The 72,089-nt window shown below is 33.9% G+C and overlaps 6 protein-coding genes across 6 annotated transcripts; 4 read left to right on the top strand and 2 right to left on the bottom strand.

The window, feature by feature from the left end:
* Positions 1-8,197: 8,197 nt before the first annotated feature.
* Positions 8,198-10,565, top strand: LOC124914716 (protein Brevis radix-like 4). Its single transcript, XM_047455316.1, has 5 exons — positions 8,198-8,527; positions 8,738-9,132; positions 9,676-9,817; positions 9,886-10,220; positions 10,303-10,565. Exons 1-5 carry the CDS (start codon positions 8,408-8,410, stop codon positions 10,379-10,381), a joined length of 1,071 nt encoding a protein of 356 aa, XP_047311272.1. The 5' UTR covers positions 8,198-8,407; the 3' UTR covers positions 10,382-10,565.
* A 30,090-nt stretch (positions 10,566-40,655) lies between these two features.
* LOC124914825 (vacuolar protein sorting-associated protein 2 homolog 1-like) lies at positions 40,656-42,842 on the top strand. The gene is made up of 5 exons (XM_047455438.1): positions 40,656-40,878; positions 41,212-41,342; positions 41,413-41,517; positions 42,220-42,480; positions 42,558-42,842. Exons 1-5 carry the CDS (start codon positions 40,842-40,844, stop codon positions 42,702-42,704), a joined length of 681 nt encoding a protein of 226 aa, XP_047311394.1. The 5' UTR covers positions 40,656-40,841; the 3' UTR covers positions 42,705-42,842.
* Positions 42,843-44,041: 1,199 nt separating this feature from the next.
* On the top strand, positions 44,042-46,546 carry LOC124915089 (MOB kinase activator-like 1A). The gene is made up of 7 exons (XM_047455742.1): positions 44,042-44,343; positions 44,424-44,472; positions 44,618-44,726; positions 45,464-45,557; positions 45,743-45,876; positions 45,963-46,126; positions 46,213-46,546. The coding sequence occupies exons 1-7, from the start codon at positions 44,318-44,320 to the stop codon at positions 46,282-46,284; spliced, it is 648 nt and encodes a 215-aa protein (XP_047311698.1). The 5' UTR covers positions 44,042-44,317; the 3' UTR covers positions 46,285-46,546.
* A 2,718-nt stretch (positions 46,547-49,264) lies between these two features.
* Positions 49,265-53,577, top strand: LOC124916540 (dynein regulatory complex subunit 6). Its single transcript, XM_047457272.1, has 6 exons — positions 49,265-50,611; positions 51,374-51,804; positions 51,902-52,063; positions 52,657-52,732; positions 52,903-53,058; positions 53,151-53,577. Exons 1-6 carry the CDS (start codon positions 49,349-49,351, stop codon positions 53,271-53,273), a joined length of 2,211 nt encoding a protein of 736 aa, XP_047313228.1. The 5' UTR covers positions 49,265-49,348; the 3' UTR covers positions 53,274-53,577.
* A 5,008-nt stretch (positions 53,578-58,585) lies between these two features.
* On the bottom strand, positions 58,586-60,084 carry LOC124914573. The gene is made up of 2 exons (XM_047455153.1): positions 59,617-60,084; positions 58,586-59,242 (listed from the first exon to the last, which is right to left on the bottom strand). The coding sequence occupies exons 1-2, from the start codon at positions 59,961-59,963 to the stop codon at positions 58,744-58,746; spliced, it is 846 nt and encodes a 281-aa protein (XP_047311109.1). The 5' UTR covers positions 59,964-60,084; the 3' UTR covers positions 58,586-58,743.
* Positions 60,085-61,230: 1,146 nt separating this feature from the next.
* LOC124914853 (protein FIP1-like) lies at positions 61,231-65,561 on the bottom strand. The gene is made up of 14 exons (XM_047455471.1): positions 65,249-65,561; positions 65,064-65,151; positions 64,864-64,972; positions 64,698-64,747; positions 64,502-64,568; positions 64,088-64,160; positions 63,584-63,639; positions 63,353-63,449; positions 63,141-63,225; positions 62,501-62,563; positions 62,201-62,260; positions 61,778-61,870; positions 61,632-61,694; positions 61,231-61,550 (listed from the first exon to the last, which is right to left on the bottom strand). Exons 1-14 carry the CDS (start codon positions 65,296-65,298, stop codon positions 61,476-61,478), a joined length of 1,029 nt encoding a protein of 342 aa, XP_047311427.1. The 5' UTR covers positions 65,299-65,561; the 3' UTR covers positions 61,231-61,475.
* Positions 65,562-72,089: the final 6,528 nt, after the last annotated feature.

Here is a 72,089-nt window from a genome sequence, read left to right as displayed (position 1 = left end):
TTATTTTAAAATGTATATATTTTAATTTAATTAATATAATTTCAAAAAGAATTGTTGCTTCATTAAACATCTTAAATAATACAATATCAAACATGCTCCAAATGTAAGACTTGGTTCACTCTTGTGAACAAATGTTTGCATTAAAAGTTATTTAGTTAAATTATTTTATTATAATGATTTTGTTCATAAGGATGATTAAGGTTAATAAGTTGAATCGCCATATTTTGTATCTTAGTATGTTATACCAGAGGTGTGCAAATATAATGTAATCTTATTATTTATATATTACATAATTGGTGTGTTTTATTATGAATAAAATAAATCGATAACAATAAAATACATTTTATATTAAAAAAAAACTTATCATCATAGTTCTAATATTTAATAATGTTCATATAACTATAAATTATAATAAATCGATCACATATCAAGTTGTACAAATAATCATCCAAATCAACACACATTCATATTAAGAACATACACTATTAGTGATTATATATTTATATGACTTAAAGAGTAAAATCTTCTTAGAAGAGAGTTTGAAAAAAATTCTAACTAATTACAAAAATTATCTTTTATATTTAAAATTTTATCTATTTTTTTTCTTTCAAGTTATAGCTTAACTTTAATAAAAAAGAATATCAGGTTAATTTTTGTAAACATGAAATTTGACGTACCCAATTTATAATAATATTATTAATTTTACAATAATATTAAAATAATATTTTGAATTTTTAAATTCAAAATAATCGGGTGGAGATTAAAAGTAAATTAACATTAATTATTGGGATAATTAAACTATAATTAGAACAATTAAAAATAACAAAATTATATTAGATTTGAGGTTAAAATATTGTATTTATTTTACCCAAACTAAACCCAAAAAGAGGTTTAAATAATTTAATTATGATTTTAAACATAAATTATTTATAATTTATGTCTTAAAACAATTAAATAAATACCTCAAAATACCCAAAAATAAAATAAATGAACATAATTTTTATTATGTTGTCAAAAATATTTTTGTGTATTAATATAGTGAAGAAAAACGCAAAAAATGGTTAAAAATTCGATTCAAGTAACCATTTTATTAAAAATATAAACTAATGATAATGTGTGGCAGAAATTATGTTTAAATGTTACAGCAGAATTCGTGGTCATCAAATGAGTGACTGGGCATCATCCAACGCCTCAAACGCTTCCACGCATCCAAATGTAACAAAGGAAGCGAGCGCCCTTGTCCACACCAGAACAACTAACGGGATGTTAGCCCCGTTAGCCCAAACACCAAACGAAACGCCTAGCGATGGACAGAACGCAACGGCGCGTTTCATTTAAATGAAACAATGTCATTTTGTTCTCTTTCTCTGTTTAAAAATCGCGAACGCTAGAGATCAGCACCCGACGCCAACAACCTTTTAGAAGTTCTATCTTCGCCATCTTCAGTCCTTATCCTCTCATATTTTTTCCTCGTGTACTTCTCTCCCTCACCATCATTACCCCTAAGATAAGATTTCAAATCTTATCCTAAAATGGGATGGTGAAGACAAAACATAAACGGGGAAGGAGAACTTCGGAAGCCAAATTCAATACGAATTCGACTTCAATAACCAACCTAGATTGAGTATAAATACTCTCTAGGTGTTCATCTTCCAAATCATCCAAGAAAATCTCACAATCACACCCTATACGAAGATCTCCAACGAAGCTCCGACAACTGATTTTTGAAGAAATCATTCCAGCGATCCCAACTTAGATCTAGAGTTCTAAAAAGTTTCCATGAAGTCATTGAAGTGTTCTCCAATCAATAGTAAACTTTCAAACTTGTTAAAATTCGAATTGTGATTAAGAATTGAGTTTTTTTAATTTCAATCGGGTTGAACTTATTTCATGGTCAATTTCGTGCTTTGTATAGTCGAAATTGATCTTAAAATGATTTCCAAGCTTTCTATCGAAAGAGATTTCATCAAATCCTTAATAGAAAAAACCCAAAATCAATTGAAAAATCTAGAATTTTCGAATTTCATGTTCTTGAGCTTTTAAGCTCGAATTTTAATTCAAATAGTTGTCTAACATGTTTGTAAACATGTTACGATGATTTTTAAATCATAAAACAATAATCCCGATCATGTTTGATCCAACTAAAATTTAAAAAAAATTAAATTTCAGTTTTAAAAATGGTTACATAGCTTGGTTGATGTTCTTGTTTTGGTTGTGTTCAACTATAAACATCATTTTAAATCTGTTGGAACAAGTATTAGGTCATGAGATGACCTAAATAAAAAGTTCATAATTCTTGACCTAGAAATCGGGTTGAGAAATTAATCATCTTGAAACTCGATTGATCGTGTTTAGGGTTATGGATTATGATCCCTATATTCATATGAGTTGTTAACAACTTACAAATCATGTTTTCATTATTTGTATCAAAAGATACAAACCTGCAATCTTCATACCAAATGACAAACACTCAGTTCTCTTGGACCGAGTCTTGTAGGACCAAGAAAATTGACCTAGGATTGAGACTAATGACCGGTGTTCTTGAGTTAGGACTGAGCCATATGACCGATGTTCTTGAGCAAGGACCAAGAAACCCGACCGAGGATTCTAACTTAGGACCAAACAATTCGAGTTCAAGACCGAGCCTCCCAAACCCTAGGGCCGAACCCTCTAGTCCCTTGACCGAGTGTTCCGATCCCTGATCCAAACCACTCTTAGTCTAGACCGAGCCCATTTGAGCCTAGACCGGTAAAAATGGACCCAAGCCCTAGGACTCCGGTCCCTGTTTGGTTCCACTTTTCAAAATCCAAAATTATTTTTATAATTTTGGAACTCCAATCTATTTTCAAATAATCTCGAAATGTGAGAAACTGATTTTTAAATATTTTTGAGATATTTCCCAAACAAATATTTTGACTAAGCCCCCATTTGGAATTTATTTTTAAATTCTAATGCTTTTTCTGATATTTTTAGGTCTTGTACTCAATCTTAGATACGTGCAATCGTAGATATGCACTTCTAAATAATTTTGTACAATTATTTACGTAATCTAAACTTATCCTTGTTTAGGACCCCAGACTACTAATTAAAGAAAATAAATGTTATAAATAAATCTTTTGATAGCCAATTTTTTTTAAAAATAAAACGTCTTCAACGGGTGCGGAGGACATTGCGCGAAAGTCCTTTACCGAGCGTAACCAAATAATAAACCCCTTATAGAAACTCTAGTATAAATACGTTTATATATGTACATTTTACTGATTTTTCTAAAACTATTTGGCGACTCTGTTTTCAAATAAATAATATTTTATTAAATTAATTATGTTTAATTAATTTTATTAAATTAATTATGTTTGATTAATTTAAATTGGGCTTTAATTAAATCATCATTTAATCCCCGGATTATTAAAATTTGAATAAAATCAATTATTTATATATTATTAATTTCAAAAATAACCCGGTACTGTCAAAATCTTTAAAAATAAATGTTTTATTTTAAAAAGATGTTTGGCACGCAAACCAATATTGAAACACATCGAACCTCGAGCCATCTCAGATGCCCCATATTTCCACGTGTCATCTGATACGTACTAAGCTACGGACTAGAGATTTCTCGGAGTTACAGTTTTATATATATCCCTATACTGCCACGTGTCATCTCACCAAAGACATCAAGGTGAACAACCTGAAGAAAGGGAGTCATGTGATTATATGTATCATCCACCGACAAGACTGTCAAAAATGGATTTCCCGAAATTTAATGGTGAAGAGATAGATGACTGGATACATGAAATAGATATATTCTTTGAGGTGGATCACACGTTAGAAAAATCAAAGCTAGAATATGTTTGTGCACACTTAAATGGGCGAGCCCGATGTTGGTTTAGTTCACATCTACAACACAGACTATCGAGAAGAGATATGACTTGGCAGGAGTTAAAGACGTTGGTACTAAAAGAGTTTGGCCCAAGTGAATTTGATGATCCGTTAGATGAATGGAAAGATCTTATGTAGTTGGCGTCGATTAAGGAATTTGATAAGGAATACTTGAATGTCATTTACAAGTTACCACACCTTATAGGAGAATACTCAATTAAAATATATTTAAACGGATTAAAGAGGAGATTGCAAATCCAATCAGAATTCAAAAACTGGGGTCATTATCGGAGGCTATAGAAATAGCTAAACTGCAAAAGAGGACACATATTAAATTGCAAGAGGCAGTGTGTGATTCGTTGGTACGAAGGGACTATCTAGCAAATAAAAGGAGTCCACTACTACTTAATCCTAAGCAACCTGCATTTGATAGCAGAAGCAACTACTCTAGAGGCTATAATCGATCAGGTACGAGTACTTCTACTAGTACTGTTAATAATGGAACATTGCTGAAACCAACAGTCAATAATTAGAGTTCCCAAAGGTTTAATATCGACCAGAAAACTCTAGATGAGAGAAGAAAGTAGAATCAATGTTTCTATTGTGAAGAAAGTGGGAATATGGGCATAGATGTAAGTCCGGGCCTATGGTTATAAGTATTGAATTGATAGAACCTGAAAGTCAAATAGATGATATCGATCGAACGGAGATAGAAGAAATAACAGTAGTATCATTGACATTGAACCTAGAAGGAGCTACCACATTTGAGACAATGAAGATCAAAGGTAGTGTGGGTAAGAACACTGTATATGTGTTGGTAGATTCAAACATCACACATAATTTTGTGAATCATAAGGCAATTCGTGGAACTGATTTTGTTAAATCTCATACACGACCGTTAACTGTGACAGTGGCGAACGTACGTCAATTAATAAGTAGTAGTGAATGTCGGGGTCTGAAGTGGTCTTCCTAGGGTGTGGATTTTGTAATTAATGCAAGATTGATGTCCGTACCAAAATATGATATCATTTTGGGAATGAAATTACTGTCTTCTTTGGGTAACTTAAACTGAGACTTTAATGGGTTGGTAATGTCATTCCAACAATAAAGAAGAATGGTGAAATTACAAGGTCATACTAACAAAAAAAAGTGGAAATGCTAGAGGGAAGAACCTTGAGCACTATAATCAAAAAATGAGAAAAGGTGACTATGATGAGTATTAAAAGTCAAGAAGATAATGATACATAACTATTCTTATTTCTAATTTTTTTACCCAAGACGGTAATGGAGAACCAGATAAGGGATCAACTTTATGAGTTTAGCGACTTGTTTCAAGAGCCAACCGGTCTACCTCCTAATAGAAATTATGATCATCGAATTTGTTTAAAGGAAAGAGCACAGATCGTAAGCTTGAGACCTTACAAATATCATACTCTTTAAAAAGACAAAATGATAGGCATGATAAATGAAATGTTGGAGGCAAGGGTGATTAGAAAAAATTATAGCCCATTTTCTTTCCCGGTGGTACTTGTCAAGAAGAAGGATCAGAGCTGGAGATTATGTATTGCTTATCGAAGATTAAACAAGGTAACCATTAAAGATAAATTTTCAATTCCTTTAATTGAAAAGTTGATGGATGAATTACATGGTAGCTATATTTTTTCAAAACTGGATCTGCGTTCGGGTTATCATCAAGTGAGAATGGATGAAAGTGATATTTATTAAATTGCATTTAAAACTCATGAGGGGAATTATGAATTTGTAGTAATTCCATTTGAGTTAATCAATGCCCCTTCGACATTTCAAAGGATGATGAATGAAATTTTAAAACCTCACATAAGGAAGTTTGTCTTAGTCTTTTTAATGACATTTTAATCTACAGCAAGAATTTGAACGAACATGTGAAATATTTGAGGTTGGTTTTTGAATTATTAAAACAACAACGGTTAGTTTTGAAGTATTTAAAATGTATTTTTGCTTGTCAGGAGATTAACTATTTGGGCCATGTGATTTCACAAAAGGGTGGCTATGGACATGTCTAAAATCGCAGCAATTGAATCGTGGCCACAACCGAGTAATCTGAAACAATTAAGGGTTTTTTGGGACTCATAGGTTATTATAGAATGTTCATAAAAAATTATGGATCCATTGTGATCCCATTGATAGTTATGTTGAAAAAAACAAGTTTGAATGAAATGAGGCAGCGACAAATTCCTTTAATGAGCTGAAATGAGTAATAATGAGGCCACTAATACTAAAGCTGTCAAATTTTGAGGAAGAATTCATCATTGAGACAGATGCAAGTAAAATATGGGGTGGGGTCTTTTTAATACAGTAGAGACATCCTATTGCATTCATCAGTAAAGGGTTAGGGCCAAGACATCAAGCCTCATCAACATATGAACGAAAGATGTTGACAGTGTTACATGCGATTAAGAAATGGAGGATTTAGTTACAGTTTAAGTTAATTCGTGATTAAAATTGATCACGAATCTCTTAAACATCTAATAGAGCAGAAAATTAAACACCCAAGTCAGGAGAAGTAGTTATACAAATTGGTGGGATTCAATTTTTAGTACAATATAAGAAGGGTAAAGAGAATCTGGCAGTCAATGCATTATTGAGACTTTCAGAAGAGTGATATTGCTCTCAGAATTTTCATTAGTTTTAATGAAAAAATTGAGAAATCGTGGAATCAAGATTTAAATTTGAAGAAGATCGTTTCGACCTTGGGGACAAATCCGTTAGGGGTAAAAGTGTTTTCCTTCATCAAAGGTTAACTGCGTAAAGAAGGGCGTTTGGTGGTGGGTTGTGATAAAGATTTGTGAACTTATGTTATTTCAACAATGTATAATTCAACAGTATGGAACATTCAGGAGTGATGGTCACATATCAGAAAGTGCGTCCAACGTATTTTTGGAGAGGAATGAAACAAGATGTTAGAGAATTTGTGAGAAAGTGTGCGGTTTGTCAGCAGAAATGGAAGAATTAAGGGTATAAAGGGTTACTGCAACCTTTGGCTATTCTACATCAATTTGGAGTGATATTTCCATGGACTTCATTGAATGTTTGCATAAAGCCAATGGTTATTCTGTTATTTTGTAGTGGTGAACAGACTCTCAAAGATGACTCATTTTGTTGGGTTGAAACACTCATTTTCTACTAGTGATTTTGCTCAATTGTTCATGGATCATATATTTCGTTTACATGGAATGCCACTAACCGTTTTAAGTGATAGGACACATTATTTGTTAGTACTTTTTGGAAAGAACTGTGTAAATTGCAAAGTATTGAACAAACAATGTCATCAACATATCACCCACAAACCGATGGGCAGACAAAAGTGATTAATCAAAGCCTGAAAACTTATTTGCGATGTATGGCAGGTCAAAACCTAAGTCATGGGTAGTAAAGTGGCTTCCTTTAACTAAATGGTGGTATAATACAAACTTCCACTTAGCAGCAGTTCATCATCCATACTTAGCAGGGGACTCAAGGATCAAGGCAGTGGACTGTAGTTTGTCGGCAAGGGAAAAGACATTGAAAAGTTTGAAGTTTCATTTGCAACATGCACAACATCGGATGAAGCATCAATTAGACAAGAGTAGGGTAGACTATGTTACCAAGTGGAGGATTGGGAGTTTGTAAAGTTACAACCGTACAGACAATCTTCAATGAGAGAAAAAATGCATAAACTCAGTCCTAAGTTCTATGGACTCTTTCAAATAATAGAACGAGTGGGGAATGTGGTTTACAAGATTGATGTTCCGTCTATAGCAAAGATGCACAATGTCATTCACGTCTCTTAGCTCAAGAAAAAGATGGGAAATGCAATAGCCAATCCCCATATTCCTATCCTACAAGAGGACAACATTGTAGTTGTAGAACTGGTGACAATTATAGATGAGAGAGTTGTTTGGAAGGATGTATTTAGTATTGGATAATTCCTGACCAGGTCGTCTAACGCTTCAGATGATAATGTTAGTTGGGAAGAAAAGTCATGGTTAATGACAAAGTACCCTAAGTTTATGTTGACAGTGAGAGACACAACTTCTTTCAATCAGATTGTTCGTGTGCGAACAAATGTTGATGGAGAGACTAATGTTACGAGAACATTTCATAATATTTTAGGGTTATAACAGAATAGGTAGAAACAATTGACTAATTTTATAAACAAAATTTTATTTATTTTTGTAAGTTGTTAAAGTATTTTTAATGAATAAATTAGTGTGAATTTGAATGAAATAAGTAGTATAATAAAGAATAATAAAATAACAACATCTTTGAAAAAGCCCCGGAATTTAAGGACAGACAAACCAACAAGCATTTGCCTCAAGAAGAACCTAATGGACCTGAGCTTCCTCTCTCTCTCCTCTTCTCTTCTTCATCTCTCTCCCACCATGTTCTTCATATATACATGAAGCTTTAGATAAGAAATGGTGCCGCTGCTGAAAATCTCTAGCTTCGATTCTGTTTTGAGCTTGTAGAAACGTCCATTTTTCATCCATAAGTTCGTGCACGATAACTGGAAATGTTGACTTGTATTGCTCGTTCGAAGCAGTCAGGCGATGAATCGCATACTCTTCCTGAAGAATTGGATCAGAACGGGATTCCAGATAACAAGCAAACTGTTAAATCCCTCACTTCTCAGGTTAATCATCTCTTCTTCCTCTCAACAATCGCATTTACTTTATCGCTTTCATGCATAGTTGAGAAATAAGCTCAGTAGCGTCTCTGTGCATTTTTGCGATCAACGAAGATATAAACTAGTAGCGTAATTTGCTGTCTTCTTAATTAGTTCATGAACTAGAACTAGAACTACATTTTGATTGTAGTGAAATATTTGTTTTCTAAATCGTAGATAAAAGGCATGGCGCTGAAGGCATCAGGATCGTACAGGAGCTGCGCACCGTGCACGGGACCGGTGGCTCAACAACAGCAGGGAAAGGGATTGATCGATTCAGATTCTTTATCGGCGTCATCAGACCGGTTTCGCTGGTCGTATAGGAGAACTACGAGTTCGAACTCCTCTTCAAAGCAATGGGGGAAGGAGATGGAGGCGCGGCTGAAAGGAATCTCAGCGTGGAGCAGTGAGCGAACGGCAACCGTTTCATCAAGCGGCCGTCGAGTTGACCCGGTGGTGTTTGTTGAGGAGAACGAGCCAAAGGAATGGGTCGCTCAAGTTGAACCCGGTGTGCTAATTACGTTTGTGTCCATGCCGCGTGGAGGTAACGACCTTAAGCGAATTCGATTCAGGTAACCTTTTGTTTTCACATTATCAAAAACACAAAATCAATCATTCTCAAATAAGATTCAAATTAGGATTGAATCTTGATTTCTGATTGCTTATTCTTCTGTTAGCTATTTACAAATTACAGTAACAATACAATTGTGCACACCAGTCATGATTGTTGTTGTGGGGATGATGATGATGATGGATTGATGGGTGATCATGGGTCCCTTCATTTTTTTGCATCTGAAAACAAATGATATTCGCGTGCAAGATTTTTCAACTGTGGTGCAGCAAGCGCCACAGTATAACTGAAGAAGGACCTTTGAAAATTTTGACTCTTGTCGGGGATGAATCGTTATTCTGTTCCCCACCAAGAAAAGAATAAAGAAAAAGTAAACCCATATGAAGTAGGCTAGTAGCCCCTTTTTTGAAAAAGTTCAAGTGGAGAATTTGATAAAACTTCTCCATGGGCCCAAGCTGTTCCTCATTTTCTTTTCTGTAATGAAGCTATTTTCATTGTTCTTGAAACTGATTTGATTTTGTGACTTTGTCATCTTATTGATTAGTCGAGAGATGTTCAACAAATGGCAAGCTCAAAAATGGTGGACAGATAATAATGAGAAAGTAATGGAACTTTACAATGTCAAAAGGTTAAACAAACAAGCTTTTCCACTTCAAACCCCTCCTCCTAAATCTGAAGATCATGAGGTAAGAACTCAACAATACTTTTTCAGTAATAATTCATGACTAACCATGAATGCATATATATGTTTCAGAGTTCGAAAATTGAACCAGTTAATGGATTATTAAGCAAATACATTGCAAAAGAAACATACCCATTTGAGAATCATTTTGTTGAGTCTCAAACATCTTCATCACCAAAAATATCGAGCATTAGTGGAACCAAGACAGACATATCATCATCATCTTTAGATGCATCCATGACAAGTACTTGTTCATCATCAAGAGAGGCAGATAGGTATGGTGAGGTATCAATCAGTACTGTAAGTGATCTTGAAACAGAATGGGTTGAAGAAGATGAACCTGGGGTATATCTAACTATCAAGCCACTTCCTGGTGGAAAAAGAGAACTTAAACGCGTTCGTTTCAGGTTAGTAAAACTCAATCCAACCTAATTCTTTCGACTATGAAATCGTTATTCAATGATTTTTGCGAGTTGTGAACAATTGCAGCCGCGAGAAATTTGGGGAGATTCATGCTAGATTGTGGTGGGAAGAGAACAGAGCTAGAGTGCACAAGCAATACTTGTGATTTGTGAAGTTCATGGACTTACCAGTTACAGGTGGTGCCTTCATTATCTTATCTTCTTATTCATGCAAATTTTGATCATTTGCAAACCATAATATATATTTATTGAAAACATTATTATTTGTTCTATATATAACTATTGATGAATTATATTCAAAGTGCTAAATAAGTTTTTTTTTTTGTTATATTAAGTATGTCTCATGTTGGTGAGTAATTATAATTTCTTATTTTTAAGTATTGGTGTTCACATAGTAAATAAGTTTGATGTAAAACAGTAAAAGTACAATATGAAGTCAAAAATATGTTAGGCTTTAAAACAATAATGCCTACTTGTTTTATTTTAGTTCTCTTTAAAATTTGTTTTTTTTTGGTAGGTTGTTTGATATCATCGACTTACCATTTTAATTTCTAAATTTTTAATTTCTGAATAATATAAATATATAAATATTTTAAAACTCCACATAAATATATATTTTCATTTTATTTTACATGATCTTTTGAATGGTATGCTAATGGGACGGTTTGGAGTTAGGTGGTGGTATTCCATCCCCATCGATTTTTTTATACGAGAATTTCATGCTGTGCACAAAATATTCAATTTATTTTTAAAATATTATAAATAAATATATTTACTTTTAATAGTGGAGAAAAAGATATCTCCTTACTTTTTTTATCGTTGAACTTATAAAAGTAGACTATGAGAAAGAGAAATGAAATATTTGTCCCTAGCTTGATCCATAGGTAGAAAATTATTATATATATTTTTATTAACATGATTCCAATCACTTGCACAAGTGTGTAACTAAATCAATTAGTGTACCATATTATTCGATACTCGAATTGCGTTTTAAATACTTGAACTCGATCGAGTATTAATATTTATATCCGAACTCGTTTTGAAATTAAATTTTATTAATTAAAATTATATTTTATCATTAAATAATATCTCAAACCTTATAAAATATACATTTCACAAACTATATATATATATATATATATATAATCACAACATTATTTAAAAATGACAAATATAAATACTATCAAATAAAATAATATAATATAATATAATAATAACAAATATTCATTCAATCACAAACATTATTTAGTCATATTTCGGTATAAGTTATTTAAATAATCATAACCCAAAATATCATATTATTCACCGTATCATCCATCAAATCACTTATCATTAACAATAATTATTTTCTAAATAACCCCGTTATTTGAATAAGTTCTTAGAAATTACAAACGAAATTGAATATTTAGAAGAGGTTCATCACAAATAATAAAAGTTATAAAACGGAAAGTTCTCAATCATCCAAATCTTAGTGTGGACTTTGTGGTTGATCATCACCTCCAACTTGATTGCACTAAAATGTTCCATTTCCTCAATATTGTTTGTAACCAATTGTTTGTCGCCCTTCTTTTTCAAGAGTTTTGTAAATTCGGGAAGGTAACTTAGCTTCCATTAGAAGTTCATTCAAAAACAAAATATCAACCATTTGGTTATGTAATCATGATAAAGATGGTCAAGTAAATATTAATGTAGTGAAAATTCGATAAATCGCAATCATCTAGAACTTCAAGGACTATTAGAAGCATTGTAGCTCAACAAATGCAAATCATTATCTTCAATTCATTCTAGCTATTTGTAACCAAACAAAGTTTTAAATAAACTGAAAGCAAGTATTCTAAAGCATATTCTCTGCTACCGATTTCAGCGTTCCCTTGTTTTGGACCAATTAGAAAGTAAAATTATTATTTTAATATTAAATCAACTTTATCCATGTAAAACCAAATCTGATAAGCGCAATGCAAAGGATGTAAACAAGTGTTTTACATCAGGAAGCAATATTAAGTGAAACAAGTTTCACTTCACTACATTTCATCGGTCACTATTTTTATTGATCTATATAATTAAATTTATTTGTGATATATTTAAATTAATTTGTACAAATTATTTTATAATTTATATAATTATATATTAAATATATATAACAACATATTTTGAAATTTATTTGTAAAATATTTAATTGAATTTGTTTTAATTATTTTATAATTTATATAATTATATATATAAAACAAGATATTCAAAATTTTTGTATAAGATATTTAAATGAATTTGTAAAATAAAATATTTTAAAATTTATTGGTAAAATAATTCAATAAATTTATTTTAGTTATTTTATATTTTATATAATTATATATTAAATATATATAAATGGTTCACGTCACTAAGACATTTGTGTAAAAATATTTAAACGTTGATGTAAAATCATTTATGTCTTCATGTCAACCTTACAAGGGAATAAAAAAATATGAAACAAGCGCTACCTAGTGAGTCTTGCTTCATTAGATATTTACAACGTTTAAAAGAGTGAAACAAGCGTTACTTTGTGAGTCTTGCTTCACTAGTTATTTACAACGCTCAAATGAGTGAAACAAGCGTTACCTAGTTAGACTTGTTTCACTAGGTATTTACAGTGCTGATAGGAGTAAAACAAGCGCTATCTAATGAGGCTTGCTTCACTAGATATTTATAGCACTGATAGAAGTGAAACAAACGCTACCTGGTGAGACTTGTTTCACTAGGTATTTACATTAATCAATCACTCATTTGCGTTACTTTTATTTACTTTTAAAAGTGAAACTAGCTTCGCTAAAGTAATAATTTAAATACATAGAAAATTTTCATGCTGCACTCTCATTATTCATTTTCTCTCTCATCAATTTTTCAAACCATAGCATGAATCTTCTCCGCTACAATCTTCTCGGCTACAATCTTCTCGTGAAAATGACATTTGTTGGGTGACGTCGAAGGTTTTTTGTGGTCTTTAGGATGATGCTAATGCAACATTAGATCATCGCAGTTTGTAGTGACTTGCTGTTGGAGATATACGATTTGACTATTAGAAATCGTCCGTCAAGTTTTTGCCTTCATTACCATTCACTGTAAATCTACCCACCTCAGAAACAATCACTCTCTTTGACTTTCTCTGCCTGCTTTCGATCGATTACTTTCAAAATTTTGGAATCAGATCTAGTTTCCTTAATGGATGCCGCAAAGGCGATGATTTCTCCGTTGGAATTATTTCCAATATTTGGGTACATATATTATTTAATAATTGTATATTAGTTGTTATCATAATAAAGATTAAAGCTCAAATAAAGTGATCTATTAAAGTATAAAGGTTATGGGCTTATTTAGACATCTATAATAAATATGGGGACATATTTGTGTAGAAGCAGAAATACCATTCATTATTTCGTTGATGGGCCGAATAATAAATGGGTATATTAGGGCTAGGTCCCCAACCCATATAGATAGCCTACTGATTTGTTTCTCTCATCGAAAATAAGGATTTAGTTCATCTCTCAAGAACTCTCAAGAATGCTATTGATATAGGGTTGGAAGACTTAAACCCCACCCACATCAAATATTCTGATCCAGGTCCAGACCCAGAAACGAGAAGATCCACATTCAGATTCAGGTCCAGATCCAAGATCAAGAAGAAGAGAATAACGAAGAACGGCTTAATGAACCGTTCTGCATTCAAGATCCAGGTACGTTTCTGCAATTACAGTTTATCTCGATTTATCGACATAGAGTATACAGATTATAGACTTAAGGATTAAAGATTTAGACTAAAGAAACTAACAAGTGGTATCAGAGCCTCTCTATGTCGATTTATTGAGATTTAATAAGGATAAAGATAGATTGTTGAATTTGGTTAGCAAGATTATGAATAACAATTAAATTTCTGTATATTCACATTGAATAAACAGATTCAGAATAAGGAAATTGAATAAATTGAATTGAATGTTGATGTTAAGGATAAGGAAGTTGAACAGATTTAATTTTGTTTTATTTTTGTTTCTCACTTACAATTAGGGTCAAATAAGACTAAATATTATGTATAAAATAAAATGTGAGATAATTAAGAATAAGATATATATTTGATTTGAGGTTATATAATTGTTATTAATTAAAGAATATGAATAGACATTTATAAATGTTCTTGATCTAATATGTTTTTTATTTACTGAATTATAAACAATAAATTATTTTGATGTATATGTTATATTAAAGAATTAAAGACTCTAGACATATTTTTCAGAAATCATAAAGAATAAACGGTTTTTTAAAATCATAAAGAATAAAGAAGATGGAAAAGTTTTATTTTAAGAATTGGATTTAATTATTAATTTGAAAATAATAATTCAAATTAATAACATGAATTTAAGTAGAGAAATATATGGTAAAGAAGTTGAATTTTTTTTTTAAAGAATTGGTCAAATTAATATCTATTTATTATTAATTAGATAATTAAAGAGATATTGATAAATATATTATATATATTTCGGTTATATATATATATTTTGAGTACGAATAAATTAAAGAAATTTAAATTTTAGAATAATAATTTATTATCATTCTAATTATATAATAATATATATAAGGAATTAAGGAATTCAGTTTTGGAATAATAATTAATTATTATAATTAATTTAAGGAATTAAAATAATAATAATAATATATATAAGGAATTAAGGAATTAGTTTTGGAATAATAATTAATTATTATAATTAATTTAAGGAATTAAAATAATAATAATAATATTTTAATTAGTTAAAGATTGAAATAATATTTATTCCTGAAATAATTGTTATTGTATTAATACATTTATATATAATTAAGAATAAATAAAATATAGAATGAAATTTTGGAATTTTAATATATACCTATAATATAGTTGTGATTTGAGAATTAAGTAAAGAAAAATAGTTATCATGATTATAATATTTTATAAATATTGATTACAGTTTGTAATATATTTAATGAATTAGTATAAAAAACGGATGAATACATCTATTTAATTTATGACTTAATTAATGTATGGAATATATTCAGAAATTAAGAAAAAGTCAATTTATATAAATATATTCAAAAATTAAGAAAAGACAAGAATAAAGAGATTATTATTTTATTAATAATAATAATTCATAATTAAAGAATAAATAAATATCAATAACTTATTTATCAAGAATTAAGTTATTTATCAAGAATTAAGGAAATCAATTAAACTAATAATTGATAAATTTAGAATTTTGGGTAATCATGTTATATTACACATTCGAATATATATATACATATTTTGGTCTTTATGTATATATTGTGTTGATTGATATTAAGAAATAATTGAGTGATTAGTAAAATCACAATTATTTGTTTTGTGTAACACATATGAAATTTATGCAATTTTGATACATAAAACAACATTCAGATTTTCGGTATTAATAACACATTCAAAATTTGGTATAATTTTAGGCCCACTTAAATTTGTAATTATGCGGTTGTTAATCGGCCCAAAGGAAGATTAATAATTGGTCGGATTGCAAATTTAAATAATGTACAAATTATTAATTTATAGAACATATTTGTTTTATAAGATTAAGACGGTTGTGTTTGTAACTATGCGATTATTAATCGGACAAAAGGAAGTTTAATAATTGGTCGAGTTACACACTTAAAGTATGTACATAAGTTATTAATTTATTAAATCAATTAATTGAAGCAACATCCTTCCAAAGTAGGCTCTCTTGTGAAGGTTAATATGTTTTATAAATTAAGAAGGTAGTGTGTATGTATTTCATGCGGTTATTTAATCGGCCCAAAGGAAGATAAATAATTGGTCAGAATAACATTATGTAAATGTGGTAATAAATATGTAACAATTATTCGGTGGGCCATGTGAATAATTGGAATATCCAAAGATAACCAATTGTTTGACAGGACTTATTGTTAATATTTGATTACTACAAAAGAGTACCGTTTGCAAGTTAATATTTAATGTCCAAAGACTAAATATTAATGTTGCGTTTGGTATCTTATGATGAGACATACCATTATTTTGAATTTATGTGATTATTAAAATTTTGTGAGTATGGTTGTTCATTTGTTTTGTTATCTAATCAAGTTAACACTTCTGCTTATACGGATTTTTTTTTTTTTGTCAACATCTTAAGTTCATTTTATATGATATAATTTTTAAGACATATTTAGAATTTGTTGTATTTTTAAGAATTATATCTAAAATGGTTAAAATTGCTAAGGGTATTATTAGAATAAAGATTTCATAAATAATATATGTTTTATTTTGTTTCAAAAGTAATGCATTAAAGTCAGAGTTACAATAATATATTCTCATGCATCTAATTTGAATTTTCTTATTTACACTTAAGTTAATTGATGTGAATTGTAGTTGTCTAAAGGGAGACATAGTCTCTATATGAACTCACATCAATTGTGTGTAAGAAAAATAAAAGATTGAAACAAAAATAACATAAATAGTGTTCACTTAGCAAATACCTTAATACATAATAAAGAAATGAAGTTGTAAGAATTGCAGATATTGCACCTAAAAGAAAATTACTAAAAAAGTGGTGCATAAAAGAATACATATTATAGTTTGTTTTGTTTGTTCTAAGAGTAATTTAACTTCAGTACTCATACACATTTGATGGTAACTTCAGTATTACTAAAGTAAATGTGTTGATGTACGGTTGAGTTAATTGTCAAAAGTCAATTGATGGTGAAAGAAACATCGGCGTGGGCATTGACAATTCATATTAAAGATGAAGAAATAAAGAATTACTTTAGATACTTTTTTATTTGGAAACAAACATTTATGGAATATCTTCATGTAATTGATTCATTTGGAAGGAAGAATTAAGAATTTATATGGAATAAAGATTCAACTAAAACAACTAGTAAATTCTTTTGGGGTTGTCCAGTTAAGGTCAGGCCTTATAGGTCTAAAGAAAATAAACTAGACTAAAGAATTTCTAGATATTAATTATTGGATATTTTGAAAGATCTAGAGATAAATTTAGTCTCATAAGTACTTCAAGATTAGCCTTGAAAATAAATATATATACATAATACTCCTTAAACAAGAGTTTAATGTATACTCTAGATTATATGAATCAAGAAATTAAGAATATTTATGATGTTGGACAAATACTTGAAGGATCCTGGTTTGGATCATTAAGAAAGCAACCAAACAACTAATGTGATATTTTAAGAACAAAACATTGCATACTCATATAGTGAAATCGAATCGGATAGAGATCATTTGGTATATTGATTCGAATTTTGTTGGATACTAAAACAGTCAAAAATTTGTGCCACATCATTTTAGTTTAAAGAATTAATTTTTTTGGAAGAGTGTTAAGCAGACACTCGAATTATTTCAAGTTGATGGCAAAATTTATTAGGTGTTTTGTGGTATCCAATTAAAGAATCTGACTGCAAAATTTTGTCACGAGGTTGCAAATTATGGATGATATAGAAAGATCACTAAAGTTATTACGTGACAATAATTTGCAGTTCTTTTACTTTAATAGTAATATGAGTTTGACTAAGTCGAACCATTTGGAAAATAAAGAATTCAGAATGTTTATTTATCTATTGAGCATATTTGGACAAACTCTAAAATTACGGATCCATTCTCTAAATATTTGTTATCTGAGGTCATTCATGAACATATTGTTCATATGGATATTACATATTTAGATGATATACAGTTTTAGTGGGAGTTTGTATTGTGATGCTTGTATAGATACAATTTGGAATTTATGTGCACATTAAAGAATTAGTTTCTAAAGAAATTAAAGATTTAGTTTTTAAAGAAAATCAAGATTTTAAAGTTATTCAGATTGATCTCTATAAGGAATAAAGGAGGACCAGTTGGTATTAGACATGTTAAAGATCACACTACATGTTAATCTACACTACACACCCATGTTTAATCTATGTCATTTGATTGTATTGACATATGTGACTATTGAGGGTTTAGTTACGAATTAATGTAACAAAAACCGCTTTAATCCTATGTTGTTATAATTGATGGACGAGATTGATATAGATGTATTTGTAATGATAACAATATTTTGAGCTCTTAAGGTTATAATATACAATTGAATGAAATATTATATAACCCAAGTGGGAGATTGTTGAAATTATTTCCAATATTTGGGTACATATATTATTTAATAATTGTATATTAGTTGTTATCATAATAAAGATTAAAACCCAAATAAAGTGATCTATTAAAGTATAAAGGTTATGGGCTTATTTAGACATCTATAATAAATATGGGGACATATTTGTGTAGAAGCAGAAATACCATTCATTATTTCGTTGATGGGCCGAATAATAAATGGGTATATTAGGGCTAGGTCCCCAACCCATATAGATAGCCTACCGATTTGTTTCTCTCATCGAACAATAAGGATTTAGTTCATCTCTCAAGAACTCTCAAGAATGCTATTGATATAGGGTTGGAAGACTTAAACCCCACCCACATCAAATATTCTGATCCAGGTCCAGACCCAGAAACGAGAAGATCCACATTCAGATTCAGGTCCAGATCCAAGATCAAGAAGAAGAGAATAACGAAGAACGGCTTAATGAACCGTTCTGCATTCAAGATCCAGGTACGTTTCCGCAATTACAGTTTATCTCGATTTATCGACATAGAGTATACAGATTATAGATTTAAGGATTAAAGATTTAGACTAAAGAAACTAACATTCTCAACTCTTTTTTCTCAAGAAAATGAGAAATTAGGTAAGTTCGAATCTCAAACATACTTTCCTCGCATAACCGACTCAGAGAAGAGAAAAAATTAACGTCATAGAAAATAAATTTTTCTAACCTCATAAATTTTCATGCATTCACCAAATATGTATCAATTCCGTTTTTATATCTTTTGAGTGACAATTTTTTTGTCAATAGTAGCCATTATGACTGACTTAATTTATTATAATAGATATCTGGTGAAACTGTTGGAGAAGTTAGGATTGTCTCAGACATGCATGAGCGCAAAGCTTTAATGGCTAGATAGTCTGATGTTTTCATTGTTTAATAACATAACTGATAACACAATCTATATATTGACCTCTCTAATGGGAGTTTTATCTATTTAAGGCGGATATGAAACGATGGAAGAACTGTTGGAGATGGTAACATGGTCTCATTTTGGAATTCATAAAAAGACGATAAAATTATCCAACTCTTTTTCCTTGTTGAAGATATATTTGATGGTTAATGGTCTAATTTGTATTGTGTTTTCCTAGATTGGTCTGCTAAATGTTGATGGGTATTATAACAAATTGTTGGCATTGTTTGATGATGGTGTTGAAGAGGGTTTCATTAAGCCAGATACTCGTCGAATTGTCCTTTCTGCTCCAACTGCTAAAGAGCTTCTAATGTAGATGGAGGTAATGACAAAATCATACATTTTCTTTTTATCTCATTCAAACTAGTAACAAAGAAAGCCAACCATTTGCTATTCTTCTTTCTCGGTACATTTTTACTCAAAAATTCAACTGAAGTTTCTAATCAATTTTATTTGAAAAGACATTAATGAAATATTTGATCTTGAGCAAAATTGCTTATATCCCTTTACCCGGAATGACTAGCGCAATACAATGATTCCCTAATTTAAAGCGTTTTTAGTGAGAATCAAACATGAATACGATGTTATTGCTAATACATCCTTAATGAAAATGATGCATAACCAAACAAAATAATAACTCTCAATTAATAAGTCTATTACTCATTGTCCTTTTTCTACAAAATTTGGAGTTTCTTAGTCATATCACATAAATGTTGATTTTGGTTTTGATGTGTTTTGTCAGTTCAAATAGGAATTCATATATAATCATTGAATAATAGTTATCTAATTATCCTCCTTCCTATAAAAAAAAATGACAGCAATATATGCATTTTAAAGATCATTTGGATCCTCATGAGAGCTGTCAGATGGAACCATTATCAGGCTTCAATCTCAATCGATTTGGCCCCCATGTGAACATTAATAATAATAATCACTAAATTATTGAATTTTGTTTTAGAAAAAGATCGAAGACGGCTCTATTTGATTTGATCGATCAAGGATTATTTTGAAAAAATTGTTATTCTTTGCGTGGTTTATTCTTAGACATATAATGTACTATAGAGTTGTGAAACCTTACTCTTCCTGTCTTTCAAATTTATGTATATTTTATTAACTAAGTTAATTAATTGATATAGGTTATAGCTCTAATAAAGATTAATATATAATAATGCTTCTGTTTTGGCCTTATGGTAAAGGGTTGATTTATGAGACGCCACGACAAAGTAAGAATCAAACCAAATAAAATCTCACAAGAACTGGTTAACTGCCTAATAAGCATCTTTCTCCATCTTAACCAGGCTTCTACTGCCACTATGAGCAACAACATGGGATCTAACATTGTCCCAAAGTATTATATCTCTTGCATGAGCTCAAAGGAGTTAATCTCAAAGGTCTCATTGATCAATTCATGTAAAGCACCTGTAATATCATTTGATAACAACAATTTGAATATTATAGTAGACCCTTATGGGGTACTGCCAAATCTCAACGGGGTAATAAGAGATATCGGTGAATATCAGTGAGTATATCGAGATAGAAGCCGTGTTCCTGATTGTTTTCAAGCAATGAGTAGACTAAGGTGAGATTTTTGATTTCTACATAATATTCATTTTCAAATTTAGTTAATTATTTCATTTTATTATATATATAGGGCGTTGATGCATAAACTGAACAATGTGGATTTGACATTATTGACATACAAGCAAAAATTAGCATTCTAGATTAACTTATACAACGCCTGCATCATACAGGGTATAATCTAATGATTGTTACCTGAAAATAAACATTTTTTTCTGGTCAGGCAGTGGTGAATGTGGGAGGAATCATTCTAAATGCTTTGTCCATTGAACATTTCATTGAATTTGGGCACAATAAATGAGAAGGAAGTTCTTCTACGGCATGCCTATGGTGTGGGGTACCCAGAGCCAAACGTGACATTTGCCCTTTACAGGGGAAGTTGGTCTTCGCTGGCGGCAAGAATCTTTTACTTGAGAGATTTCTAATAGATAGGTGAAAAGGTTTTTAAAAAAATAAAAAAAATTGTACAGCTACGAGTGTATTTGGATGCTGTAAAGTATAATTTAAGTTTGTGAATTTATTTTTTATAAATAAAAGTATGATCAACAATAAACTAGCCTATACTTATAAGGTTACAATTCAAGGGTGTAAAGTATATCTTAGTTAGGGCATGCCATTTATTTTTTCAAATTTGTATGAACATGTTGCCAGAACTATGTTCTAAGCACATTGATTAAATCATGTGAAAACCACTATTGCCCTAAATTAAAATCGAACTCGAAAGTGTCGCACATTTCTTTTGAGAAGACGTTATTAATGAGAATCGAAATTGAGATCTAAGTTTATCCACCTGAATCCAAACATGATATTTAAGAGACCAACAACTCTGAGAAAACAATAAAAAGAGAGGAAACTACTTGATGGAAAGAGTAATGACAAAATAAGCTAATCAATTGTCAGGACTTGTTTCATTAATAAACAAATCCACATCAATGGAAGTCTGTCTGGTCAGTAATACACAACATCACCATTGTAGGTGAGATTTCAAAATCAATGAGATTGGATGAAACGATAACAGGAGTTAAAATGTCCAAAGTGAGAAAAGAATAGCAAAATTTCCACCAAAAAGTAACAAAATGAATTGGAAATGCACATGTATTGGGGAACCATACCTAATGCAAACAATATATAAAGAAATGACCGGTCTATCTACTATACCCTTCTCTATAATAGACCAATTTTTCTCACAGTTTCCATCATAAAGATGTACTTCAATCGCGGTTCTTGTTTTGATACTTACAGCGGTTGAGTTTTATACATGGGATCCTAATCTCACCCACCATGTTTCTCTATTTATTTCTCTCGAGACCCTGGCAATGTCTTCGGTAAACCTTAATAAAATCCGAAAATTCAGGTAACGAGAAACCAGGAGGAGCATCCACATCGATATTCATCGAACGTGAATTTTGAGGATCTTCGTGATTCGTCGTTGTTTCAGGTGCCTCACCCATTGACTCTTATGCTTGCAAGTCCTAATCGCGTTTGTAGGACAACTTGTGCTATAAGGCACACCATCAATATGATTAATGAGGATGATGAGCTTTTGATTGTTATGTGGTGGATCAGGTCGGGTCAAGTATTTATTGCAGTTGGTACCCTAATTATGATGATGGTCAAGCCTGAGGTCATCATTACCATGGTTGACGCAAATAATTTTCCTAACAGTCTTTGGGATCCACTTGTCTCGAAAGTTCTGAGCAATGTGATGAACCTGTATTTTCAATCAGATTTGTTATGTTTGACAAAATTCACAATCAATCAAAATCTTCATTTGTTATGTTTTCAAAAATAATATTTATAAATAAAATAATCTGATTTTGAAAAAGAAAATCTCTATACCAAATCAAACAACAAAAATCACACACTATCCAAGTTATAATATAATCGTGATCTATGGGGAAAAATGATTTTCAGCTTTAACTTTTGCGATTTTTAATGAGATTGTGATTGTGAGATATCATGACAAAATACTAGTTTACAAATAGACTCGTTAAAACACCGACCATTAGAAGTATATACTAGAAAAAATATGTTTATCATAATCAATTGCTTACCAAAACAAGTACCCAACACAGTTTGATGATGAAAGCTAAGATAAAGACAACAAGAAGAATTACAGTTAATTCAAAATAACTACTATCATCTATTTGGAGTATAAACAAGATAGTTGTTACATAACTTGATGATGAAAAATTATGAACATATTTGAAAAGGACGAAAAACATAATAAATTTATATCGGATTGTCATCATGCTCTTGTAACCTCTCCACTCTAGGACGAGGTGAACCTACAGTAATATGTTCTGCAGTAAGTATATCTCTGAAGACAAGATATTTCAAACCCTGCATAGAAAAAATGTCCCATATCCACTGTAAACTTTCTCTATTATAACTTACCAAAAATTAACCACAAGGGATTGAAAAGATGGCAAGCTAAAATACATTTAAATTTTGGTCGGCAAGATAAAGATCAAAAAAAACTAAATTGAACCTAATAAAAAACAAGACAAATTGACCCAAAATTGAAATGAGTTTCCAAACTAGAACATTTCTCTCAATGTACCCAAAAGTAATGATTTTTCTGGACTACTATATTGCATAGTACACAATATTATAAATAACTTATTCGAAAATTTGATTCTATGAACATTTAGGCATGAAAGTAGAAAGAACAGACACACCATGAAAAGATACCTTCAAAAACTTTAGAAGAATTGGGATCTTGTTGACTTCCTTTCTGTACCGTTTCATTATGTTGTGCAACGTTTGTAAACTTACAGAACAGAGTAGAGATTTATCCGTGAATAGAACAATTAGGACCAAGTACTTGTTCCATATAATAAACAACATTTTCTTCCACACGATATAAAAAAGGAATGGGGAAAATAAACTCTAACATTCATGTTGATAATATCAATCAAATCCGCGATTTTGTTTTCATTCTCACATATCTTACAATATATATAATCCTTCTTCCGTCCATGAGAAAAATAAACAAATTTCAGAGTTATAGAGTAATAATGTTGATGAATAATGAATGATATAAAGTATTTTGTCGCAATATAGTTGTTAAAGAAATTTGTCACTGCACATGTTAAAAATACAAAAGATTTTAGGGTTTTACCTGTTTAACAGACGACTTCATCCAGATACTTTGAGAAAACGATTAAAATCAGAAAAGAAGATGAACTATTTTTTGCAGATCTGGTTAACCCGAATCTGCAAAAAGATGACAAAAACTCGAAAGACGATTTCTGATAGTGAAATCGCATATCTCCAACATCAAGTCACAACACACTTCAAGGGATCCAAGGTTGCATTAGCATCATCCTAAAGACCACAAAGAACCTTTGACGTCACCCCCAATAAAGGTCATTTTTGCGAGAAAATTGTAGCGAAGAAGATTTGTGTTAGGGTTTGAAAAACCGATGAGAGAAAAAATGAATAATGAGAGTGCAACATGAAAAATTTATATGTATTTAAATTATTACTTTAGTGAAACTAGTTTCACTTTTATTAAAAATATAAATAAAAGTGAAGCAAACACAAATGAGTGATTGATTAATGTAAATACTTAGTGAAGCAAGCCTCACTAGGTAGCACTTGTTTCACTCATATCAGCACTGCAAATATCTAATGAAGCAAGCTCATCAGATAGTGCTTGTTTCACTCCTATTAGCGTTGTAAATACCCAGTGAAACAAATCTCACCAGGTAGCGCTTGTTTCACTCATTTGAGCGTTGTAAATAACTAGTGAAGCAAGAGGCAAGGCTCACAAAGTAGCGCTTGTTTCACTCTTTTGAGCGCTGTAAATACCCATTGAAGCAAGACTCACTAGGTATTGCTTGTTTCATATTTTATTATTCTTTTGCAAGGTTTAGATTAAGCATAAATGATTTTACATGATCGTTTAAATATTTTTACATGAATGTCTTAGTGGTTTTACATGAATGTCTTAGTGGTTTTACATAAACCGTTTATATATATTTAATATATAACTATATAAAATAATTAAAATAAATTCATTTAAATATTTTACAATTTTTTTTAAAATATTCCGTTTTACAAAATTATTTAAATATCCTACACAATTTTTTTAATATGTTGATATATATATATATATATATGTTAGATAGATTCAGACCGGTTCAAATAAACCTAACTTAAATAAACTTCCCATGCAGGAACAAGGAACCGGACCGGATGAACAAGAGAACCAACTAAAGAAACCTAACCGGTCAAGCTACCAAACCGATCAAGAGTATTCGGAACGTGACAGCACAAAGAAAGGATCGGCCAAAGCTTAAAACCAGAATCATCAAACAGCCGATCATCCATAAGAGAGAAATAACCGGAAGAAGTCCGGTTACATCACTCATACCGAAAGACATTCGGCCAAGTCAAATGACCGACCAAGTACAAGAAAGACAATTCGGGTATCTGTTGAGAACGATACCAAAGGAACAGACTGAATACTTCCATATCCATGCAAGTCTGAGGAAAGACTGTAGGCTGCAGAAGACAGTACTACCGGATCCTTCCACTTCGGGATAAGACAAAAGAAATCTTCCAAGTACAGACAACTGTCCAACAGACAGTGCCTACATCAAGTAAAGACAAACCCGCAGGCTTGTCTTACACAACCGGAAGAACAGACCGCCAGGTCTGAGACAGAGCACCAGGTCTGAGGTTGACCGTCAGGTCTGAGGAAACGACCGCAGGTCTGAACCTCTGAGACACTGAATCACTGCACCTCTGATCAGCCAATCAGATTCAAGGCCAGTGAAATATGACCGTTGACATATTTCACCTATAAAAGGAGGTAGCTCGAAGAAGAGTAAATCCAGTGACTCAAGCAGCAGTGACTAAAGAAGGATATACGTTGTGGCACATTTTTGAGAGAGCATTTACTACAAGTGATAAGATGTGCTGTGTTAGAAAAGCCTAAGTGTTGAAAGTTTGAAGTGTGTTTTACAATTTCGGTATAAATTGTAGAGTGTTATCGAGCAGGAAATAAGTCTCGATCGGTTTGTACTTGTATTCCTTAGTGAATATCCTTCTCGCGGTTTCGAGAGGAAGGGGTACGTAGGAGTTTTATCTCCGAACATCCATAAAACTTGTCTTGTTATTTACTGTATGCCGGGTTTCATCACTAGACCGACTTATACCACTATAACCGACTTAATCCTAACCATACCGAACTTCCAGGTTCCAAAAGCCGATCCATCACTTCAAATCTCCACTATACAATACCGATTCCTGCCTAATCATACAAGCGTGCCGCTTCAAACCTGAAAGCAACCTCTTCCGCGCTTGAACCTAGTTCAAGGGTTTGTGACAGGTTGTGTAGTATTGAAACCCCGGTGTTAATCTCTAACCGGATTAACCACCACCCTTCGAGTGCGAACCGCTGACCGGTCCAACCCCCTGGTTCACCAGCGGCGATCTAGATCCTAACAATTGGTATCAGAGCAGTTAGTTTCAATACTCAAGCAAGCATGTATCAAGATAGGCCTCCAATGCTAGAAGGTGATGACTTTGCCAACTGGAAGGCACGCATGCACCTACACTTAGTTACCTTGGATGACGAAATGGAGTCCATTCTAACCGAAGGACCGATATTCATTGATAAGGACAGAAAGGAATGGACGGCTGAAGATAGAAGGAGAAACAAACTGGACAACCATGCTAGAAACCGGATCTCCAACAGCGTGGACAGAAACACATACTGCAAGATCAGAGACTGCCAAACCGCGAAGGAGACATGGAACACGGTTATCCAGATCTTTGAGGGAAATGAAAGAACAAAGGAGAACAAAATAATGGTGGCCACACAGAGGTTTGAAAGCATCAAAATGAAACCAGGAGAAACTATGAAGGAATACAGTGACCGGTTCACTGGTGTGTTAGATGAGTTAGCAACTCTGGGCAAGAAGTATGACAACCAAGAGGTCATTATGAAGGTTTTTGAGATCTCTTCCAAGTGCTTGGGACATAAAGACAATGGTAATGAGGGAATCAAAGAGCCTACGTAAGATGAAACTATACGATGTATTCGAAGATCTTAAGGCATATGAGTTCGAGATGAAATCTAGAACTGAAGAGGAAGTCTCGGCCTCAACATCAACTAGAGCACTGATCACATCCACAGAACTGGCTACACCTACTCCTGCACCTACACCGGCACCGATCCCTGCACCTGCACCGATCAGAACCGCCGAACAGTTCACTGAGGATGCCATGGCAATGCTTGCATAGAAGTTTGGGAGGTTCATGAAAAGAAGCCAACCTACGAACAACTACTATGGTGACAAATCCAATGTAAGATGCTATAACTGTAACTGTTTGGGACATTTTAAGTGGGAATGCAGAAAACCAAGGAGAGATACCCAGAAACCGGATTACCAAAATAACCGGAACAACTATCAACAAATCGGTGAAGGAAGTGAGGTACCGAAAGCACTGATAGCCGACGATGGAGGAAGTCTATGGGCTCGCAGTGATAGTGACGATGAACTCACATGTCTCATGGCAAATGAGGAACAGGTATTTGACTCTCCTTGTGAGGAATTTACTAAAGATGAGTTATACAATGCATTGAATGACATGGTAGAAGAATATAAGAACCTACTAACCATGCTACCTAAGCAACTCAACATTAGAGCCGATCCTATATACTTATTCCAACAGAACCAGAGGTACTCATCATAACCGAACCGGAGGTCATACAATCTGATGATACCCATACTCTAGAAACCGAGTTAGATTCTAAGACCGAACAACCTAGTGAACCGACTAGAGAACTAACCGAGGAAGAGAATGCCCGACTTCAATATAAGATGGCCTCTTATAAGAGATCTAGTGATATAGTAAAGAACATGAATAGACACTACAGGCATCCTCGTTGTAAGCGTGGCCTAGGATACACAGAGAATAGCTCTAAAGACCGAAAACCCATAGGGAAAGCAAGGCTTACAAAAGGAAACATTCCCTTTATAAAATTTCTTAAGAGCACCTGTACCGCTGAAGAAGAGGGAGACCGCATATTATAGGGAAGAAAAGCTAAAATACGATTATGTTAGTCCAACCGATTCATGGCTTGACCCTGTGAAAAGAAAAGCCGAAATCCTCAGATATAAGAAAAACTTTCCTGAACCGCGTAGGTCAAACTATAGATCATCAAACCAAAGACCATCACCATTTAGGCCATCTGTAGGGAAACCAAAATACACGAGACAAAGTGCCAAAAAGACAGTTAAAACCCTAGCAAAGAAAACCGTCCGATTTATCAAGGTCTGGATACCTAAGGGACTAATCGCATGTGGACCCAAGTAAATGTGGGTACCAAATAGTTGTAAATATGTACATTTTGCAGGACCCAAAGAAGCGGCTAGGAAACTCTGAATGGTTCTTGGACAGCGGTTGCTCCAGGCACATGACCGGAAATAGCAATCTGTTAACCGATATTAGATCAGTAACCGGTGCTCTAATCACCTTCGGTGACAACTCAAAAGGTAAAACCGTGGGCAAGGGTAAGATTGTCCATGGTAACCTAACTATTGATAATGTACTTCTAGTTGAAAACCAACGTTTTAATCTACTCAGCATTAGTCAGATGTGTGATGCTGGATACACGGTAGAATTTCTTAAACATGCATGCTTAGTTAAGAACTCTCAAGGCATCGTACTACTAACCGGAAATAGGATAGGTAACATCTACAAGGTAGACTGGAAAACCAGAATAGAATATCCTATATGCATGATAGCTAAGACTGATCAAACCTGGCTATGGCACAAGAGACTAAACCATCTAAACATGAAAACCTTAAACTACATTCGCGGTAAAAAGTTAGTTGAAGGTATTCCTGATATAGTATTTAACCAGGATAAGGTTTGTTCAGCATGCCAAATGGGTAAACAAACTAGGTCATCATTTAAGAGCAAAGGAAACATCCAATCTAGCCGATGTTTAGATCTTCTTCACATGGATTTATTTGGACCGATTCAGGTCATTAGCCTAGGAGGTATGCTTTACACCATGGTAGTTATTGATGACTATTCTAGATATACATGGGTAATATTCTTACCATCTAAACGTGAAACGGTATCAAACCTGATCACACTTCTTAAGCGTTTGCAAAATGAGAAATCAATTCGCATTAACATCATTCGAAGTGATAGAGGTACCGAATTTACCAATAGCACACTAACTGCATATCTTGATGAATCCGGCATTAGACACGAGTTGTCTAGTGCTAGGACTCCTCAACAAAATGGCCTGGCCGAGAGAAGAAACCGGACTCTCAAGGAAGTCGCACGGTCTATGATAGCCGATTCCGGCATTGCTCAGAAATTCTGGGCTGAGGCTATCAACACTGCATGCTATACACAAAACCGGTCATTGATAAACAAATTTCACAATAAAACACCGTATGAGGTTTATTTTAACAGAGTTCCCAAACTCAAGTACCTCAGGATTTTCGGTTGCAAATGTTATATTCATATAAATGGTAAAACCCAACTCACTGTTTTTGATGCAAAAACCGATACCGGAATCATGCTAGGATATTCAGCAGTAAGTAAAGCATATAGAGTATACAATAATAGAACTGCAACCATGGAGGAAACAATACACGTTGTTTTCGATGAATCGGTTGAAAGCAATACTGCTTCATGCTTTGATCTACACAACAGATTGGAAAATAACGATATTCATTCTGACAGTGAAGATGAGACTCCGGTCTTCAGGCGGTTTGTCCATGACCAAATGGGTAACATTGAAACCCATCCGGATCAAGCTGTTCCACAACAGGAAGCTGACACTTCGGTCCAAACCGAGGAAGCCGGTCGGTCTGATAAACCTGCTCAGCCTACCGACGTGTCTAGCCTTGATCAAATAAACGGTAATTTGGTAGACATCCCTGAGCTGAATCTCAGAAGAAACAGTAAACATCCTCCTGAGCAAATTATAGGTGACCCTTCAAAACCTGTTCGAACTAGGAGTCAACTTCTGGAAGGATATTTTAACTCAACCTTTATATCCCAGATTGAACCGAAAAGAATAGATGAAGCATTATCAGATCCAGATTGGATCTTGGGAATACAAGAAGAGCTGAACCAGTTCGAGAGTAGTAAAGTCTGGTACCTAGTTCCCAAACCAAAAGATCAATCGGTCATAGGAACAAGATGGGTATTCAGAAACAAACTCAATGAGGACGGTTTGGTCACGAGGAACAAAGCCAGATTAGTGGCTCAAGGCTACAAACAGGAAGAAGGCATTGATTTTGAAGAGTCATTTGCTCCTGTAGCCAGGATTGAAGCCATTAGGATTTTTCTAGCATTTGCGGCTTTCAAAAACTTTAAGGTTTTTCAAATGGATGTTAAGAGTGCATTCTTGAACGGTGACCTACGTGAGGAAGTGTATGTTGAACAACCACCCGGTTTTAAAAATGCTGCATTTCCAAACCATGTATACCGGCTGAACAAAGCTTTATACGGTCTAAATCAAGCACCTAGAGCCTGGTATGATACACTAACCGCATTTCTATTAGAACATGATTTCACCATCGGTTCGGTGGATAAGACATTGTTCAAATTTGAAAAGAAGGAACATATCCTACTTGTTCAAATCTATGTAGATGATATCATTTTTGGCTCAACCGATCCTAACTTATGTGATAAGTTCTCAAAAATGATGACTGACAAGTTTGAAATGAGTATGATGGGAGAATTAAGTTTCTTCCTAGGTCTTCAGGTTAAACAACTCAAGGAAGGAACCTTCATAAGCCAACATAAGTACACCAAGGAGCTATTAAAGAAGTTCGGGATGGACACTTGCTCCTCGACGACTACTCCAATGAGCTCATCAATCAAATTGGACAGGGATGATGAAGGCCAATCTGTAGACCAGATTGCATACCGGGGCATGATCGGCTCTCTCCTATACTTGACAGCAAGCAGACCGGACATCCTGTTTGCAGTCGGTGTATGTGGAAGATTCCAAGCAAATCCTAAACAATCCCACTACACAGCCGCAAAAAGGATACTGAAGTATCTGAAGGGCACACCTGATGTCGGCCTGTGGTACCCAAAGGACTCGTCTTTCAATCTAACGAGTTACTCAGACGCAGACTATGCAGGCTGTAAGATTGACAGAAAGAGCACCAGCGGAACATGTCAGTTCCTTGGTGACCGGCTTGTTTCATGGCATAGCAAGAAGCAGACATCGGTGGCCACGTCCACTGTAGAAGCTGAATACTTGGCGGCCGGAAGTTGCTGCTTTCAACTGCTCTGGATACAACAACAGCTGAAGGACTTCGGTGTCATAGCCGAAGAGTCCCCAATATTCTGTGACAACACGAGTGCCATAGCAATAACCTACAATCCGGTTCTCCATTCTAGAACCAAGCACATCGACATACGGCATCACTTTATCCGGGAACATGTCACGCTGAAGCATATCCGGCTGGAGTACGTATCGACCGATCAACAAGTAGCCGATATCTTCACAAAGCCTCTACAGGAAGCTAAGTTCTCTTAATTCAGACTTACTCTCGGTTTAACCGACATTAATCAGATCCTTCCTAAGGATGCTTAAAGGGAAATCGGTTCAGACAGATAAAAACAGGTAGTTCCTCCTAAGCTGTTGAATTTCGAATCCTCAGGGTGTCTGTGGAAGAACCGTCAGGTTCATCAGACAGAGTAAACCGACCGGCTACTTGGTGAATGCACCAAATAACCGCATCGGGATGAACAACTGATGACTGACCGGTTCGGAAGCAGGTCATTCTAGATTATTTGAATTTCACACAGAAGTGGAACAACTATCAATGCTTGTAGATATCTGTTCTGAAACATTGCCTTTTCAGAGTAACTGGTCGCGCCTAAAAAGACGTGAAGATCTTTTGATATCTTTTACAGTCCAGGCCTATGACCGACACCTAGACTGCAAACATGCCTATTTTATGCAATATCTCTTATCCTGCAGTTAATACTCATCATTTCATTTATTGCCTGGACAATAGGATAGTCCCTAAACTAGTATTTAAGTGAAGCAAACATTCACCACAACACTCACAAGTCACAAGAACATTCTCTCACTAAGGCAAAAATGTCTCAGTTTCCCAACATTCTTCAAGTTGATTTTCGATCCTGCTCAACCACAGATCAGTATGAAATATACAAAATGATAAAATCTTTGGAGGAAACCGGCCTTGAGAGTTTCCTATGTGCTAAGCACTCCATCTATCCGGACTCCGTTCTGGAGTTCTTCCACAATGCAAGGGTGTTTCGGGGCACCCCCCACTTTGACACCCACATCCAATCCAAGGTGGGAGGTATCGTCTTCGATTTCACTGAACGGGACTTTGCGAGGTGTCATAGCCTGCCAAGGCACGGGATGACAGATCTGGACATCCCTGGGGATGTAAAAGCCGAAGTCTGCGTGGCCTTTTCCCGGTCTGACGAACCGATTGAGGACCACGGGACAAAATCATGCTTGAGAGCTGAATATCAGCTTCTCAACGATGTGATCGGCAAGAGCATCTTTGTTAGGGATGTCACCAACACCTACAATGTCTCAACTTTCAACATGATGGCGGCCATCACCACTGGCACACCAGTCAACTGGTCCAGGGTGCTCTTTGACATCCTTATCTAGATGATCGGCATCTGATCAGTCGGTTTCATTCCCCAGCTGAGCTGTCTCCTCGTAGAGCTTGGAGTACCGACCTGTCCCGGCGAAGGTCTGAACGAAGCTCAGGTGCTCACCAAAGAAGTAACCGACCCATTCTATAGGCGGTTCGAGAGAGCCTGGAGGAGAAGAAACCGCCAGAACGATGACGTCAACCCCTATGCACCCTAAGTCACTCCTTCCTACATCCGGTCATTTTGCTCATATACCGGGTGTATTTTTCACCAACTCAAGTTTGATCATGTCGGCTTCACCTATGTCTCTTTTGGCTTTATCTATGATTCTCTTGCTTTTATGTTTTTCTCACCATTCCTCATGCCATTTTCGGCATTGTTTGTGATATTTCCGGTTTTAATCTAATCTAATATCGGTTATGATTTAAGTGCATTTAATGAGACAATCCAAATTAATGAAATAACCCCCCAACCACCTGCACAATTAAAATCCAACCAACCTGGTTACTTTCCAAATAATACTTACCTCGGGCTTTGTAATCTGCCGCTTCCCCATGCGCCTTGAAAAGGTAAAGATTCTTTTCCTTAATAAAACAAAACTGACCATCAATGCTTAGATTTTCCCTCCAAAACCGATCCTATATAAGGAGCCATCCTCTACTCATTTTATCACATCCGAAAGCACAAAATCACTTTTATTCTTCTTGAATCCCGTTTCTCTCTCTCAATACCGAAATCATGCCGAACAGAACTCTGGGAAACTTCCTATGCATCGATTTCAACTCTTGCACGGGCATAAGGGACTGTACTACTAAGCAGAGACTCATGTATGACTCTCTCGTTGAAACCGGTCTTCAACCGTTTCTTGAAGAGGCCGGTCCTATTCTTCTAGACGATGTCAAGGCCTTCTTTCGAAGCGCCTGCATCAGGGGGAAGTATATCGTCTCTACTGTCAGAGACCATACGTTCTGGATCGACGAGGTCGAATTTGCCTCACTATTCGGTCTACCCACTGAAGGTTTCTCTGACTTTCCAACTATTCAGGATCTTGCGGGATTTGAAACCGCGCAATACCTGTCGGCCACCCCTTTTCCGGTGGAACACTTTGGGCCAAAAACCCAACTTGCTAGTCACGGTCAGCTATTGCTCGAAATAGTGACCCGGTCGATTCTGTGTCAATCACCAAATCAACGGTATTCTAGGAATACCTACAACATCATGACCCACATTCTTTGCAAATCGGCCATCAACTGGTCATCGGTCATATGAGAAAACCTAAAGAATATGGTGCTGACCAAGAAAGGTCTCGGGTATGCACCGCATATCAGCAAGTTGATTCTTGGGTACCGACCAGAGTTCGGACCGGGCACACCGGCCTCCTCTTCAAACATCCTCGACAGGGATTCGGCAATAGAACGAATCTAGAGAATGTCTTCTCAATAGGCTGTACTTTACATTATTTCTGTATGCCTATCTCTGTACCGAATCTTATATCGGTTTCCTTTTCTGATATTTCTTGAATCTTAATATCATTTCAGTTTAAATGACCGTGTCCTCTTAATTCTTTGAACATTTATCTAAGTCATCGGTTCACATCTTCAAAGTATAACCGCGTTCTTTTCCGGTCACATGAAATCTGCCAAATTTGTTAACACTTTAATCACTCAAAATAACCAATTGAACTTAGAAACCGTTCAATCAATCGGTTTCAAAGAAACGAGTGCGTCATCAATGACATAAGCAAAGGATTTTGGAGGGAAATCTCCCGCCCAAAATTGCCGCCCCCCGTTTTTGTTTTACCGCCCACAGTTTGGCGTCTCTTCTATTTTGGAGGGAAAATTCCCGCCCATTAATGATGGGACGGTTGGGCTTCCAAACCGCGTCTATAAAAGGGACCTTCGGTCATTTTCTTTCATTCTCACGCGAATTCACTTTCTCTCTCTAAGCTTTCTAAACTCTTTGAAGCGGTTCTCTCATTCTCAAATTCTATAACATGGGGCGTGATGCGGCATTGTTCAAACTTTACTCTCAGGTGGATTTCGAGGAAATCCGGCTGAATGGTACGACCGAGGCAAAGGAAGTTATTGACCGGCTAAATAAAACCGGTCTGGGATATTTCCTCGGCGGTCCCCATATTATATACAAAGATGCGGTCGAAGAATTCTTCAACACCGCAACCATCGCCTACGACAAGATCATCGCGACGGTTTGCGGTTCCCAAATCGAGCTCACCGAAGAATTGGTGGCCGAAAGCCTGCGCCTTCCAACAACCGGCCATGATGCAACGGCAGAAATAGACCAGGACATCTTTGAGGCGGCTTGCTACATTCTATCGGCATCTAATGAGCCAATCAAAACATCCGGAAGCAAACAAATACTGAGGCCGGAGTATATCCCGATATGTGACATCTTCACAAGGGCGATCCTGGCAAGGGGAGGAAACCTCAACAACCTCACAAGGGACAAAATCAAAATGCTAATCGGTCTGATGGAGGGAAAATAGGTCAACTGGGCAAGATCGGTGTTCAGCAACCTCATGGATATGGTGAAACCGGACTCAACCCGGTCGTGGGGATACGCCGTGCCTCTCGGTAAGATATTCCTCCACTTAAATCTCAACATCGGTCCCGGCGTCGCTGTCGCAAAACGATGCCTCATTAGATCAAGGCAATTCCTTGAAAGAACGCAGCCGGCCTCCAGTTCCACAGGTGGCCGAAAGAAGAAAGCCGCGAAGAAAGATGCCCCGGCCAACGCAAAGACCGGAGGCAAGGGCAAAGAAAAGATAGTCTTCTTAGAGCCACCGCGGCAGACAGAAGAAGAGGAATGGGCCTCTGAGCAAACTACACGGAAAGGACCGATGATAGAACGGTCAATGACGTCGATCATTCGGCTCGGAGTCCAAATGATGCCGAACCAAACACCAACCCTGAGACCACCGAGGATAGAGAAGAGGGTGGTGAAGAAGAGGTTGATAAAGAAGCCGATACTGAAGGCGGCAACACAGAGAGGGAGGAGGCCGAAGAAGCAGAGGCCGATAGATTAGCCCGGAAAATCTTTCAGGGCGTTGACAAGCGAGCCGAGTTGGTTGAAGAGCTATACTTGGAGTGGCATGAGCACCGGTTCGGTACACCATATAGAGATATCCTACCGGGCCACTCGGAAAAGCAATGCATCGACAGATTGGAGGAAGTGGAGGACCTGATGATGAGCCTCACAAAATCCAACACAATTCAAGAGGTACAAAGCCGAACTTGCCTCTTGTTACCGAGGATCCAACTTCGGAAACTAAGAAAGCGCATCCGGAAAATTAAGGAAGAGATCAACAAGACGGGATCGGTGGACACCGTAGCGCCGCGGGTGTTAACAAGGCTTGAAAAAGCCAAAAGGGAAATAATTCAAGAAATCGAGCGGCTAGAAACGATATGCGGCCGAATGCAAGTACCGGTCTATACTGCTCCAGTAATCGAAAAGTTTCCGGTTAACTGTCCAACACCTCCAAGGGAGGTTGAGGCACCGATCAGGGAGCATGCGGCACCGATCAGGGAGGATGCGGCACAATTAGAACTTCCAAAAGAGAATGCTGCACCGATAGAATCCAGTGAAAGAGCCGATCCAAATCTCACGGAGCAATCACCTCCCCCACCACCGGAAGTCACTGCTTCAGACCTTACTAAAGAATGGGCTGCTAAAGAATGGGTTGAGGACCGACTTCAAAAGCTTGAAGCATCCATATCGGAACGGATCGATGACCGCATACAAGAACACAACGTGTCCGAGCTTCAACCATTCAAGGATAGATCCAACAGAATAGTTGATTCGGCCATGAAGTTCACCGACGTGACAAGGCTGCTTCTGGAAAAACATCAAGAACGACTCTCAGAACTCGGCATCGGTCTGTGGGAAGAAGCGGGTGAGCGCGAGAAATGTGTTCAGCGAACCGCTACTCTGGAGGATGTGACCTCCGATTTGAAGAAAGATTTTGAACGGGTCGGCACGACACTTAACCGGGTCTCCGAACTCGAGAAGACAAACGAGAGTCTCGTGGCCGAAGTAAAGGCACTTTCCGAACAGATGGCCGAAATTCTAAAGGCTAAGGAGAACGCGGACGCCGCGGCTATAGAGGCTGATGCTCAAGTGGCTAACATGGTCCAGGATGCGCTGGACGCCGAAGCTAGCAAAGATAAAGAGGCGCCGCGATCGTCTCAACTGACCGAAGCGGAAGTAGAAGCCGCGCGACTTAAAAATGCTGAGGCCATATTCCTAGGGTTTGCTGAGAAAGTGGCCAGTCAAGCTGCGGAGGATGCCGCACGGTTGGAAAGGGAAGCACGGAGGCTGGAAGGCTATGCAAAGGAAAACGAAAAGAAGAAGGCGGCCGCCTCCGCTTCAGCACCGAAAAAGAGAAAGAGGGAGGCCCCTAAGAAAGTTCGGATAGCCGAGATGCTCAAAAAGGTCTCTGAACCGGTCATTACGGGTACATCGCAGCAGGCCGACCAAGTCGAGGATGAAGTCGAAGAACAACTGCGGTCCCGATCTAAAAGGCGACGATCTTCCGAACCGACCGGGCAACAACAACCGAAGAAGAAAAAGAAGACCGTATATGACTTCACGGACTCTGAATAAGGACTATCCTTCTTTTTCTCATTGGCCTTAGTATTTCTATATATTTTGTCTTTTCCGGTCACATATATATAAATATATAAAGTTATTTTTGAATCCGGCCTTATTTTGCATTTCTACTTAGTTTTGATAATTTTAAATAAAATAATCAAAAAGGGAGAAATTGTTAGATAAAAGATAAAGACTCTTCCAAAACCCTTCTCAAAATTCTCTCTCAAAATTTTTCGAAAAATTCTCTAAGTCTTCTTCATAAACCGGACAAACAAAAACAACCGGCCTACGGTTGCAAACTTACATGATTTTGATAATTTTAAATAAAATAATCAAAAAGGGAGAAATTGTTAGATAGATTCAGACCGGTTCAAATAAACCTAACTTAAATAAACTTCCCATGTAGGAACAAGGAACCGGACCGGATGAACAAGAGAATCAACTAAAGAAACCTAACCGGTCAAGCTACCAAACCGATCAAGAGTATTCGGAACGTGACCGCACAAAGAAAGGATCGACCAAAGCTTAAAACCAGAATCATCAAACAGCCGATCATCCATAAGAGAGAAATAACCGGAAGAAGTCCGGTTACATCACTCATACCGAAAGACATTCGGCCAAGTCAAATGACCGACCAGTACAAGAAGACAATTCGGGTATCTGTTGAGAACGATACCAAAGGAACAGACTGAATACTTCCATATCCATGCAAGTCTGAGGAAAGACTGTAGGCTGCAGAAGACAGTACTACCGGATCCTTCCACTTCGGGATAAGACAGAAAAGAAATCTTCCAAGTACAGACAACTGTCCAACAAACAGTGCCTACATCAAGTAAAAGACAAACCCGGCAGGCTTGTCTTACACACCGGAAGAACAGACCGCCAGGTCTGAGACAGAGCACCAGGTCTGAGGTTGACCGTCAGATCTGAGGAAACGACCGCAGGTCTGAACCTCTGAGACACTGAATCACTGCACCTCTGATCAGCCAATCAGATTCAAGACAGTGAAATATGACCGTTGGCATATTTCACCTATAAAAGGAGGTAGCTGAAGAAGAGTAAATGCAGTGACTCAAGCAGTAGTGACTTAAGAAGGATATACGTTGTGGCACATTTTTGAGAGAGCATTTACTACAAGTGATAAGATTGTGCTGTGTTAGAAAGCCTAAGTGTTGAAAGTTGAAGTGTGTTTTACAATTTCGGTATAAATTGTAAGAGTGTTATCGAGCAGGAAATAAGTCTCGATCGGTTTGTACTTGTATTCCTTAGTGAATATCCTTCTCGCGGTTTCGAGAGGAAGGGGTGACGTAGGAGTTTTATCTCCGAACATCCATAAAACCTGTCTTGTTATTTACTGTCTACCGGTTTCATCACTAGACCGACTTATACCACTATAACCGACTTAATCCTAACCATACCGAACTTCCAGGTTACCAAAGCCGATCCATCAAACTTCAAATCTCCACTATACAATACCGATTCTGCCTATCATACAAGCGTGCCGCTTCAACCTGAAAGCAAACCTCTTCCGCGCTTGAACCTAGTTCAAGGGTTTGTGACAGGTTGTGTAGTATTGAAACCCCGGTGTTAATCTCTAACCGGATTAACCACCACCCTTCGAGTGCGAACCGCTGACCGGTCCAACCCCCGGTTCACCAGCGGCGATCTAGATCCTAACAAAATATATATATATATATATATATATATATATATATATATATATATATATATATATATATATATATATATATATATATATACTTTGTACAAATTAATTTAAATATATCACACATAAATTTAATTATATAGATTATAAAATTATTAATATGTTATACACAAATAAAATAATTAATACAAATTAATTTAAATATCTCACAAATTAATTTATAATTATATTTTTTATATTTATTTATATATATAATTATATAAATTATAGCATAATTAATACAAATTAATTTAAATACAACATAAATAAAATTATAAATATGTTTTTATATATAATTATATTTGTTAGGAAATGAGTCAATAATAGTAGAGGGTTGACCAAATATTGTTAACCGCGAAAACATTCGTTTGATATTAACTTTGTTAGATGTTAATATATGTTTATATTCTTCACAAACTCTTGATTGGAGTCAAGTGTAGAACTGTTTGTTTAGACTTGAAACGGTAGATAAAGAGTTTAAAAAATGCGAAATGAAAAGAACACAAGACACAAAGTTTATTTATGGATGTTCGGAGCAAACTCTCCTACGTCACCCATTTTTCTCAACCTTGAGAATGATATTACAAGAATATTTGGTTTGAATACAACGCTTACACAAACCCAGTCAGACAACCAGGACTTAGACAATGCCTATTTCCGAACTCCTAATACAACACTCTATTGAACAGAATAGATTTTGTCAACTTACAATACTGAAATCTCACACAAAAAGAACAATATGTAATACAACTTTATAATTTAGCAAACTTGTAAACTCTTATAACTTGAGAGCTTGAGCGATTGATAGAAGGTTCACACAAAATGCTTAAGACTCGTAAAAGCAGTAGAAAAAACAGTGTTGATTGCCAGAAAAACCGAGAGTACAAATTGTCCTCCCACTTCTTAAATAAATAACACCTCAACGGTTAAATTTGCTTCAGAGGACACATGTCCTATTTTGGTTAGATGTGTGTCAGGGTAGTACATCAGAGAATATGCTTTTGATCGTGGATGTACTAGATGAAGATAGTGCGCTGAATATTCTTAAGAAAGATCGTGGTGTACTGGAAACGTACATCACATGAATTTGAATTAGTTTGGCACGTGGCAATGTCAAGTCTTCTATAAGTTTAACTCAGCTACTATGTGAGACATACCCGAGTTACCACGAGCAATTTAACTCGTTTACAAGTGTGAGACATACTAGAATTTGATTAGTTTATTTGTGTCAATTTTTATTTTATATTTATTTTTAAAGTTATAATATTCCTATAATAATATAATATATATAATGATATTATAATTTTATGTATTTGTGGCGGTTTCGAGGCATCCCACCCAAATCTCTAGTTAACGTCTTTTGAGTTTTTTTCGATTGTTCCGATCTCCGGTCAAAACGAAGAAAATTCTTTCTAAGTCTGAATCGACTTGGCTATTGTCAAAGCGGTTTTTAGTTGACATCCCTAACCTTATGTCCCTCCTAAACCCATCAATCATGTGTATTTGTGGTCGCAAAAATTATATTTTAGTTAATTTGTTCCTTCTTTCCCTCCTTTTACATATAGTTAGTTAAACTTGACAAAATATTTCATTAATCCTAATTTTAATATACAAAATTTTCTAAGTGATTAAAAAAATAAAAATTGGATGACCAAATTTCTCAAAAGGATGCACAGTTTTAAATTATTAATTAATGTCGAATAATTATTGTCCACCGTCGGATTAAATTTATTTATTTATTTGGCGAGAATCAGATAGATTGAAAGTTCTTCGTCGCCTTGTCGATCCTTCCAAAACACGGCCGTGACGCGTAATCGCGTAATCGTAAAATCCATTTTGACATTGATGAATGATTCAAATCCTTGAAGAAGCTAAGTAATCCTTCCTCCATATCAGATCTTCTCCTTCCGCTAATCAGATAATCAAAGATCTCGGAATCAGTCACCAACGCTTCTTCACGAAGATGAGTTTCCTCTTTGGCCGGAAGAAATCGCCCGCAGGTTCTTTTTCTATTCTAAATCGCCAATCAATTTCTAACCTCCAGATTCCTGATTCTTTTCTCTTCTTATACGAAGCAGTAATTCTTGTTTTCTATTATATTTCGCTTTCTAGGGAATTAGGATGTGATAATTCAATACTAGATGCGATCGACTCGGTGATTGCCTTGTAGATCGATAGATAAATAGATTCAGTTTATGATTCAATCATGCATGTATGAAGAGAACAAAAAATTCTTGTAAAATCTTATCATTTGGTAATCAGGATGAGAGATCTAGTTAGAACAATGAATTTATGTGGTTCATAAATCTGATACATATCCTTTTGATTCACAGAACTCCTGCGGGAGAACAAGAGGATGTTGGATAAATCCATTAGAGAAATTGAAAGAGAAAGGCAAGGTTTACAGGCACAAGAGAAAAAACTAATTGCAGAGATAAAGAAAAGTGCCAAACAAGGGCAAATGGTATTTTCATTGCAATTTAGAACTTTTGGAATATGATGAGAATTGAGAAGTCAATCTGTTTTTCTTTCAGGGAGCTGTTAAAGTTATGGCTAAGGACCTTGTTCGAACACGACATCAGATTGAAAAGTTTTATAAACTAAAGTCTCAGTTGCAGGGTGTATCTCTCAGAATGCAGGTATCTTTTAGGGTTTAATGGAAAAGTTCATTGTCGAATGTGTTGGTAAAAGATTATCGAGACAATCACATACAAACACTTTTATCCAAATAAAGTAGTCAGCCCGACATTTATTAAGGTTCAAACAATCATGCCTACCTCTTTGGGAGTTCCTTTACATTGTTCGAGTTCCTTTACATTGTTCATATAATTGAAATATGAAAACTGCATATTACTCTTAGAGAGATTTTGCATCCCCATAGTTAATAACTCGATGTAGTAGAATTTTGATGGCGGTTTCTCCCTGGATTTAACAACTTCTACTGGCATTGGAATAAATTAGGTCACATAACAACTTATGTGGATTTTTAATCAAACAATGTGACTCTATAGGACCCATTTGGAAACACTTTATGGATTTGGAGTTGAACTAGAAAACGTCAAACAAACACTTTCTTTGTCAAGTATCTCATATGATATTTGTTTTGTTTTCTAGTCCATACACAGCTTCAGTTTCAGAAAGTGTTTCCAAATGATTGGGCTAGAAATAGAGAAAGAACATATATACTACTTATTCATCAATGTGTTCTTTTCACTAGCATTCTTAGTAATTTGGAAATAAATACAAACAATTTTCAACTTCCTTTTAAGTTGATGTGCAGTTGCATTTTGTAGGAATTGGGATTTAAAACCTAATTTTTGTGACATGTTATATAATTACAGACATTGAAATCAACACAAGCCATGGGAGAGGCAATGAAAGGTGTGACAAAGGCAATGGGCCAGATGAATAGGCAAATGAATCTTCCAGCACTGCAGAAAATAATGATGGAATTTGAGATGCAGAACGAGAAGATGGAAATGGTATCCGAGGTTATGGGTGATGCCATTGACGATGCTATGGAAGGAGACGATGAGGAAGAAGAAACTGACCAGCTCGTCAGTCAAGTCCTCGATGAAATTGGAATCGATATCAATTCAGAGGTATTATTTTATTCTGTTTCAAATAAGTTATTCCCAGGTTTTTGCCATGGAACTCATAATTTGGTTCAATTTGATAGCTTCTGAATGCGCCATCATCAACTATAACTGCCCCTTCTGCGAAGAATAAAGTTGCGCAAACTGAAGAAGCAACAACGGCAAACAACGATGAAACTGGGATAGACAACGATTTACAAGCCAGGTTAGACAACTTGAGGAGGATGTAAAATGACAATACGTAATAATGCGCATTTTTGCGTATTTTTAAAATGTTTGTGCTTCATTTTGTTGATTGTTATTTGATGTAAGCCAACATTATTATGATCCATTTGCTTTAATGGAAATGTGACGATTTCAAATCTTTCTACTACTTGTCTTTTCTTAAAAAACGAAACATTACCTCAATCTCATGTCGCCACAATGTTTGGAACTTACCCTTTTGAAATTTTAGTATATTGCTTATTTGATTTTTTTCCGTTAACTATCTTATTCAAATATTGATTTAAATGAGACAATAAATTTGTTTATATTAAAAAGTTATTCTCATTTAATTTATTTGAAAGTTATGTATAAGAAACTAATTACTATATAATAAAAAATAACATCAATAAATCTGAAGCTCTGCAAGACATTGTTTATATAAATGTATTTAAAATAAAATATATATAAATAAATTATATAAATAAATTTTTTAATATAATATATATTATAATATATTGAAAATTTATATTATTATTAAAGATAAACTTAAAACTCTTATTAAATATAATGAATAAATAAATATGTTAATTATTTTATATATTTAAATATGTTCATAGTGTTTGGGTAGAATTTGAATGAAATCAAGTGAAGTGAGAACATAAATACCATCTCCGTTACATTCCGCAAAATATGTCAAATTTGAGAAAAACCGTCCCAAACAGGACAATTCATTGTATTACTGCAAAATAGTTTAAAATTGTGACCTTACCAAAAAGATTAAGGGTTACTCAAAATATGAATTCAAAAATAAATGTGAGGATTTTTTTTTTGTTGACATATATGATTAATGTTTTAAAATATAATATAATTTAATAACATTATAAAAAAAAAAATCAATTTAAGTATTTTCAAATTGATTCTCAAACTAAAACAAGAACATGTTTTTAAATAATATCATAATATCTCTGATCAATTTGTTTGTAACAGCAGCCTCAATCATGCCTAATACATTATTATTATTATTTTATTTAAAAAAACAATATATATTAAATGAAGCCATTATTACATCCTAACAACCTTTTAATACAATTAATTCATACACTTGTCATTAATATTTAGTATGTTATATATTCTCAACTGTCACAAGGGTCTCGTTTGATGTGAAATTATTTATATTATAAAATTACAAAAAGTTAACTTATCTCATACAGAAATATATTAAAATATAGAATTAATAATTAATATAAATTGTTTTCAAATATGAAAACCAGTCAAATATAAACGTTAAAGTCATCGCCAGATAAGCTTCCTTCAATGGCAAACAAAGAAGACGACGATGATCGATCTGGCTTTAGAGAGAGAGAAAGAAGAGAGAGAAACGGTGGGGGATGGTTCTCCTTAATCTGAACCAATACATACATACAATGCCAGTCTGTCACGTTCTTCTTCATCTTCTCTCTCTCTCTATATATATATAGGTATCATGTGTATACATACATTCACCATCCATTCCTTCGCCTCTCTCGTTTCTCTTCCTGAATATATATTTCTCGAACAGAAACAGAGGCGAATCATTTCTGTTGGAAGAAATACAGAGGAAACCCTAGGCCAACGCCTAGAGGTAGGTACTGATTGAATCATGAGTTTGTTCGGCCTCGGAAGCAGGTAATTATCATGCATTTTCTTGCATCCAATATCATTCTTATTGTGTTTTGATTTATTTGTTGTTGTAATTGTAATGGCAGAAATCAGAAGACCTTTCGCCCTAAAAAGAATGCTCCGTCAGGAAACAAGGTTATTTTTCTCTTGTTTATTTTCCTTTGTGTTCTTATTTTAGAGGTTAGGGTTTTGGTGGTTTGCTGCTTTATTTATGTATATGTCTTGTTATTCTTGAGAAACACAATCTGCTTGTGTTTGAATCTTAATTTGAAAATGGCAGGGTGCACAGCTTCAAAAACATATTGATGCTACCTTAGGTAGTGGTAACTTAAGGGAAGCTGTTCGTCTTCCTCCTGGTGAAGATCTTAATGAGTGGTTGGCTGTCAATAGTAAGCATTCTTAGCCTTCACAACTTTTAGGCTTTCTTAGGAAGCTAGCACGACCCCCACATTCATGAGAATCGAATTTGAAACCATTGGGCTCTTGTTTAGAATTCTAATTCTATGAGAATTAACATTGAATTCAATTCCTATGTTAACTGTCTATAAGCATGTAATTGCATATAAATCCATTTTCAGTTAATTAACAAATAGTTGGAAGAATTGCATTGGCTTGAATTATGCAGGAGTATGTATACTAGAATTGGAATTTGGAGATTATTAGAATGGAATTGCCCCTACACAAAGATTATCACATTTTAATTCAATGAGAATTCTAGTTTTAATTTCAGTTTTCCTCTTTTTAAGTCACTAAACAAACAACAAAATTGGAATTAAACCCCCAAATGCAATTCCAATTTGGCTTTAACCAAACTTAGTCTTAATAATATTTCTCGAGGTTTTCATACTACCTAAGCTATGTATGAGACAAGCTCTTGGATGTTCAACCTTTTAGATTAATAGTTGGTAGCAAATCATTAATACTTTTATCATAATCTCTCTTTCCATTGCATTTCATGATTCTTGTTGCTCTAGAAGATAAAAAAGCATATATATATGTACCCACAAATTACTACGTCTGTTGGTATATTTAATTGCCCCTTTCAGGCGTTCGTTTATATATATTTGCACATTATACCCTATTATCCGCTCTAAAATCACTATCCACTTGTTTAACTTTCTTGCAGCTGTGGACTTGTTTAACCAAGTAAACATTTTGTATGGAACACTTACTGAGTTCTGCACGGCATCCAGTTGTCCATCAATGACAGCAGGACCAAAGTATTATTCTCTACCCCCCTCCCTACATAGACTTAGTACATACTGATTATATTTGGAAATACGTCAAAATTGGATTTCTTTTCTCGTTTGGTTTAAGATTATAGTGTAATTATTTTGCATAACGAATGTGATCATGACAGAACTTGATAACAAAACAGACTCATCATGTTAGTTTATCGGTGTAGGTATGAGTATAGATGGGCTGATGGAGTCACCATAAAGAAACCCATTGAGGTTTCAGCTCCAAAGTATGTAGAGTATTTGATGGATTGGATTGAAGGCCAGCTTGATGATGAATCAATTTTCCCTCAAAAACTAGGTTTTTATCTCTTTTTTTTTGGGGTATCATCCAACTTCCAATTGAAGTAGTTGATCTTACTTTCCTTATGTTTTCTTTTTCTTTAGGTTCTCCATTCCCGGGGAATTTCCAGGATGTAGTTAAGACAGTATTCAAAAGATTGTTTCGCGTTTATGCTCACATCTACCACTCACATTTCCAGAAGATTGTGAGTCTGCAGGAAGAAGCTCATCTAAACACTTGCTTTAAACATTTTGTTCTTTTCACCTGGGTATGTTTTTGTTTTTTGTTTTGTTTTGTTTTCATACTAAAACATTCAATTTCTCACGATCCCTCGCTCGCTCATATATACTGCAGGAGTTCCGGTTGATAGATAAGGGTGAGCTTGCACCTCTATTCGAGCTGGTTGAATCCATTTTGCAGCTGTAAAATGTAAATCTCCCATTCTTGTAACTAAGAACTCTCCAAGTTGTTCTATTTGTTTTGTTTTTTTATAAATCTTTTAGGGACCCTATGTAGTTTGTTTGCGTGTGATATCGAAGATTTTCGTATCTAATCTGGGAGTATGTGGTTGGCAAGTTGAGAATATTAGTATCAAGTGTTTTGCAAAAATAAGCATAACGAAGAAATTGGATGCTTAACCAGAAATATTTTACCGGTCTTTTGTGATTTGAATTTTTTTTTTGTTCAAGATCTTTTACGTGTTAACTTATCATAAATATTGTTATTTTGTGTTAACTTGTGACAAATTTTGTTAGACTTATTGAAAATTGATTTTGTTCTATATGTGATTAGGCATTTATTAATCGAATTTGGTCTATTATATAAAACTCTATCCAACTAATAAATGTAGTAAATATTTGATATTTTAAGTAATTAATCAAACAAAATTATATATAAAAATACAAATATAATAATAATCCTACATTTTTAAGATTTATTCATTACATTTAAATTTTAATAAATATATTTTAAATTAGGATGTTATTGGTTTAATTATTTTAATAAAAAAAATTATTATACCATAATACATCGATTTTAATTATGCTAAAACTGTATATTTATTGTCGATTTTTTTTTCCTCAATTCTATCCGTCGAACTATATTGATTCAATTCAATTGTCAAAAAATTGATTCGTCAACAACTATTTCAAATTCACCCAACATTTGTGGTTAGTGAGATGTATGGTTTGAATTTGTTGAAAGTTAAGCTCATTCCAAGTAATCGGTGCGATTTCTTTGCATTTCAATATAATGTGCGGCTGAGTTAAATTCTCTCTTAGTCGAAGCTATTTTGAAATTTTTATTGATTTCTAGACATTTGGTAGAGTTATGCTGGAGGAGCAAGTTTGAATTAAAAACCCAATTTTGTTCTCTCTTGATCTAATGAGTTAGAACATTCATTCACATCATATCCATGTGTACGGTCTATCGCAACCAAAACAAACATCACCCAACTTCTCGTACTTGTAATTTACATAGATATTTGATTTGTCTTCTCTTGTGATATTCATACATGTCTTGATCGATTTCGTTACATCAATGTTGGCTCGAATCCTAACAAAAATAGATATCTTTTTCGATTAATCGATCGTGTATCAATCTTTATTATTTCTTCTAGGTCAGTCACAATTTTCGGCTAGCATCTTTCGTGAATAAACCTTGAGTGAAACCGTAAAAAAAGCAATACATTTGATTAGATAATCATCATTCAAGATATTTTCTATCATCATTTTTCAATAACCCATGATACTTTTTTAAAAAAAACTTTTGTATTATTAGGCCATTGTGTCTCCATCCCTTTTTATTATTGTCCAAATTGATGACTTTTTAATCTTCTATTTTGAACCCGAAAAAAGAGTTCATAAATAGATTAATAAAAAGATTATGAAGTTGAGTTTGAATGATAAATATTTTTTTTAATATATACCTAATTAAAAATTAAAAATATTATTTCATTAAAATAATATTCAAATAAGATATTTAAAATTAATATATATTTTTAATAAATTTAAAATATCATTTTTTGTCTAGCTTCATAATTTAGCAAGGGAAATTTGACGAAATAATCCTCATAAGAGGGTTATTTTCAAACTTAGCATATATGATAAATAATTTTTTTAAATTTAACCTTTTGCCTATGGAAAAATATCATTTTGCCCTCAAATTAAAAAAATAAAAAAATTTCAGTTTCTTCCCTCCCTCTCCTCTTCTCTTTTCATATTTCCAAACGCTCCATGTATGCTGAATCGTTTAGGTTTATGTTTAGCTTTATGGGCTGACTGAATCGTTTTGGGTTTAAAATGCATTTGTCGAAGTCGTTGCAGGCGACGATGCATCTGTCGCAGGCGAATACGCATATGTCGCAGGCGAATGCGCATTCGCCTGCGACAGATGCATCGTTGCCTACAACGTCTTCGACAGATGCATTTTAAAACCAAAACGATTCAGTCAAAGTCATATCTCAATCACTAAATCTAGAACAAATCTATATCTCTTATCTAAGACTAATATAGAATCAATTGAAGATAAAAATAAGAAATTTACTGGTGAAGTGAAGATATTGCAAGTTGAAGTTCATCTCTAGTTGGAACAGAAGCAAGAATTGAATCATCAAAATACCCACGTGCTCTTTCGTCTTCAATTCCTCAATATACTCCCAATCGAAGTCATCACTGTAAGTCGGAGAAGCATGCCAGTTGGGTAAGGTTGAGATAGCAGAAATCGAGATATTGAAGGAAGTAAGAGATGAAGAAGAACTGGGTGAGGTAAGAGAAAGGATGTTTGAAGCGGTGGTGGGTCTGCAAGTGGGTCTGTTAGCAGAAGTATTGGCTGGGCTCGGATAGTCGCCGGGGCTTGGATCGTCCTCGAGGGAGAGGAGAAGAAGAAGAAGAGTGGGGTTTCGGGGGAAGAAGAGTGGGGCTGATCGTTTAAGAAATATGAAAAGAGGAGAGGGAGAAGAAACTAAAATTTTTTTATTTTGAGGGCAAAAGAGTCTTTTTCCATAGACAAAAAGTTAAATTTGAAAATATTATTTGGCCTATGTTAAATTTGGAAATATGTTATTAATATAAGCATTGATAGTGATCTAGGTATATCGAATTTGGAAACGAAATAAAATAAAATAATATTTTCTTTCTCTTGTAGATGTCTATGTTAAAAAAAATAAAAATAAAAAATAAAATAACTTTTTTTTTTTATTATTTATTTCTCCTTTATATGTGACGAATGTTATAACTTTGTAATTATATATATTTACATAATCTAATCTAACATATAAATAAATAAAAAAAAAAGAAATAAATGAAAATACGAGAATAACCTTAACCGTCGCGTTTTGGCGGGAAATAAGGCAGGGCTTATCGGGTGCGTGTAGGAGAAGTTTCTTTACTCCTCCTCTTTTCTCGTAGCCGTCTCTCTCTCTATCTCTCTCCCATTATCTCTCTCTCAATCTCTCCCGTCTCTCTCCCTAAAATCTTCCTTTTCAAGGAAAATGACTGTTTTAAGATCTCGTGAAGTAGTTGTATCCTCTTCAATTAAGCCTCACTCTCCAAGAAAACCCACTTCTTCAATGGAACCAATCACTCCATCATCAGCAAAATCCATCGATTCTTCTCATGATCCCAAACCACCTCTCAACTCGTCGGGAGATCTCAATCTAGGGTTAACTCTTACACCTCCCAGAAACTCCATCAGACGAAGCCCTAGACTTGCCGCATCTTCCAATTCCATCAATGATCTCTCCACCAATCGGAAAAGGAAACGCCTCCCTTCTCAATCAGGTAAAGACGCCTATATCGTTGTCGACGGTCTTCAGATGAACGTCGTACAGACGGAGAATGGTATTACTGGGGAAATTGGCGACGATGAGAAAGAAATTGATGTTGCAGAAGGAGAATCGGATGCAAAATTGGGTTTAAAAGAATTGGATGGTGATGGTAGTAGTACTACTCATGTTGAAACTAGGAAGAGATTCAGCAGCCGTGAGAAGGGTAAAGGAAAAATGGTAGATTTGGGTTCAGGTAATTTTGGTACTGATGTAGAGAAACAGGGTGTAGATAGTGAACTTGGTATAGGTATAGATAGAAACACTGACCCTATTATCCAAGATCAGCCACCATCTCATCTGGCTGATCATAAATCAGTGAAGTCACCCGATAAAGAAATGCTTGTTTTAGGGATTGGAGCAGGTAATGAAATTGTTAGGAAACAGAGGGGTTATAGAGAAGCTTTTCGAGTTGTTGCCAAGAAAAATGCACAACGGTTTGCTCTATTTTCATCAGAAGAGGGACATGTAAATGCTGATGATGCAAGTGTAGTTGCAACAGGCAAAAATGATAAGGAGAAAGAAGATTGGCCTGGTCCTTTCTCAACTGCTATGAAGATTATTAAGGACCGGGAAGCGAATGCCAATCTTCCACGGAAGGATATCAATTTACAGAAAAATGATATTGCATGGATTCCAAAGAAAGATCAGAATTGTGGTGGCATTAAAGGGCCAGTCCCGTCGCTGCAAGAGATATGCACACGTATCCTTGCCAAAAATGCAAGCTCCATTACATCGCTTGAAGGCGTTCCTGATGTACTAAGACACAACCTCGGTCATTTGCTTACTGATTCAAGGGCGATGGATGCTCATTATCTAGAACTTCTGACCCGTGGATCTCCAACGGAGATACGAGTAAAGGACTGCTCATGGTTAACAGAGGAAGAATTTATTAGGGTTTTTGAAGGGTGCAACACAAGTTCCTTAAATGTATGTTTTCTGGTCTTATTACTTGTTAATCTCTATATGTTAAGACTATGAAGCCCATCACTCTGACCACAGTGAATAATTTATTAGGTTAAGGTACTTCTCATTACAGTAGAAGATTACCTGTCATAATCTCTTAGATCCTAAACAAATTGTAATTTGAATAATCATCCCCCTTCTATGGCCTTGTTGATCTTGGGTTATTTGAATAATCAAGTGGTATTTCCAAGCCTTGTTGTCATAATTAAGGTCTTGTTGATATGAGTTATTGAAAATCAGGTTATTTGGGTACAAAACATTAGGGGTATAAAAATATATAATGAAACAATTGGTGGTATTTTGGTTGATGGTTTGAATGATGTGATCAATGAGTAGATTGTTGATTGGATATATTTGAAGTTAATCTCAAATAACCCACATCAATTGAAGTCTAGGGTTGAACCTGTAATCTGCATTATCACCGATTCTTGAGCCTGATGTCTCCTAATTTGTGATATTTCATATATATATTTTCTCAACATGGTATTATAGGAGCATTTTATGATTGGAAATAAAGAAACAATGTTGCCTTGTATTTCTTTTTAAAGTTTTCTACAAACACACAGAATACTTCAAATGGCTGCTTTCTGCCATTTCTGTATTTCAAAACTTACGAGCATAAAGTACTTAGCAGCATATAGTTGTTTTTCGTATTTTTTTTAACTGGCCCAGCTTCTTTCCATTGAAAATACGTCGTATACTAAATTTTTGGTTTTGGTGTTGCAGGTACTGCAACTTGACCAATGTGGACGCTGTTTGACAGATTACAATCTGCCTTCCCTTTTTGGACAAACGTCTAAGAGTCTTCCTGCACTATCAGCTATGTCATTGAAGGGTGCATGCCGATTGTCAGATGCTGGGTTAGGTGCACTTGTTTCTGCTACGCCTGAATTAAGATCCATAAATCTGAGTCAGTGTTCTCTTCTTACCTGTGATAGTATCTTCAGTTTAGCTGAATCTGTCCAAGGTCTGAGAGAATTGTATCTGGATGATTGCGAAACCATTGATACTACCCTTATTCTACCTGCACTATTGAACCTAGACCATTTGGAAGTGCTGTCTCTAGCTGCAATGCCACGTGTGTCTGATGATTTCATCAGTGATTTTATAACTGTACGTGGACCAAATATCAAGGAGCTTACACTAAGTAATTGCCTGTATGTATCTTCATAAACTTCTTTTTTTCTTTTCATAATGCTATTTATACAATTTAAATTTCATTCATCTGATGTTTGTGTTCTGAAATTTTGGCAGGCAATTGACTGATTCTTCTATTAAAGTTATTGGAGAAAATTGTCCAGGTTTACTCTCCCTAGATCTTGTTAACTTGCGGAAGTTGACTGATAGTTCAATTGGGTATCTTGCAAATGGCTGCCGGACAATTCAAACACTAAAACTTTGCCGGAACTCATTCAGGTTTGAATAATAGTTGGAAGAACGTTTCATATTTGATTTCCTTATTGGATATCTTCAATTGATGATTCCAAATGCCAGACATTTGAGAGTTTAAATTCATATTTGTTTGGCAATTGTTGTGCTTTTTTAGGTTCTTTCCTTTTTTCCCTTTAAAAATCTTGTTCCTCCATATTATATGGTCATTTGCTTGTATACCCATGCTTTTAAAGTTTTACCTTTTAAAATTCGAGTAGCTACTATACATTTCCTACAAAATCATCGCTTAGATAGCATTTTACTTTTTGGAGAAAGACTTGCATATTGTTCCCAATGGCTCTGTATGAATTGCTGTAATGTACTTCATATTACCCCATTTGAAAACACACTTATTGTTTATGTTACTTAAACATTTCACATACAGAAACGCTTGGAAACTAAATTTAGTAAAACAGTAAGTTTTTCCAAATGGATGACCGGCAGTAAAATGTATGTATGGGAAAGTCTCTACTTATTAGGAAGAGCTTATGTCCAGGCAAATTACATTTACAGTAAATTTTAAAGTCTCCCTCGTATTACTGATCTTCAATTTGTGTGTGTGTATGATGTAACGACAGTGATGAAGGTATTGCTGCATATCTAGAAGCATCTGGAAGGTCTCTGACAGAATTGTCGCTCAATAACATTAATCAGGTACTTACTTGATTGTATATATTAACTGAATGTTGGATTTTGGCTTTTCTTTCTTGGATTATGAGGTTATTTTTTCTGTTTCCTTTTACTTAAACTGTTCAAATTGAAGCCAACATTTCAAATTTATATGGTCTTGTTATTACCATGAAGAGATTATATAAATAACGCAGGTTGGTAAGAGCACAGCTATATCAGTTGCGAAATGTTGTAGAGAGTTAGTTAGCCTAGATTTGTCTTGGTGCCGTAAAATGGCAGATGAGGCTGTTGGATTGATAGTAGATAGCTGCTTATCATTGAAAGTGCTCAGATTGTTTGGATGCACCCAGGTATGACCTCTCTTTTTCATTTGAATGATCGTAATTCTAACAAAATAGCTAGGGTTCATGTATTTATGGTAAGAGATGGTTTGTGTGTGTAGATATCAGATGTGTTTGTGAATGGACACTCGAATAGAGAATTGCAAATAATCGGATTGAATATGATGCCTGTATTGAAGCATATTAATTTGCCCAATACTTCGGAAGGAGCTTTGCGATATTGATTGATGGTGAGGATGCTCTCGACATTAAAACAAAGGTTATTATATTTAGGAAACTGACTGATCAGAGTCTCAAAAGAAAACACATGCTTTTGTTATTATACCATTGCTGCAAAATTAATGTAGAAAGTGGAATCTCTTTATCTTTTTTCTAGGTTTTCTTCATAGTAGATAGTTATACAACTAACTCAGGAAGGAAAGTCTGGTTTTTTACCAATAATACTTTTATTGGGTCAAATCAAAACTATTATAGTTAGTATATTTGGAACTTTGGATGAAGGCTTTTCCATTCCATTTCTATAAAATGGGGACATGTGATTGGATTAATTCTTCCTTCATCATTTTATGTGTATCCTTGTAAATTATATTTACACTATTTCAAGTTCCTCATTGACTCCAAATACTTTCAAATATATATTTTATTTATTTTATAAAGTTAATAAAATGGATTTTATTTAAACTTAAAGGTGCTTTGAGGAGGAATTGAACTTATTTAAATAACTCAAATATAATAATTTTTTTTATCTCTAAAATTCAATTATTATTTTTATTAGTGTAATAAAAGATTATTTATTTATAAATATTTTAAATAAAATTAATATTATTTAAATTTAATTAATTTAAAATTAGTTTGAGTGTTATTCAATTCAAAATTTAAAATATATATTTTAAAATTTATTAAATATCTAAAATTAAAATATTAATTTGATGAGTTTAAAAAATACTTAAAAGAAATATAGATTTTTTTTTAATTATTATAGGTTAATTTAGTGATTTTATTTAGAGTGAGTCATATAGTATCGACATTTTTTCCATTACAACGACTTTTTTTACCATTACTTCGACAAACTAACCATCAATTACACAATTCACATATCATTTCGTGACCTCACACATTTTCACACACATATTATTCATTGTCAATTCAACTATCAAAATCTCAATCGACCTCTCATAACATGACCTCACAGTGACCTCGCACACTTTCACACACATATTATTCCTCGTCAATTCAACTACCAAAATCTCAATCGACTTCTCATAACATGATCTCACATTTTTATATGCCTCTTATCACATTCGTCAAACCAATCACTAATCTCAATCGACCTCTAGTATCGTGAGCTCACACATTTTCACATTTCGGTCAATCAAAATTTCATTCATATTATTTTTAACCATCGATATCTCCTTCATTATCGACCTCTTATCCCCACAAATCTCACCTCTCATCTCATGATTTTTATCCTTACCGCGACCTCTTTTACCACCAATCGACCTCTTATGTTATGATACACACTTTTTCATATTCCTCTTTATCCATTCGAAAAATCATCCATAAATCCCAATCAATTTTTAACTGTGACCTCACACACTTTTACAATTCAATTAATCAACATCTCATTCATATATTTTAACCACTAATATATCATTTATTATCATCCTCTTTTATATTATCGCGACCTCTTTTTTACTCCCATTTTGGTAAACCAACCACCAAATCTCAATCGATATCTAATCTCGTGACCTCACATACTTTCATACACCTCTTATCCTCGTCAAACCAAAACCAATCACTCAATCAACCTCTAATCTTATGACTCACACTTTTTCATATGTCTCTTTGTCCCATCGATAAATAACTCACCAATCACAATCGACCTCTAATCTCGTGACCTCACATACTTTTATATTTCGGTCAATCAAAACCATTCATATATTTTTAATCACTAATATCTTATTTGTTACTAACCTCTTAAATTATTCACCATTTCCGACAAACCAACCACCAAATCTCAATCAACATCTCATGACCTTACACACCTCTTATCCCTCGTCAAACCAAACATCAATCTCCCAATTGACCTCTCATATCGTGACTCACACTTTTTCATATGTCTCTTTATCCCCTCAGCAAACCACTCAACAATCCTAATTTCGACCTCTAATATCGTGACCTCACACACGCATTTATACTCCGGTCAATCAACATCTCATTTATATATTTTTAACCGTCGATATCTCCTTTTATTATCGACTTCTTATCCCGACAAATCAGCCACAAATTCCCACCTCACATCTCATATTATCTCATCATATTTACTCTTATCGCGACTTATTTACCTCCCAGTTCAACAAATCAACAATCAATCCTTCAATCGACCACTTCGGTCAATTAATATCTCATTCATATATTTTTAAAAACTAATATTTAATTAGTTAAGAATACCTCTTATATTTATCCTCATTTCGACAAATCAAAACCACCAAATCCCAATCGATATTTCATTTCGTGACATCGCACACCTCTTATCCCCTTTGCAAACCACCCACCAATTTTAGCTAACCACTTGTGACTCACACATTTTCATATGCCTCTTTATCCATTCGGTAAATCACCCACCCAATCTTAGTCAATCTTTTGTGACTCACACTTTTTCATATGTCTATTTATCCCCCTTTGGAAAATCGCTCACCAATCTTAGTCGATCTTTTTACCCCCACTTCAACAAATCAACAACCAATACCAATTGATCATACACCTCTTATACTTTATCAAACCAACCATTAACTCATAACTTGACCTCCATTTCATGACCTCACACTTTTAAATATTTGTCAAACCAACCAATAAATCCGACCTCACACTTTCATATATCTCTTATCACTTGTTTAAAAGTTGTTCAACCATATATTTTGCTTAAGAATGTATTCTTTAACATCGATATCTCAAATATTTATAATATTCACTTTTAAATTTGCAGTTTTTGAGATTCAACCCTGATCTTAAACATGAAATGTGAACACCTTAACCGCTAGACCACTTGAGTTTGTTGAAATAATTTTATAATTTTGTGTATGTATATATTTTATATTTATTACCAATTAGTTAATTAGTCGACATCTTATGACTCACACTTTTTTATATGCCTCTTATCCCTCGGTAAACCATCAATAATCTCAATCACATTTTGAAACGAATGTTATTCCTAAGAATTCAACCACCAATCTCAATCACAGTTTCACACGTCCATTATCCTTCATCAAACTATATATATATATATTAATTAGTTAAAAAATTGAACTTATATTGTTAAGTATGTCGCATGTTTATCAAATTTTGTGTTTAATTTAAAATATAAAGTCTTATTAGATTGGTTAAAATGGTTATACTTGTTTTGTTTAGGTTGCAAATTTGAAACATACCTATATCATTTTTTATTTTATTTATAACCGTTTCAAATTTATGGACGAGTTAACTCACAATCCGACCCAATATTCATTTACTCTCACATATTTAATCAAATTAACCACAACTCTCGATTTTCGACAAACCAAAATAAATTTTTTAATTAAGCATTATATATAGATAGATAACTCAATGTTCGTCTAGACATGATATGCACAAATGACATTTAAATTTAATTGATAAACTAATTTTAAAAGACCCTATCATTAATTCTTTTACAAGAAGAATGTTATTAGATATTGATATTCCTGCAATTTGTCTTTGATTAATATTAGTTATAATAATATGATTTTTTAAAATAACTTATTATAATAATTTAAGTGATAAGAGTCTTATTTAAGAGATTAAAAGTTACGTATTCAATTAAAAACGTTTTTTTATAGATGTTGCAACAACATGAAAATTTGGTCAAATTTTTCTAATCGTTTTCATAATTGGTTAATATAATTCTCCGTGATTGACTGAGAAATATGAAAACAAAGAAACAAGAAAATTGTCACAATTGCTTGTGATGGTCTCCAAAAGGCATGGAAAAGAAATACATATATATGACCCACAAAGAAACAAATGAAATTAAATGTTGTTGTTGGTTTGTATGTTTTTATTTTTTTATATAGAAATAATATGAATTGAACATGTGGGTATTATTATTATTATTGATATGATTTAGTTGGTGATAGTAAATGAGGACAAAAAAAAAAGGAAGAAAGGAAGAAAGGAAGGGTAGATAAGAGAGTTTCTTTGAAGCGCCATAACTGTTTCCGGTCACAAGTCATATCATGTGGCTGCTGGTAGGCTGTCGCAATTTATAAAAAGAAACCTCCCATTCAATTCTATATATCTATTAATTCCATCTTTTATCAATCTATATTGTCTTTCTTTACCTTATCCTTATTTTTGTTTTCCTGAATTATTAATAATAATAGTCTTAAGAGATAAGATGTAACTTGCTTTGAAAGACAAAAAAGGAAAAAATAAATCTCATTTACATTTTCAAACACTTAAGCTTGTTTGATTTTTCTTCTTCTATTAAAATCAAAAAGATTTACTTAGATTTATTAAAAATGAAATTATTAAAACATTTTACTAACATTAATAAAAGTAAAATTATTTTTGCTAACTAATTAAGTAATTTGAATGTTAAAATGACATAAATATAAATTTCATATGTGATTTATTAATGTTCGGGTTTATCATAGGGGTGCGCCTTATTCGGGTTTATCGATCAAATCTCGGGTTTATCATAGGGATGAGCTGCGCCCATATTAGGGTTATCAACGAAATCAAAGTCTCGCCCGCATTAGGGTTTATCATAGGGGTGAGTTGCGCCCGTACTATGGTTTATCAACCAAATCCAAGTCGGCCTCGTATTAGGGTTTACCAACCAAATCCGAGTGTGCGTCCGTATTAGGGTTTATCAACCAAATTTGAGTGTGCGTCCGCCGCCCGCATTAAGGTTTATCAACCAAATCCGAGTCCGTGCCCGCATTAGGGTTTATCAACCAAATCCGAGTCCGCATTAGGATTTATCAACCAAATCTGAATCCGCACCCGCATTAGGGTTTATCAACCGAATCTGAATCCGCGCCCGCATTAGGGTTTATCAACCAAATCCGAATCTGTGCCCGCATTAGGGTTTATCAACCGAATCCGCACCCACATTAGGGTTTATCAACCGAATCCGAATCTGCGCCCGCATTAGGGTTTATCAACCGAATCCGCGCCCGCATTAGGGTTTATCAAACGAATCCGCGCCCGCATTAGGGTTTATCAAACGAATCCGCGCCCGCATTAGGGTTTATCAAACGAATCCACGCCCGTATTAGGGTTTATCAACCAAATCCACTCCCGTATTAGGGTTTATCATAGGGCGCCGCCGTATTAGGGTTTATCATAGGGCGCCGCCGTGATAGGGTTAATCAACCAAATCTCGAATGAGCTGCGCCCATATTAGGTTTATCAACCAAATTCAGAGCTCTTATTAGGGTTTATCATCCAAATCCAGATCCAAATTAAAAAAAAAAAGCTGAAAAAAGAATCATTAATTTTAATTACTCTACTATTATTTATATATTCTTCAAACTGTTCTTACATGTCCTTCAAACCGGTATAGTGAGAACAACATCAACAACAACAACATGCAGCCATGATTTCAATAAACAAACCATTTCAAAAGAGGGGTGTTCAACAAACAACCCTAAACCTTTCCTTCCATTGATTCATTCATTCTTCAACCGGGCCAGATGCACACTGCAGATCAGACAGGGAGAAAGAACGCCACGAAGAGAAACTTCGAGGCGAAGTTGTTGTTGTAGGCAATGGAAATGGCGATACCTCCTCCTCTCGATTGGGCAGTACTGGTGGCGGTGGTGATGATTTCCTACTTTGAGGATGGAGAGGAGGCCTAGATCGAACAGGGGATGCCGAAGAATGTTCCTGTTGATTACTATCTGAACTGATTATTTCTCTTATTGCCATTCCCATATTGCTCCTACTGGTATTAGATGCAGGTTTCTTAAATAATCCACCTTCAATATCACTAGCTCTTGATGGTTTTTGAGGATTCTTATCCCAAAATATGCTATGTGCAAGCAAATTCTTGCGTTTTCTAGTGTAAGCATCCTCCGGCTTCACTATGTCTTTAATAGATCGACAATAAGCTGCCTCTGCAAGACTTGTAAATGACTTTGATTTTCCATTGTAGAACTTTGACATACTTCTCCTGGATTTCAAAGAGAAAGTTCAATCAATTATACCCTAGAAGTGTATCTATGGAATAGAAGAAGCAATATATGATTATTTATTATTATCTTAATCAATGAATGATCTCCAGCAGTGACACAAATCCACTGATAGATACCAACATTTCTTCATCGGAACTGTCAGATCAAATCAATTCTTGTTAGCATAAACAATTTCAATCATAATAAGACCGAAATCATTTTGCTTCAGTTTTTCAATCATACGCTTAAGTTTAAACAGTGAAACCCTAACATATATATATCAGATTTCAGAGCATGCAATTCTTGTGTAGCAGAGATTTTCGTGCCCTAAATCAATCAAACAAACAAACAAACAAGATGAAGATAAACATACTTGATCGGCAAGACTTCCTCCAAGGCTTCCAAAGTATCTAAAGATCCTTTAAACGAACTCTGAACCTCAACCTCATCAGAATCTCTCTGACCTTCATCTGACTCCGTTCCTCCAGATGTATCGCTGTTAACTCCAATCGAAGACGAACTAGTCGAATCCTCTTCTCCTCCACCAAGTCGATCTTCAACTAAGTTCTTCGTCGACAGTCTCCGATCTCCACCAGGAAAATTACCGAACACTGTTCTTCCTGAATCCGGAGAATCGTAAACAGTTCCATGTTGCATCCCGTGATGCAGTCCAGGCCGTTCGATCCGACTGCTTGTAGTACTCTCAAACGCGATCGACATAATCACCAACCGATCGTCAATTCAGACTCAACATGCAACGATTATATATATATATATATATATATATGAGCGGTTTTAGTGAGAGAGAGAGAGGAGGAGAGAGAAAGAGGACTTTTATCTTGCAAAGATAAAAAGAGAATAATAAGCCGAGGAAGACGACGGCCTTAATCCTTATCCTTTCTTCCTCATCCAGCAAAAACAATTAATTATTATATTATCAAATTGAAATTATAAATAAAAATAAATAAAAAACAAGATTATCTTTTACTTTGAACTTATACACTGCATCGTGTCCTACGCCAGTTTGCTGTACTCCCTAATCTTAAACCGTTGGATGACCATCACTGTATTCCTGTAGGATCTTTCATTGGCTGACGTGGCAGACTTTTACGGCGACGTGTAAGAAACTTCACGAGCGTTTCGGTTTGTGGTGTGGGCTGGTGGGACCCCCACTCTATTATAAGTGGTCTTATTTTTTATATATAAAAATGTTAAATTTTTTATTAATAATTTTGGTGGGATTGAATGAATCCAATACAACTCAAACAAGTCCTTAATTATTATTCAGTTTATTTTCAAATTTGGGGATTGGTCAAAATATAGCGTTTTGTCTCCCCTGGTTTTAGAGTTCCTCCCACAGATTAAGCTTGGAATGTCGATTAATTAAACGACGACGTTTATAGACTGGAATATTCAAAAGCAGCATTTGGGCTTGTCGATGAAGTGGGAGGGCCCCCATAAAATTGGGTTTTAAAAGTCTTGTGGGCCGGCAGCTTATGTTGAAAAGTATAACCGACTGTTCTAACTATGCTTTACTTATTTTTATTCACTGATTTTTTTTGGGGGGATAAATTTAAGTTATAAAATAATTGTTTTGGATACAACATATTTTAAACTAATTTGAAAAACAATCGAAAATGTAAAAGTTAACTAGTATATATTTCAGATCCTTCAGATGCATATCAGATTGAGTCGGTTATTTGAATAGACTCTACATCTAAGCCTAATAAATCGATTTATTTTATATTAAAACCCTACAATCAACAGATCGGATGTTCTTCGGTTCAAATTAGGTTAGATCGGTTTAAATGCTCATCCCCTCACCCTTTTATATCATAACAACCTTAGGAATCGAACCTGACTTTTGACATTTGAGCTACCTAAAAAGCTAGAACTGAAATGAAGTTTGTATAAGAAAACATTAAAAACATTGTTTTTGTCTAAGTATCTAATTGAAATGTCGTTTTATCTAAAATGATATTTCTAGAAGGTAACTTAATAACTTAAACCTAGATTCAGCTAGGTAAAGTGTTTACTAAAATTGGCCAAATTCATTTGCATATTTTAGTTTTGTATGTTGTTTAAATGGACAGATAAGATTAAGAAGGCCACCTACATAAGCATATTATCTATTATAGTTTGTGCTTTTGTACAATCGTGCTAATTTCTGTACCGAAAAGAACCTGGATAAGTGTTGTTGCGACTCATTAATGATCATTTAGGTAGCCTATTTCATGGGGGTGTTGTTGATAGTTTCTTCTGTAGTTCCAAGTTTGAAATTCGCTCAGCTTCGAATGCTCGCTCCAACTGTTTTATCATCATAGGTCAAATGTTGTTTGTTTAAAAGAATAGATGATCAATCAATATATTGCATCGGCTATGATGTACCTTAGCTGCTCGAGTACTCCATTCCGCCAATATAGCTCTCAATCTTTCATTCTCTTCAACATACTGTTTGATGACCAGGAAATATATAAAGCTTGATTTAATGTTATTAAACCATAGAGAACCAGATTATATGCGTAAATATTAACCTGATTATTGGTGGTGTGGACACGCTGAAGATCAGAGTCTCTCTCGGAGATGAGTGATCGAGCTAGTGTTAGCTCTGATTGCAGCTGGTTCATCTGAAAAGTTATACCATCCTTCAGATTTTGTAGAGTTTGATGAGACAAACTATTCATTGAGTTTTTAATTTATTCGAAACCTAGAAACGAGGAAAATTTTGAAGGAGATTCAAGAATGTGCAATTATCTGAAGTGAAATTTGGAACAAAGTTGCCAATTCCACTCATAATTTGTTACTTTGCATGACATGGAGTATCGTTGTTTTGCTAGTGTTTCATTGTTCCAATTTATTTATTTATTGTGTTAACAAGATTGGTTTCTTTTCATCCAAAAAAACAATATTTGAAAGGAGGAATCACTAAAATGTAATAGGCTGTGAATATCAATTACCTCAGCAGAAAGTGTTCTTAGCTCCTGATCACGAGTTGCTAAAAGATGAGCAAGATCAACCTGGAAAAACATGTACACCCTATCAAAGATACAGGAGGAAATATATACTAGGAAAAAGGCACCAATGACTTGGATCGATTGCCAAAACATCATCAAATAGATAGATAATTTATGATTATACAATTAATACCATTGTTAGGCCTTAGCAACATCAGATAAGGAGAACACTATGTGATAAAAAGAGGAAATGTACTTGTGCAACATATATATGGTATTCATACAGAGGAGGGTAAGAGTTACCTGAGGCGCGCTTCCATCACTAGATCTTTCATATTTGCTTAAGCATTCTTGTAAACGAACAATCTATACATATGCACATATGTGTTAAAGTATATACTGATAATATAGTCCATTTGGAAACTAAGGTCTTTTTTGATAATCCAAATAACCCCTTGTCCCATATCACTAATCACTTTATTGAACAAAACATCAACTAAAATATCCAATTACCATTATCTTTTACACCATTTTAAATATTAAATACACAGGATATTTTAGTCACTTCAACCCAAAATAATCACTTTTTCATCAATCAAGAGCTTTTTTTGCAAAAAAAAAAAAGTTTAATAAAAAGTCAAACAAACTCTAAATACAATTACATGTGTGTATTAATTAAATTTGAAAAAATGTTGCTGTATATGATGTTAACATGTGTTAAATTTTCTTTTTTTAAGACCAAGGTTTATTCCCCGAAGGCTAGCAACACATCTCACTTGAGCTATCCTAGATGGATCGTATGTGGATGACTTATTCAATGAATATAATTCATGTCACTTTTTCACTCTTTTAGTAAAAACTTTAACATCTGACAAATGGAAACAGAAATGCCAGTTTCCAAATGGGGCTAATATAATAGAGAAAATTAAAGTTGGCACTATACCTCCTCACAAAGGAAGTGAAGGTTTTCCTGTTGATACTGTAGCAGAGCCATTTGCTGATCAGCAAGCCTACCACTTTCATGGTACCTACCAGGAAAGAATCTTAATAATTAAAAAACCTGTGAAAGATAAAGGGGTGGGGAACAAGCCAATAATTCACAAATTATTCTATTTTATCTTAAGGTACAAGATTTTCTTTTACAAGTATCCTTACCTCAAACCTTCCGATGAAGTTGATGACTCAAGGGGAGAGTATAACGACTTTAGAACATCAGGTTCAGTATCTAATGAGTTGTATTTGTGTATATAACCTGCAGATATCCATGTTCAGAATGATGTGTTAAGACATTAGATAATCAAAGCAAATTTTGTATTCTCCTTAAAGTGTAGATAATAATCCTTAACATATGAAAACCAATTTCCACCTTGAGTATATCAAACCTACCTATGTAGACACTCACAAAGAAAGCAGCACATAATGCTTCAACAAGCATAATGATCCTGTAGAATGTTAAAACAGAAAAATTCTGAGAAAAAACATGAGCATAGAAGAGTTGAAATTGAAAAAGAAAAGCAGGGAAGTAAATTGATTTTTGACATCAGTTTCCATAATATAATGACTCCAAAAGAAATTAGCTGAAATTAAGGGACTTCAGAAATCTGATCTTGGTTTTCTTCAACAGGACAGGACAACTCATCAGTAGAATCATTAGCATAAAAAAATCACATGGTCATTTTTGGAAAAATGTAAATTACCATCATAATTAACAAATCTAATGTACTGAATTATACTAATTATCAGTATAATCGCAAACTAATATAATTTATCATAGATTACAAAAGAATAACAATTAAGTCAGGTAAAAAACCTTGAACCCAACTTCTTAAATATTAGGAAATAAAAAGAACTAACTAAAATAGATAGAACAACTAAATCTGCAGGGCATACCTGAGTAACACAGAGATAGCAAGGACACTAATAAGAGGTTTCCACACCATGACAAGTAGAATAGCAGCAGTTGCTGATAAAGGCATAAATTCAAAAATAAGTGCCTCAATAATAGACAAAGTTATAGACACAAATCATTCAGCATATACATGTTGCAAAACCTACCGCAGAGTATGTTTCCTTTTCTTCAAAATACATACACCGAATAAGGATATTAAGTAAGTACATCAAAATGAAACATGGATTTTTCCATCATAAGATGATTGTCCACTTTAATTTTAAAAAGTTCAAAATTCCAATGTGCCAACATTAAAAAAATTATGACCTTCGACCATCAGCTAATATAAATGCAGGAGGAATAACAAAACTAAAAACAAGCATATGGGAAATGAGAGTGAAAATGATGACCCATACCATAAGCAGTGGTTGCAAAAGGTAGGCGAACTATATGCTTTAACTTCTGGCTGAAAACATAATAGCCCTACAATATCAATGGTAATAGGGAATACAAGTGAGAAAATCAGAAGTAAAGGCATAAATATACTTCTATAGTTCTATTACATCAGGTGTAATATCTTAGGACCATAGGCAATAACAGATGGAACAATACCTGCAGACGAATTTTCTTGACTTGATGTACCCAATACTGTTGAAACACGCCTAAATAACAAAAACAAATGAACTTAATTGAATATCCACACATTCCAAAGGAGCAAGACAAGACTAGAAAATTAATGCATCCTGATAGGAAGGATCCAGATAAACTGTTAATCAACCTGTGATAATCAAAAGAGCAACACTGCAACTGCACAATACAGGTGAAATAAAATGCTGCACAGAATGAAATATCCATGGAGCTGCCGCAGCTGAAACAACATAACCTACCTAAAGTTAAGAAGAAACAGCAATCCTTATTATGACTAATTTCCACACAGAAAATAAAAAAGCGAAATAGAAAAGTCATTTAAGAACTTGCCAACAATATGCAGTACAAAAAACTGGCAATTAAGCTAGTTGTTTTGCGATGGTTAAACAAAGGAGCCTCATGCGGTATATCAAGGAATCTACATTGAGATCAAGTGATAAGAAATTCCATGAGTAAAGCATTCACGACGACATCAAATAGAAAGGAAGGATAGTAACAATTAAGCAAGTATTTACAATGCCTCTTCTTCAGCTGTGGTGGTAGTAGCGTGTCTGTCGTTGGCCATCTCTTGTTCGTCTTCTTCCGGTGGATTCACAGATCAGAATGCATGTGTTCGAGCCATGATACACTGTTTCTAGGAATGATTCAATGATTCATGCGCGCGCTTTCCAGTTTCAACGAGCTGTCTTCAATTCCGAATTCCCGATGTCGATTTGGTCAGAACATCGGAGTGGCGACTGGCGTCAGATTCATGTACAGAGAGCGGTTAGGAAACCGATCAAATGGAGAGAGAGAGAGAGATTTGAACGGCTTACTCCGGCACCGTTTAGTCTAGTCAAGTATTTGACCCAATTAATATAACAAGGAGCGCAAATCCCTGAATTTGACCCGATGTTAGTTTTATATGCCACGCTGACATAGACTATCTCAATCTCAATAATAATATTTTCTTCATCAAACATCTCATTTTACAAAATACACATTAATCATTTATTTTTAAGTGTGACACACCAAACTCAATATTAAAGTTATTGCACACGGTTGTGAAATTGAGGTTTTGCAAATTGATTTGTTGAGTTGTCTTAAATGAATGGTACAAGAAAGTAGTATATTGAACAAAAGGAACACATCTTTTTTATGTATAATCTTGATTTAAGAAAATAAGATTAACACAAAAATAAATAAAATCTTTTGTTATGGTAATATAACTAGAAAAGTATTATGATAATATTTTAGAGATTTTTTTGTCAATATTGTTAGTGTTGACCTAGTTGAAACTTATTTAAAAGTGCAGTTAGACACTTTAAAAAGCTGAAGTATTTGTCTTGAAAATATCGTTTCAGTCTTAATTCTGTATCTGTTAGGGTTCTGGGGGACCGAAAGTTATATAAACTTGTGTCATAACCATAATATGTCTTGATGTAATCTCTATTATGTTCTTCGTAATAAGATTCTCTCTTTTGGTGTACGTAGCCAAGTTTTATCTTGGCGAACCACGTTAAAATCCGTGTCATTCTTTATTGATTATACCATCTCCCGTATTTCCGTTACAACAAACTAGTATCAGAGCCGGAGTTAAATTCGATTGTTTGTTTTTTAATTGAGACGACATTAGTAAGATTTAAGATCGACAAATTCTGGAGAAGAAGATGTGGCAGATCAAGATGTGTGCTCTGCTAAAACAACATTGTTATGGAATCGCTGAAGTTGTCGGCATGAGCATAACCGTTGAGATGGTCATGCTGAAAGAACATAATAACAGATTAGTATATTTCTCTACTAAAACAATAAGGCTTTTGGAGGTCACTGAAGTTGTCGGTAGAAGTAAATATAATCGTTGAGATAGTATTCTCGAGGAGCAGTCTGACAGATCAAGATGTGGACTCGGCTGAAATAATAGGGCTTATGGGGTCGCTGAAATTGTCGGCAGGAGCAAAACCACCATTGAGATGATCATTCTCGAGGAGCAGTATGACAGATTAAGATGCGGTCTTTACTGAAATAATAGGACTTATGGGGTCGTTGAAGTTATCGACAGGAGAAGAAATAACCGTTGACATGGTCATTCTCGATGAGTAGTATGATAGATCAAGATATATGCTCTACTGAAACAACATGTCTTATAAGGGTTGTTGAAGTTTTTGGTAGGAGTAGGAACAACTGCTAAGATGATCATTCTGGAGGAGAAGACACATTCAATAATTCTATTATGTCTTGTAGATGATGTCATCACCGGGGTCTCAAAAAAGTAGACTAATACATATGGGACATCTTAGAGTATTCAAGTCAATGTGGAGAGTTGAAGAGTAGACTTGAATATTTGGGTTAATAAAGAAGTTGTTTTATAGACAACTCTGGATCTAAAAGAGAGAGACGTAGATCATCTGTAGAATTTGACATCGACTAATGAATTTAGGACACCTCTGACATTGACTAATGCACCTAGGTTATCTCAAGCATTAACTAATGCACTTGAGTATCTCTGCCATTGACTAATGTTGGAATATTAAATTAATTAATAAATTCTATTAATGAATGGAAATAAGAATTTGGGTACATAAAATCAAATGAAATTCAAACGAAATTCATACGAGAATTAAAGTGAAATTTGATTAAAATAATTAAATTATTATAATTAATTTATTAATTGTTTAATTAACTTTTAATGATTTAAGAAGAAATTAACAAATTAAATTAATTCAATGTTGTTAATTGTCATTATAACTTTCATGAGATTATTGCTATCAATTTATTAACAATTAGAAAAAGTCATGTAACATGTCTTTTCTAATGAAGAGGAAATACAAAAGGAAATGAAGAGACAATCAATGTCATTCGTTGGATTAATGATTAATTGTTGATTTGATTATTTTAACAATATAAATATTCCTTCTATCTAATTCCCACAAATACATCATCTTTAGGTACTTGATCAAGTTTGATGCAAATATTTACACCTTATATATTGCTCTAATATGGCTTAAGGTTCTCATATTTTTTTGAGTGTTTTGGTTTTAAAATTTCTATAAAGACTTGGTAAAAGCTTAAATATTTTTGACTGAGTAAATTTGGTGATATTAAAAAGCTTAAATATTTGTGACAATTTTGCAGATCAAATGGTAAAAGACTTTTACGTCAATACATTTTTTTAATTACAGTTTTTTTAGATATCATTATATAAAAAAAACAGCATAATGCAAGTTTGCAACATCTATGTCCAAGCGAGGAAGAACATACATCAAATTTACTAAACAATTTGAGTGGATGCTTGATAATTTTCATTGACTTTATATAAATAATATTAACATTTTTTTTATTAATATGATCATAAAAAAAATTATAATGATTTATGAGGATTCCCAACTTTTCATAAATGATAGACTTTCGTAAAGACATATGTAGTCAATGCGAGAAAATATATACAACTATTGTGCCTATTATAACATTATGCATTTCAAAAATGTTGATAGTTAATGAATTTATATTATTTTTTATTCTTAATAATCAAATCTTTTTATTACTATTATCACAAAAGGTAACTACTTTCATGTCGAAACTCCTAAAATAGAATTAAGGATAACAAAATACACTTTTTTCCATTATTATTTTTTAAATAATTTATACACATTTTATGGCTTCACGACGAATTATCCTAAGAAGTAATTGTGAAGATGATTTGTCCAAACTAAAAGTTGAGTCATCTAATAAAATTTTGTCATTTTAACTTATATATTAAATTATTCTTTATTCGTTTTAAAATTTGTTTGACATTATGCACATATTTATTTTTAATATGCTAAATTATAATATCTTTTGGTCAACAAATAATATTTTTGACATTATCTAAAATTGATTATAATACTCATTATCTCCTAATAATGATCATATTATTTTTTAAATAATTTATGCATATTTTTTAAATCTTCATACACCTAGTGAAGAATTCATGCAAATATTTACACATTTTATGGTTTTCAGACGAATTACCCTAAAGTGTAATTGTGAAGATGAATTGTCCAAATTAAACCTTGAGTCATCTAATAAAATATTATCATTTTAACTTATGTATTAAATTATTTTTTATTCGTTTTAATTTTTTTTTTATACTATGCACTTATTTGTTTTTAATATGCTAAATTATAATATCTTTTAGGTCAACAAATAATTATTTTAACATTTTATATCTAAAATTGATCATAATACTCATTATCCCCTACTAATGATCATAATACTAATTATTTCCTAATTTGTAGATATTTGTTTATTTTAATTATGAGAATGTTTATTTTAATATGTTTTCTAAAATTTATGATTATTTTTAGTTAAAATTTTTGTATATGTTTACATATAAATTCAACTTTATTAAAAATATTCAAAGTGTTACGTGAAAATATATTGGTGGTTAAAATATATAAATTCAATGAGTTGGTTTGAGTAAGATTACTAGACGAGAAATTGATTAAATTTATGAATAAATGTGAAATGAGATGTTTGATTAATAAAAAAAGTTAAAATTTGGAGTATAATGTTTGATAAAATATATTATACTCCAAAATATTAATATTTTTAAAATTTAAAATTAATATTAATATTTTTAAAATTTAAAATTATTTATATTAGTTTTCTTTCAAATATATTTAACTTATTTTTTTTGTCTTTTAATATTCATATTTTAAAATTATTAATTATTTATATATATATATATATATCCATAAAATATAATAAATATGTAATATATATTATTAAATAATAAAATTAAAAAAAATATATTTTTTGACATATTTTAAATTTTTAATAAAAAATTATTATTTTAATTTATAGTTGTCTCGTATAATTTTACTAAAGTATTATACTATAAAATTGTTTTTATTAAATAAAAATAATAATTAATGTTATTATTTAATATAAAATTAATAATTATATATATATATATTAATATATTATTAAATAAATAAAATTAAATAAAAAATAAAAAATCTAAAAAAGAATTAAAAAAAGCAAAAATAACTTAAGATAAATAATAAAAAAATTAAAAATTATATATGTTTGAAAATATATTTAACTAATCATGTTAAGTTTTAAAATGATAAAAAAAATTTGAGACTTAATTATTATTCATGACAAGTTGGAGACGACACATTTCTTCCTACATGAGATGACACTACTGTGGTGGAGGAGACGAGAAGGAGATATTGAACGAGGGACCTTGAGGTATTGACTAATGGGTCATCTATGGTATTAACTAATGCATCTAGGACACCTCTAGCATTGACTAATGCATCTCGGCTACCTCTGACATTTGACTAATGCACATGGGCCACCTTTGGAATTAACTAATGCATTTGGGTCACTTCTAGTATTGACTAATGCATCTAGTCCATCTAACATTAATTAATGCCTTTGGGTCACCTCTAGTATTGATCAATGCAAATGAGTCATCTTTAATATTGACAAATGAATCTAGATCATTCGACAATGACTAATGTATAGGGCTCATCTGACATTGACTAATGCATCTAGGTCATTTAGCATTGACAAATGCATCTAGGTCATTTGACATCAATGAGTGCATTTGAACCATCCATAATTGATGAATGCATATGGGTCATTTGACATCGAAGAATGTATCTAGTCCATTCGACATCGACGAGTGAATCTAGATCATCTGGCATCAAAGAGTGCATCTAGGACATCTTGGATCGACGAGTGCATTTAGGTCATTCGACACTTGCGAGTGCATCTAGGCATCCAACATCGATGAGTACATCTGGGCCATCCAACACCGACGAGTGCATCTGGGTCATCCGGTATCAATGAGTGCATCTGGACCATCCGGCATCGACGAGTGCATTTGGGTCATCTGATATCGATGAGTGCATCTAGGTAATCCAACACCAACAAGTGCATTTGGGTCATCTAACATCGTTTGTGCCATCCGGTGTCGGCGAGTGCGTCTAGGCCATCCGACACTAATGAGTACATTTGGGTCATCCGGCATCGACGATTGCATCTGGGTCACCCGACATTAAAAATGCATATGAGTCATCTAACATTGAGAAATGCATCTATTAAGTTATCTTAGGGCAACTATGGATTAGAGTGATGGGATAGAATATCTGGGCATTAATTAATGTATTTGGGGAATTTGAGAAATTCAAGTTAATGTGGAGATTTCTTGAGTTGTCTTGAATTGATGATGCAAGAAAATAAAATATTGAACAAAAGGAAAGTATATATTTTTTTATGTATAATTTTGATTTAAGGAAATAAGATTAACACAAAAATATCTAATATTTTTTATGGTAATATAACTAGGAAAGTATTGTAATAATATTTTAGAGATGTTTTTACCAATATATTAGTGTTGACATAGTTGAAGCTTATTTAAATGTGTAGTTTGACACTTTAGAATGCTGAAATCTTTGTCATGAGAGGATCATGTCCAGTCTCAGTTTTGTATATGTTAGGGTTTTAGCCTTTTGGGAGACCGAGTGTTATATAAACTCGTGTCATAACTCTATTATGTCTTTAAGTAATCTCTATTCTGTTCTCCTTAATAAGATTTTCTTTTCTAGCGGACGTAGCCAAGTTTTATCTTGGTAAACCACGTTAAAATCTATGTCATTCTTTATTGCTTACGTCGTCTTCCGTATTTTCGTTACAACATGGTTTATTAGGAGTGGTTCAACAATTTGAGTGGTCTCGTTTGAAAATGAGAATCTAATTAGAATGGAGAATTCACAAATGATGATGCAATATGATGAATAAAAAATAAGTAAAACATGTTTTGGCTTTGGTTGGATGTCATGGTTTGATTGCAAATGCTTCGAGATGTCCTTACAACAAACTGATCCGTGAGTTTGTCTTGATACAAAAAATCTTGCCCTTGTTATTGAAAATGATCAAAGCTGAAATGAAAGTGAAATTTAGAATCCTTATCTATGAGTAAGAAGAATTTCCTTAGTGGTGGAATGATCATTTGCTGAAAAGTTGTAGGCTTGGAGGTTTTTTTTTTATCAATATTTTAGGTGAGTGTAATTTCCATTTAAATAATGCATCATTACTGTTTTGGCAAAAGGATATGAATAGTAATTACAATATAATAAAGTTGTTATATTTTGTGGAGGCAGAAAAGAATGTCTTCAAAATCCATTTTGAAAAACAAAAACTCCAAATTGATCTAAACTACCTAAAATAATTCTCCAAGTTAAAATGGTGAATTTTATATTTCTAAAACAAGTTGTATTTTAATTGGAAATAAGCATTTTTTGGGTATTTAATGAACTTAGCAAGCATTTTGAAAAAGTAATAGTTATTCTAATACTAATTGATTGTGAATATTAATAATGGTTGTCA

This window comes from Impatiens glandulifera, chromosome 9 (assembly GCF_907164915.1).
Source record: "Impatiens glandulifera chromosome 9, dImpGla2.1, whole genome shotgun sequence".
Lineage (NCBI taxonomy): Eukaryota > Viridiplantae > Streptophyta > Magnoliopsida > Ericales > Balsaminaceae > Impatiens > Impatiens glandulifera.
Note: the sequence above shows the minus strand (reverse complement) of the source record. Positions and strands in the feature narration are given on the sequence as shown.

What these genes read in the sequence shown, in the direction of transcription:
- LOC124916540 (XM_047457272.1), top strand. Translation starts at nt 49,349, where the DNA reads ATGACTGTTTTAAGATCTCGTGAAGTAGTTGTATCCTCTTCAATTAAG. An exon ending in CTTACACTAAGTAATTGCCT is followed by an intron (nt 51,805 to 51,901) that starts GTATGTATCTTC and finishes AAATTTTGGCAG; the next exon opens with GCAATTGACTGATTCTTCTA. An exon ending in CTTTGCCGGAACTCATTCAG is followed by an intron (nt 52,064 to 52,656) that starts GTTTGAATAATA and finishes ATGTAACGACAG; the next exon opens with TGATGAAGGTATTGCTGCAT.
- LOC124915089 (XM_047455742.1), top strand. Translation starts at nt 44,318, where the DNA reads ATGAGTTTGTTCGGCCTCGGAAGCAG. An exon ending in TTGTTCGGCCTCGGAAGCAG is followed by an intron (nt 44,344 to 44,423) that starts GTAATTATCATG and finishes TTGTAATGGCAG; the next exon opens with AAATCAGAAGACCTTTCGCC. An exon ending in AATTTTCCCTCAAAAACTAG is followed by an intron (nt 45,877 to 45,962) that starts GTTTTTATCTCT and finishes CTTTTTCTTTAG; the next exon opens with GTTCTCCATTCCCGGGGAAT.
- LOC124914853 (XM_047455471.1), bottom strand. Translation starts at nt 65,298, where the DNA reads ATGGCCAACGACAGACACGCTACTACCACCACAGCTGAAGAAGAGGCA. An exon ending in TCAAGAAAATTCGTCTGCAG is followed by an intron (nt 64,569 to 64,697) that starts GTATTGTTCCAT and finishes TTGATATTGTAG; the next exon opens with GGCTATTATGTTTTCAGCCA. An exon ending in TTTTGCAACCACTGCTTATG is followed by an intron (nt 64,161 to 64,501) that starts GTATGGGTCATC and finishes TGCCTTTATCAG; the next exon opens with CAACTGCTGCTATTCTACTT.
- LOC124914716 (XM_047455316.1), top strand. Translation starts at nt 8,408, where the DNA reads ATGTTGACTTGTATTGCTCGTTCGAAGCAGTCAGGCGATGAATCGCAT. An exon ending in TTAAATCCCTCACTTCTCAG is followed by an intron (nt 8,528 to 8,737) that starts GTTAATCATCTC and finishes TCTAAATCGTAG; the next exon opens with ATAAAAGGCATGGCGCTGAA. An exon ending in CTTAAGCGAATTCGATTCAG is followed by an intron (nt 9,133 to 9,675) that starts GTAACCTTTTGT and finishes CTTATTGATTAG; the next exon opens with TCGAGAGATGTTCAACAAAT.
- LOC124914825 (XM_047455438.1), top strand. Translation starts at nt 40,842, where the DNA reads ATGAGTTTCCTCTTTGGCCGGAAGAAATCGCCCGCAG. An exon ending in GTGCCAAACAAGGGCAAATG is followed by an intron (nt 41,343 to 41,412) that starts GTATTTTCATTG and finishes TTTTTCTTTCAG; the next exon opens with GGAGCTGTTAAAGTTATGGC. An exon ending in GTGTATCTCTCAGAATGCAG is followed by an intron (nt 41,518 to 42,219) that starts GTATCTTTTAGG and finishes ATATAATTACAG; the next exon opens with ACATTGAAATCAACACAAGC.
- LOC124914573 (XM_047455153.1), bottom strand. Translation starts at nt 59,963, where the DNA reads ATGTCGATCGCGTTTGAGAGTACTACAAGCAGTCGGATCGAACGGCCT. An exon ending in GAGGAAGTCTTGCCGATCAA is followed by an intron (nt 59,243 to 59,616) that starts GTATGTTTATCT and finishes TTTGAAATCCAG; the next exon opens with GAGAAGTATGTCAAAGTTCT.